Here is a 61,324-nt window from a genome sequence, read left to right as displayed (position 1 = left end):
CCCAGCCCTGTCCCACCGGGGTGACAGGGACAGCAGCCACCACCCCAGCACAGCTTTCCATGCCCCTTCCATGTGAGCAGGAGATGCTGCTGCAGGGACCCCAAAGGGAAGGTGCTCCTGTGGGATTCAGGATGGGGTTAGCACTGGATGCCCTCATCTCACATCTCCCTGGGCAGTTCCCAGCATGTCCCACCCTGGGGACAGTGCTGGACCCCTGTCCAGAGTTGGCTGTCCTTTGGCTGGGGGTGAAGTGCTGCCTCTAAAACCCTTCATGAACACAAAGCTGCTTCTGCCACGAGCACCTTGGTGCTGTGGTTCACATCTTGCTTGGGGAGCACGAGAACACTGGTGGATGACCCTCCATGTAGGAAGCCTCTAAAATCAGTATCAGGAATGAGAAAGTATCTGGAAGAGACATGGTATGAGAAATTAGTGTCCAGAGTCAGCAAGCAAGGTCATATGCAGGTTGGAGACAGTGAGGTCACCTGGAGACTGGGAAAATCAGAGAGGTTTTAATTGTTTGCTTTGAATTTACCAGCTGTGAGCTTCAAGGAGTTTTCTTCTGGGTATTGCAATCATAAAGCATCTGTTTGGGAATGAAGGTTGTACTGAACACTGCAAAAATTGCAGGAATGTGTAAGCCTTTGCTGAAGATGCTTGAGTTTTTGGCAATGCATTTCAAAACCATGAGAGAAAACAGAATTTTGCCCTGTTCATTTGTATACTTAATAGCACCTTAATTACATCTGGCCTGCCAGGACAGACCCTGGAACATTGCAGCTGTTGGAAGTCATGACCAGGAGCTACCTTGGAGGCTGCAAGGGAGGTGCAGAGCCTGACCAGAACCAGAGCTGGGCTGTGGTTCTAACACTCTGTGGGCAGGATCTGCCCTGCAGTGCCCCAGCTGCTCTGCTTTCACATCAGTTTTCATCTGCTGTGAGATTTGAGAGCAGGAGGTTGGGTGGGTGTTGTCCTGCACATGTGCACCAAGCCCACACAATCAGCTGCCCAGAGAGCATCAGTCCCTGGGATGATCCCATCACAGCCTCCTGCTCTCTCCAGCCCTCATGCACCTTTTCCTTTGCTCCATAGGAAACTAGATTAAGGTGGTATTGAGGTCATAACCCAATGGAAGTGGCTGCACTAGGCTTGGCTTTAGCTGTTTCCTTGGCCTGATGAAGGCCATGGCTCTGCTCTCCTGGCCCACTGACCCAGCATTCTGCTCATCATGGGCTCAGACACTGCTGGGCTTGTCCTCCCACTGCTCTGGGTCATCAAGAGATCAAGCTCAGCCCATCTCATGGCAGGGGACAACTCTTCAAGATGGAGAAGCAACAGACATGGGAGTTCTCCATGGGATGCAGTAGGCTTGGACCTTTCTCAAGACTGGCTGTCAGCAGGAGGGAGCAACATTCCTGCATGTCCTCACATCAGGACATGAGACCTCATCTCCCAGCAGACAAGATGGGCTTTCCTGTCTCAAAACTGCAGCGAATGCCTGACTTCAGGTATCCAGTCTCTCGTCTGGGTATGCCCCAGTGGGATGACATCTTGGAGACAGCAGCTGTCCCCTGTTCCTAAACAAGGCTCTGTCCCATGGTGTTTGGACTCAAGGGTTTCCTGAGCATCCCAGCACAGCAGCTGAGCTGGACACACACACACAGCCCATGCTCCCACCTGCTTTGTTGGCTGGTAGGTAAAATAAGCCTATAAAAGTCTGTAACTTCCTAACAAGGGGCAGTGGAGGAGCAGCACCAACCTCTGCTCTCTGTGACCAGTGACAGGATTCAAGGGAATGGCTGGAGCGGTGTCAGGGGAAGTTTAAGCCAGATATCAGGAAAAGGTTCTTCCCTCAGAGGGTGGTTGGCACTGAACAGGCTCCCCAGGGCAGTGGGCACAGCCCCAAGGCTGCCAGAGTTCCAGGAGGGTTTGGACAACGCTCTCAGGGACAGGATGGGATTGCTGGTGTGTTTGTGCAGGGCCAGGAGTTGGATGATCCTTGTGTGTCCCTTCCAACTTGGGATATTCTGTGATTCTAAGAGCTCCCCCAGGAAGCAGGTCCTGGTGCTGGTGGGCTCTGGCCCTGGAGGAGCAGCTGCTGCGTTCCTGCACATCCAGCGCAGGGGCCGTGCCTGCAGGGATCTGCTCCCTGCCAGCAGAAGGGATCAGCATCTGTGGCTGGTGCTGCAGAGGTTCGGGCACAGATCGAGGACACAAAGGTGCAGCCCAGCTCAGGTTCAGTGCAGCAGCTCCGTTTTCCACCAGCAGGTCCTGCTGCCCCTCTCACATCCAGGCTCAGTGCTATTTATACCTCACTCCACGGCCACTTCACGGCGCAGAAAGGTCTGGTGGAAAAGCTAAGGAAGTGAAATTACTTTGGGGAAGAAATGACACTACCCGTTTATAAATAACCCCGGCTTTCATTGATCTTTTAGATGCTCTCTTGGCAGAGAGTCCAATGTCATCGCTCCAGCAATGCAGACAATACTCGGGCATTGTTTTATTCTCAGTTACAGGGAAAAGGACAGCACCAGCTGCCGTGCTATCTTTAGCCCGTGAGAGCACCCTTCAATTGTTCTGCACTTCAAACAATAGGCACACGTTAGGGGGGGTGGGTTGCTGGCCTTACCAGAGCATTTTACATCGAAATACAGCTTTAGAGACAATAGATTTCTTTCACACCCTGGCTGAAGCTGGTGTTTAAACTATAGGAAAGCCAAGGTTCCAGAGCCCTGTCTTGTTTTTCTTGTGGATGATGGGCCAGCAAGAGGTTTGGCTCCCCCAAGGAGCTCTCTGAATTCTCTTCCATGCAAATAGCCCTATTGTTCTCTCTGTGTTTGGCTGGTGCTGCACATCACATCATCCCCTCCTCTTGTGGTCAAGTGAATGGCTTTGGTCCTGCCCTATTGCAAACACCAGTTTCTTCATTAATGCCCAAATATCCTGAGCTACAACAGAGCTGACCAAAACCTCAGACTGGGCTACGTTGGTTTCTTTGCAGATGGAGAAGCAAAGGAGAACTGGAGATTTGGGGGTTTTAGCCCCATTTTAGGGTGCCGGGGCAGCGAGCACGATTGATGAGCAGCTCTTCGGAGGTGAGGAGGGGCAGCCAGTGCCCAGCTCTGCACCCACCCATCAGCTGCAGGGTGTCAGATGACCGTGCAAAGCTCAGCAGTGCTGTGGGCAAACCAAGCTGCTGCCTGTCGGTGGCTCTGCAGTGCCCTCGGTGCCTGCAGGGCCGGGGCACCTGGGCTGTGCCGTGGGCACGCCGGGGGTGGATGGGGCTGCGTGGGGGCCGTACCTGCTGCACAGCTCCCACTCACGTGTCGTCTCCGACGAGTGAGGAGAGCAGGGTCATGTCAGAACTATTTATTCTCCCACCCCGCTGTGGCTGATGTTGTATTGAGTTTCAATTGTCTGAGCGCTGGGCAGCCTTTGAAAGGGGATGCGACAGCCCAAAGCCACAAAGCCCATCTTTGAAGGCTCTTTAGCAGCCAGGGGAGAGGTTTACAAATATGAGGCGCTTTTCTTTAAACTTTGCGGGACTCTATTTTTAGCAAATAAAGATAATGGCCCAGTTGCTGTTGTTCATCTTTTGTTGCATGTAACATGCCAAATACTTACCATGTCTGCCATATTTTTTTGTGATTTAACCTCCTCTGAGCTGCATTGCAGCTCTCTTACCCTGTACCAGAGATTATGGGCTATGTGCATGTACAAATCCTCCCCAGGCTACTGGATTACTTTGAAGAAACCTCATTCTCCAGACTGAATTTGTAAAAGATAGAAAAGGCAAGTCACAGCCTTCTCTCAGTCTGAGCAGGGTACATTCATTCTAGGAACTCCCAAGAACAGGGCAGTTCTTTTTTCCAGCTTTTTGCAATGAACCTGGACCGTTTTTGCAATGTTTTGCTTAGAAACTGAAGCTTTTCATGCCTTTTCTCAGACTATGAGAGCAAACAGCAAGGAGGGGGGACTCAGGACCCTGCCAGGATTGAGGATTGTGAAGGGAAATGCTTCTGCTTGAGTAAACTCTGTTCTTCTGCACCATTGTTAAAACTCTAAGACTTTGTTGCTCATTTCCATCCCTTGACCAGCACGTGGGCAAACAGCCCTTGCCCCATGGTGGAGTCTGAGCTGGCTCCTGGCAGAGGGCATTTTTCCAGTAACATAAGACTGAATCACCAGTTCACTTCCAAATTCACAGCCTGGATATGTGTTAAGGTATGAATCCACAGTTACTGTCCAAAGCGGTGGCAGAGAGGAAAAAGAAAGAGTAGGACTCCTGAGTCCAGAAAAGTAACAACATGGGTATGTTATAGAATCACAGGATGGTTTGGGTTGGAAGCTCATCCAGTTCCACCCTCTGCCATGGGCAGAGTCACCTTCCACTATCCCAGGTTGTTCCAAGCCCCATCCAACCTGGAACACTTCCAGGAATGGGGCAGCCACAGCTTCTCTGGGGAAGCGCCAGGGCCTCACTACTGTCACAAGGAAGAATTCCTTCCCAATATCCCATCTAATCCTGCTCTCTGCCAGTGGGAAGCCATTCCCCCTTGTCCCATCACTCCATGCCCTTGTCCCAGGTCCCTCTCCAGCTCTCCTGGAGCCCCTTCAGGTACTGGAAGGGGCTCTAAGGTCTCCCTGGAGCCTTCTCTTCTCCAGGTGAACACCCCCAGCTCTCCCAGTCTGGCTCCAGAGCAGAGGGGGTTTGCCTCGCTCCAACAGATCCATGAAAGCTGTAACTTCAGAGCTTCATTTTGGTGATAGATCCCTAAGAGCAGAGCTAAGAGCCTCGCAATGACCTGGACAACTCCTGGCACTGGTAACAGGATAAAGAGCCAGTCATGTCTCAGTCTGTCCAAGCCACTCTCTAAGGAGGGTGACCAAGTGTGACAACAGGCATTGCCCAACTTGCTGGAGAAACTTCTCCACCACAAACAGGCACATTCCAGGGGCAGGGCTGCCTCTGCAGCCTCCTCTGTGTGTGTCCCACTGCGAGGTGCCCTCCTGGGGCTTTCCCTTGCTGCCCCAGGGTGTTGGTGTGGGTGAGGGCATGAGCAGCCCACATGTGAGCACAGTATGGATGGGTGAGCCTGGCACCCTCCTCAGGTCTGGGGTAATATGTACCTATATATGTATGTACATATACAGAGCCTTCATCCATCCACAGCCTCTCTGCAGGTCAGGTGGGTTAGGGACCTTCCTATATAGACAGGTTTGGGGCAAAGGGCTCCTTTTGGGGCTTGGCACTGGAGCTGTGGGGTTTGGCACTGGTGCAGTGTCAGACTTGGTGCTGCTTTTGCTGTTAGATATAAGTAGCTCCTAGGGAAGACAAGAAATCAAAGCAAAGGATAAAGTCACTTGCCCAAAGCCATCAGCAAGTCAATGGCCAAGTGAGGAAAGGATTCCCTCTTTCTCCTAGACAGTGCAGTGACACATCTTACAGCTCTGGGACAGGTCACCCAGGAGATGGGGAGGTCTCCACGCTGGGAGGTTCTCAAGGGTTGCCTAAACAAAACCATGGCCACTCTGATCTTGTGCTACTGTAAGCAGAAGGTTTGGTTAGAGACCAGCCCCCTTCCTCTCCTGAGGAAATGTCTGAGCTAATCCCTACTGGTAGAGCAGACAGAAAAAAACAACTATCCACAGGCAGCACACTGAAGTCAATGAAAAAAAATCACAGTTTCTCAGTTTGCAGGATCTGAACATCCTATGTGGATTTACACATGTCACACCCAAAGCTGCATTAGTGAAAAATGAAGTCCAAACAGAGATGCAGATCTGGGGCTGGTGTCCAGCTGTTCTTCTCTTGACTGCACAGAAGCATCACACCCCCTCTCCTCACGAACCAGCCATGTTTTCAAACCCTCCTAACACAGGTCCCAAACCAACTCCAACCCCAATGCTTTTGTTGGATCCTCACAGTTGTATCATAAATGAGCCATGGAAATTCTCAAGTCATTCTGTTACTCCAGCAGGAACACAAATGATGGCCTGGTGACAGAAAATAAATCTTTTCTCCAGTTACACTGTTGTGCTGGTGTGACCAACAAAGTGTTTTTCATCTTATTACACTTTTTCAAAGGCACCCCAGACACTGCCCTGGACCTGGGAGTGCCTCCCGATCCTGGCACATGGCCATGGACATCCCTGGGGACACCTGGGAACACTGAACAGCCTCTGGGAACAACAGAGGACATCGGGGATGGAGACTGCCCAACATCAATCGAAGGGACTGGCCTTGGGAATTGCCAAAGCCTGGGAGCTCTACGGTTCCCAAAGGCAAGGAGAGAGGAGGACAAAATTAGCAGGAGCAGTGCAGGAAGCCTGGATCACAGAGATGAAAAGCTGGTGATCCGGGGTGCATGTGGAGTGTCTGTGGGTTTAATGGTGCCCCTTGTATCTCTTGCAGTGCTGTGGTGATGTTTCTGGTGGAGGAAATCCAGGGGAACATTTTCAATCAGCAATGTGTAGAAAATGAGCTGTGGAACTCATGGCTGAATTTTCCTGGGATGGGAAAGGAAGGAGAGGGTTCAGTTTTGAGAAAGGGAAGCAGAACAAGCTGCTGCCAGATCCTGGTGCTTCCCTCAGGGCAGCTTGTGGGGTGTCTCCAGGCTCTGCAGCAGGCACAGCATGGTGGTGGGAGTGTGGGAGTGGGCCAGGGAAAGACAGAGGTGTGCAGAAGCCCTTTACTTTTTGCACTGTCACCTCCTCAAGGATAAAGTTAATACACTCAGTGCTCTCTGGGACTGCAAGAGGGCCTGTCTTGGTATGGAACAGGGCAGCCTTTCCCTTGGCCTTGTCCCTGTGCTCTGTTACACGGCTCTTTGTGGCCTCCTGCCTGGCCTCTGCACCCACCTTCGCCTGCTCCACACCCTCCCAAAGCCTCTCACCAGCTCTTGGCTGGCAATACCAGCAGCCGTCAAAGCCTCTGCTCTGCAGGGCTGATTCACCGCTGACTTTGTCCCTGTGCAGCTCTCAGAGCTGCATCTGTGCGAGCTTTGCTGGGGTCCAAGTCTCTTAGACCAGATGCCAAGGAGCAGGACTGCACCTACTAGACTGCTTCGGGTGAGGCAGAGCGTATTCCATAAAACCTTATTAACAAATATTCGGACCTGCCGTGAAATTATCTCGGCAAAGGAACAAGGCGGGGGTGGAGCAAAGGCCGGGGAGAAGGAGGGGTTTTGGTGCCGGAGCGGCGGGAGGCGCAGGGCCCGGGCTGTGGGATCAGCAGGCCCGCAGTGCCGCGGTGTGGGCGAAAGGCTGTGGGCCCTGAGCAGGGAAAAGTGCAGGAAAGCCCCTTTTCTGTATCCCTTGGCTTTGAAGCCAACAGGGAGTGAATGTGTTGATTGATCTGTTGTTAATCCCACCCCCCTGCCCCTCCCAGCATCGTATCCCCCGGCACTCTCTGCAGCACCCACGGCTCCCACACCCTGCACCCCCTCCAGGACCCTGCACCCATGGGGCCCATGGCACCCCACCACCAGCACCCTCACACCAAAGGCCCCCGGGTTCTCCCCAACACGGCCTGTGCTGCCCACTCCACGTGTCCCCCCGAGTGGGGGACATGGGCCCGTGCCCGCTGCCAGCAGCAGGAATCCGGGCAGGGCAAGGATCCCTCCCTGGCCTTTGGGCTCTTCCACGGCCCAGGCAATGCCATGGGGATGGGAAACAAAGCCTGGAGTGCTTGGAGCTTCAAAGCCTTAAACATCAGCCCCTCCAGCTCCAAAACCTTCTCCCCACATCCTGCCTCCAGCCATTCCCAAGGCTGCCATGGCCTTCGGGGCACCCCTTGGCATTTGGCCTCCCTGGGGCCTGATCCCGGCTCTCGCCCCACCAGTCCCTTTGGCTGCAGCAGGAAGGGCAGCAGGAGCTTTCCTGCCTGCTTTGGGGCAGCTCTGCAGGGGCCGCTCATGTCAGACCCCCCTGTGTGCTGGGGACAGCTTTGCTCTTGGGGACACCGCTCTGCCCCAGCCCAGCAACACCAGCAGTGCCCAGGGCCGCCACCTTCCCAAGGGGGACCCCTCTGGGCACAGGTACCCCCAGCCCAGGGGGGCCGTGCCAGCACCCCCAGACAACGCAGTTACACAAGGACAATAAAACAACAACACAGTAAACATCGATATGGAATGTATTTACAGTATAAAATCTTTATAAAAACAAAAATTTTCTTAATAAAAACAACAATCATCGTAATAAAAATAACTATCTTCTTAATTAAACTATGTTCTTTATAAAAACAGCAATCTTCTTTAAAAAAACAACTATCTTCTAAATAAAACAACTATCATCTAAAAACAAACGTCTTCTTATATAAAAAACCTGTTTTCTTAATAAAATACTATCTTCTTAATAAAAAATATCTTCTTAATACAAAAATTATCATCTTGATAAAAAAACTAACTTCCTTAAAGAAAAAAAATCTTCTGTATAAAAACAACTATTTTCTTATAAAATCAAAAATATAAAATGTATGTACAGAACAATAGAAAACAATGTGTAAAACATATGTACAAGTGGGCCCATGTAATGACAATAATCTTTGACATGTATTTACAGAAGGACAATGAAAAAACAACATATAAGACACGTCTACAGAATTTGCTGATATTTTCAGAATTTTATTATAAAACCATCATTCTTCTGTATAGAAACGGCAGTCTTCTTGATGACAACAATTTTAATATAATAACCATCTCTTTAATAAAAACAAAAATCTTCTTAATGAACAACTCTCTTCTTAATAAAAATATCTTCTTAATAAAAACAACTATCCTATAAAAAAAAACTATCTTCTTAGTAAAAAACTATCTTCTTAAAAAGAAACCTTATCTTCTTTAAAAAACTATCATCTTAATAAAAAACTATCTTCTTATTTAAAAACCTATCTTCTTAAACTATATTCTTCCTAAAAACAACAAACTTCTTAAAAAGTGAACAATGTAAAACATATTTACAGAAAAAAGGGAAAAAACATATGTACATCATGGCCGATGCCATGGCCGGCAGGTCCGTCAGTCCTGGAAGAAAAGCAAGGGCACGGTCAGTGCAGTCGGGCCCTGCTGGGTGTTCCCTGTGCCCCCAGCCTGGCACACCCAGCAGGTGACCCCGGGGCAGGGCATGGCCAGTACGTGCCTGTCGTGCTGCTGGGGGACTGTCCTCATCCCAGCACCATGTCCTCCTCCTCATCTTACTGGTCGACCTCCATCTCCTCGATCTCATCCACCTCATCAACTTCCATCTGTTCTTCCATCTCTTGGACGTCCACCTCCATCATCTCCTGTGTGTCCACCACAACGTCGACGTCCATCTCTTCTACACTATCTCCAGCAGTCTGTGTAAGGGAGCACAACGTCAGAGAGGGGTCCCTGTCCCACACCAGCCCCACCGAGCTGCAGCCTTCCTGGGAAGTCAGGGGTTTCCCACCTGCATGGCTTGGCACTGTACCTTGACTGGGAGGAGGTTGCCCATCCTGCTGGGATGGCTGCAGAGCTCCAGACGGTAGGTTGAGTCCAGGACTCGCGGGTCTCTCCGGGATCTCCTGTCGAGGGCGCGCTGTGAGCTGCTCACAGATCGCTGTCAGCAGGGGAATGGCTGCGTTGTGCTCGTCGCCGGGCCCTGGCAGTTCCCCATGGAACACGGGCACAGCTCTGGCAGCTGTGATGTCACAGGAGTTGTGGGGCCGCTCAGCAGTGGGGATGGGGATCATGGAATGATGGAATCCTTGAATGGTTTGGCTTGGGAGGGACCTTAAAATCATCTTATTCCAACCTGTCCAGGTTGCTCAGGGCCCCTTCCAAGTGGTCCTTGAATGTTGCCAGGGATGGGGCATCCACAGCCTCTCTGCACAGCCCCTGCCAGGGCCTCGCCACCCTCACTGGAAACAATATTCTCCTAACATAAAAATCTAACCCTCTTGTCTGTCAGTTTGAGCCCATTCCCCCTTGTCTTGTCACTACAGTTGCTGACCAAGAGTCACCCTCCGGCTTCCTTGGAGGCCCCTTCCCAGACGGGAAGGTTTCTCCCAGGTCTCCAGACAACCTTCTCTTGTCCAGGCTGAAGAGCCCCAACTTTGCCAGCCTGTGTGCAGAGGGGAGGTGCTCGAGGTCCCTGAGCCCCTTGGTGGCCTGGTGTGGCCTTGCTGCAGCAGTTCCCTGGCCTTGTTGTGTCGGGGACCCCAGAGCTGGAGGCCGCACTGCAGGTGGGGTCTCCTGAGAGCGCAGCAGAGCGGCACAACCCCCCCTGCCCTGCTGCCCCCAGGGCTGGGGATGAGCCCAGGACACGGGGGGGGTCTGGGCTGAGAGGGCACATTCTAAGGGCCCATGGAACAACAAGAATCTTTGACATGTATTTACAGAAGGGCAATAAACCAACAACATATCAGAGACGTGTACAGAATTTATTGACTTTTTCCAAATTTTCTTAATAAATCCAGTGTTCTTCTTTACAGAAGCAAGAGTCTTCCTGATGACAACAGTCTTAATATCAAAAACCATCTTCTTCTTTTAAAAACAATTATCTTCTTGAAAAAACAACTCTCTTCTTAATAAAAATATCTTCTTAATAAAAACAACTATCTTCTAAATAAAAATATCTACTTAATAAAAAACTATCTTCTTAAAAAGGAACCTTATCTTCTTAAAAAACTATCATCTTAATAAAAAACTATCTTCTTAAATAAAAATCTATCTTCTTTAAAAGAAAACTTATCTTCTTAAAAAAACTATTATCTTATGAAAAAACTATCTTCTTATTAAAAAATCTATCTTCTTAAACTATTTTCTTAATCTAAACTACAGTCTTCTTAAAAAGTGAATAATATAAAACATATTTACAGAAAAAAATGAAAAACATATGTACATCATGGCCGATGCCATGGCCAGCAGGTCCGTCAGTCCTGGAAGAAAAGCAAGGGCACGGTCAGTGCAGTCGGGCCCTGCTGGGTGTTCCCTGTGCCCCCAGCCTGGCACACCCAGCAGGTGACCCCGGGGCAGGGCATGGCCAGTACGTGCCTGTCGTGCTGCTGGGGGACTGTCCTCATCCCAGCACCATGTTCTCCTCCTCATCTTACTGGTCGACCTCCATCTCCTCGATCTCATCCACCTCATCAACTTCCATCTGTTCTTCCATCTCTTGGACGTCCACCTCCATCATCTCCTGTGTGTCCACCACAACGTCGACGTCCATCTCTTCTACACTATCTCCAGCAGTCTGTGTAAGGGAGCACAACGCTCAGAGAGGGGTCCCTGTCCCACACCAGCCCCACCGAGCTGCAGCCTTCCTGGGAAGTCAGGGGTTTCCCACCTGCATGGCTTGGCACTGTACCTTGACTGGGAGGAGGTTGCCCATCCTGCTGGGATGGCTGCAGAGCTCCAGACGGTAGGTTGAGTCCAGGACTCGCGGGTCTCTCCGGGATCTCCTGTCGAGGGCGCGCTGTGAGCTGCTCACAGATCGCTGTCAGCAGGGGAATGGCTGCGTTGTGCTCGTCGCCGGGCCCTGGCAGTTCCCCATGGAACACGGGCACAGCTCTGGCAGCTGTGATGTCACAGGAGTTGTGGGGCCGCTCAGCAGTGGGGATGGGGATCATGGAATGATGGAATCCTTGAATGGTTTGGCTTGGGAGGGACCTTAAAATCATCTTATTCCAACCTGTCCAGGTTGCTCAGGGCCCCTTCCAAGTGGTCCTTGAATGTTGCCAGGGATGGGGCATCCACAGCCTCTCTGCACAGCCCCTGCCAGGGCCTCGCCACCCTCACAGGAAACAATACTTTCCTAACATAAAAATCTAACCCTCTGTCAGTTTGAGCCCATTCCCCCTTGTCTTGTCACTACAGTTGCTGACCAAGAGTCACCCTCCGGCTTCCTTGGAGGCCCCTTCCCAGACGGGAAGGTTTCTCCCAGGTCTCCACACAACCTTCTCTTGTCCAGGCTGAAGAGCCCCAACTTTGCCAGCCTGTGTGCAGAGGGGAGGTGCTCGAGGTCCCTGAGCCCCTTGTTGGCCTGGTGTGGCCTTGCTGCAGCAGTTCCCTGGCCTTGTTGTGTCGGGGACCCCAGAGCTGGAGGCCGCACTGCAGGTGGGGTCTCCTGAGAGCGCAGCAGAGCGGCACAACCCCCCCTGCCCTGCTGCCCCCAGGGCTGGGGATGAGCCCAGGACACGGGGGGTCTGGGCCTGAGAGGCCACATGGCTGGGGCATGTTGAGATGGAGATCTGGGGCTGGTGTCCAGCTGTTCTTCTCTTGACTGCACAGAAGCATCACACCCCTCTCCTCACCTGCCAGCCATGTTTTCAAACCCTCCTAACACAGGTCCCAAACCAACTCCAGCCCCAATGCTTTTGTGGATCCTCACAGCTGTATCATAATGAGCCATGGAAATGCTCAAGTCATTTTGTTACTCCAGCAGGAACACAAATGATGGTGATGGCAACAAATCTCTTTTGTCCAGTTACACTGTTGTTTTTTTGTAACCAACAAAGCGTTTTTCATCTTATTACACTTTTTCAAGGGCAGAACGAGTTAGGACTGACAGTTCCTTTGTGTATTTAAATAAAAAAGGGGAAAGGACCTGATTGGGTTTGGATTTATTTACATATCAATTTTCTCTGTTCCTTATACAGAAATAACCCTGTCCCTGTCCCACACTGTCATTTCAAGCCCCATTACTGGGAATGTCCTACAAATACTTGAGGCTGTTGTGAGAGCTGAGATTTCCCAGGTGTGCCCAACTGAGGCCCAGAAGAGCCCCAGCCTTGGATTTGTGAGACACAAGGGCAGAGAGTAACCCTGTCCCCTGAGGGACCAAGGCAGAGGGAGGGAAATACACAGCTGAAGTGGGAGAAAAATCCCATCTTGCACTGAGCCTCAGGGCACCCCAGACACTGCCCTGGACCTGGGAGTGCCTCCCAGTCCCAACACATGGCCATGGACATTCCTGGGGACACCTGGGAACACTGAACAGCCTCTGGGAACAACAGAGGACATCAGGGATGGGGCCTGCATGGAGGAACCCCCAGTCAGCCCCTTCCCAGGTCCAGTCGGTGTAGTGCAGCAAAGGGACGTAGGTGATGAAGTGGTTAAAAAATGGAAAACAGGAAGATATTTCCAATGCCTTTTATTTCCCAAGCCAAGGGTGCAGTTCCTCTGTGTTTCCCTGCCGGCAGAGGGTGAATTTCAGCTCATGCAAAAGCAGGAGATGATGCAGCTCCAGTGCATAAATGACAGCGAGTTAACCTTAAGCTGTTTCATGGAACCACAGAGTTGTTCATGTTGCAAAGGCCCTCGGAGACCATCGGGTCCAACCATCTCCACGGCTTTAATCTCCCAGCCACCCGTGGGCTGTGCCCTCTGCAGGCACCGAGCAGCCCCTGGTTGCAGAGCTCGGATTTCATCAGCCGGAGTGATCTCGTCGTTCGCATGACATCACGATTTGACGTCACGGTGTGACATAACGACATCGCGACATGACGTCACCATACCCGCTGCGCCCAGGCGCATGCGTATTCTGTACCCCCCTTCCGCGCTCGTCGCCCCGCGAGGAGCGCGCGCTTCTCCCCCGCGCTGATTGGTCCGCTGCGCTGTCAATCCAACATCGGGGCGGGGCGAGGGGGGCGGGCCGTCGAATCACGTGGCGGTCCGCGGGGCCGGCAGCGAGCGGCTGGAGCGGGTAAGTGAGGGGGAAAGGGGCAGTGAGGGGCGAGGGCTCGGGGTGGTCCGGGCACGGGAGGGGTCTGGGGACCGGGGGTCAGGGACCGGGAGGGATCGGGGGGTCGGGGCACAGTGAGGGGCCGGGGACCGGAGGGGTGCCGGGGCCGCCGGGAGGGGCGAGGGTTCAGGGTGTTCGGGGGTCAGGGTACAGGAAGGGTCTGGAGGCCGGGGGTCAGGGACCGGGGACAGGGCAGGGACCGCGGGGGTTCAGGGGTCAGGGCACAGTGAGGGGTGTGGGGAGCGGGGGTCGGCCAGGGGACAGGCACCGGGGATCGGGTGCTGGGGGCCGGGGAAGGACCGGGGGTCAGGGGACACCGAGGGTGGAGGGGTTCGGGGGCCGTGGCGGTGCGGCCAGGCGGTGACCCCGCTCTCCCCGCAGCGCTGCCATGGCCTCGCCCTGGCGGGACGTGGTGCGGGACGCGGCGGCCGTGCGGGACGCGGCGGCGGTGGCGGTGGACGCGGCGCTGCTGGCGGGGGTGCTGATGCGGACCGGGGAGCAGCCCCTCAGCTCGGATGTGAGTGCGGGGCGCTGCCCGGCCCGGGGGTCCCCGAGCCCTTCACAGGGAGCAGCTCCCGGCTGGAGCTCACAGCTCACTGCCCATCCCGCTCATGAGACAACCCTGCTCCCCTTTTCCAGTACAGCTCCCCTTTTCCAAGGAGAGGGACAGATCTGGGAAGGCTTAAGAAGTTGCCGGTTGTGGTGCTGGCAGTCCGTCCCTCTCCCAGCCTCTCACCACCCATATGAACCTTTGAACCACGGGAGAGTCTCACGGAGGGGCCTCTGCTTTTGGCATGTTCCCAGCTGCAGTCAGCCTTTGCCCCATACCTGGGACAAGGTGGCAGGGATGGAGGTGGCTGATGTGTGGGATTTACCTGTGGGGAATCCCTGACGGCTGGCTGGGGTGGGAGGCTCTATCTGTTGGAGAGGTCTCAGAGGAAGAAGTATCCCTGTGCAAAAGGGGTGGGACAGTGTTGGGGATGGGTCCCTGAGGAGCCTGGGGACAAGCAGAGGTATGAGGAGGGAGGTCATAGAATCATAGAATCAGCTGGGTTGGAAGGGACCTCCAAGATCATCAAGTCCAACCCTTGATCCCCTACCACTGTGGTTGCTAGATCATGGCACTAAGTGCCACACCCAGTCTTATCTTGAAAACCTCCAGGGATGGAGAATCCACCACTTCCCTGGGCAGCCCATTCCAGTGTCTGATAACCCTTTCTGTAAAGAATTTCTTCCTAATATCCAACCTGAACCTCCCCTGGCACAGCTTAAGACCCAGCCCTCTTGTCTTGCTGATCGTTGCCTGGGAGAAGAGACCAACCCCCACCTGGTTACCCCCTCCTGTCAGGGAGTTGCAGAGTCAGGAGGTCTCCCCTGAGCCTCCTCTTCTCCAGGCTCAACACCCCCAGCTCCCTCAGCCTCTCCTCATAGGCCTTGTGCTCCAGTCCCTTCACCAGCCTTGTTGCTCTTCTCTGGACCTGCTCCAGCACCTCAGAGCTGCTCCTGATGTCAATCCCATTGTCAGGTCAGGGCTCTGGGGGATTTTGAAGGGTGAGAGGAATGGGAAGCCTGGGAGGAGAGGCTGAACACACTGCCAGTATCCCTTGCTTCATGTAAAATCCAGGTGAATTGGGAGCTTCTCTCTGGTATGATATTTTGACTTTGAGGGTGGCCCCGTGCCTGAGCTGTGGGCTGAACCAGGAGTCCAGAGTCTGAGCAGGGATCAGAGGAGGTGACTCTGATGGCCAGAACCCAGGACTGACAAATTCCCCTTTTCTCTGACATTGAGCTGTTCTGGAGACGCTGCCCTTTAGTTTGGGTGGAAACAGGGTATCTTTCAGGGGGAAGCACTCAGCCTGAGAAGCTCTGGAGAAGCTGCTTTCAGACAAGCAGGAGAGGCACCTCCTGATCCCCTCTGCAGCTGCCCAGACCTGAGTGCTCTGCTCCCTCCCCCGTGTGCAGGTGGTGAATTACGCGCCCTTCACGCTGCTCCCGTCTGCGGTGCCACGGGCCTTGTTTGAACAGGCCTACGCTGTCCAGCAGGATTTCAACCTGCTGGTGGATGCCATCAGTCAAAACAAAGAATTCCTGGAGCAAACTCTGGCCAGGTAACGTTTTTGCATGTTGCATTTTAAGGGAACATTTTAAATGCCAAGCATTTATCACCTTTCGGGCATTCCTGCTTTCCATCCGTTCGTGTCCCACAAGCTGAGGTGAGCACTCCTGTCCTCAGCAGAAACTGCCTCCTTTGTTGCATATTTTTCCTAAGATTAATTCCCAGCAAGTCCGTGTGCTTGGAGGTCTCCTTGAGCCTCAAAACTTGGGACATCTGGCCAAGAGCTGACTCCCTGCAATGATCTTCAATGTTGCCAGTGTGTCAGGCTTGTGAATTCTTACATGTGAGCTTGTTGGCCCCCCAGGCCTTAAATGTAAATCACTGGAATCTTTGAGTCTTGGATTCAGAAGTCTCTTTTAGTCTTATTTTGCATCTGCCCGTGGCTGTCCCATAACCAGCAGCTCTGCCTGCCCACAGTTATGAGGATGAGGTGTCCCTGTCCCCACACAGACCTCTGATCAGTCACTCTGTGTCCCCTGCTTTCCCATCCACAAACTCTGGCTGCTGGGGGACTGTTGAGCTCTGGATCCTGGACTCTGCTGGATTTATCTGTGGCTGTTGCCATGGGCTGAAGTGACCCTGTCTGTTTCCCCCATAACTGTAGGGCTTTCACAAATCTCACCCCCCTTCCTGCTGCCTGCTGTGTGCTGCCTGTCCATGGGTGCTGCAGGCTCTCTGGCACCGGGACAGAGCAAAGAAGGCTGTTTTGCAACATCCTTTTGTTTTGTTAAAGCCTTTGAAGCTGTTTCAATGCTTGTGCCTGTTCCAGAGCTGGCTGCAGCCAGAGCTTGTGGGGGCAGGTTTGTACCTGTGGTTAAGGAATGCAGCACCTGTGGCTGTGTGTGCTCAGGTGTTGCCCTGTGCCAGGGCAGCTCCCTGGAGGTGCTGCTCAAGTAGCTCAGGGATTTGGGACCCTGAGGGAAAGCCAGACCTACTCCAACAGGGCAGGGATTTGTAGCCTGACAGGACAGGGGGAACTGGATGAAGCTTGAGAAGCTTCTCTGAACTATTGTGTGCAGGCACAGGGAGACTTGTGGTTCCTGCCTGTGGCTGCAGAATTCTGCTGTGTTTCTTTGCCTTTGCTTGTCCCATCTCTGCCCTGCCAGTGAGTCACCTCTGCCTTTTGTGAGGTGAGGCCTTCTGTGGAGTGGCTGTGCTGGGCAGACTGGGTTTGTGTGTGGTTTTGCACTGTGCATTCATGGGGAGATGTTTCACAGTGCTGTAGCAGGTTTCTTGAGCCCCAGCCCTGCTCCTTGTGCTGCAGAATGTCCTCACTAAGGGTATTTTTTCTGGAGAAGAATTAATTTTCTCGTTCCTCTGTGGCAGCATCAGGGAACTGATCTGGTCTGTGTTTCCCTCCAGCACCATCAAGGTCGATGACTTCACAGCTCAGCTCTTCAGAATCTACATGCAAGTTCTGGAGGAAGGCTTGGCTCAGGTACCTGGGCAGGGGATCCTGGTGGTCTGTTCCCCTTGGCACTGAGGTGGCATTGCTGGGCTCTGAGCCAGGCTGGTCGCTCCCTGTCTCATCACAGCCCGTGAGCTCAGGACCTTGCCCTGTTTGAGTTGTGCCCTTTGGTTGGTGCCACTGGAAACAGTCACACCTGGAGTGGGAGGATTTGATGTGGTTTGTCCTCTGGGAGCCTTGGGAATGTGCAGGGACATGTGTCCTGTCAGGACCTGCACCAGAAGCTCCTTTACTCTCCTGAGTGTTGGGAACTCCTCTGGAGCACTGGGAGGGCTCTGGGTCCTGGGCAAGGGGCAGAGCACCCATGGGCATGACTTGCAGAGGTTTTTATCCAAATGAAGGTGACAGGACAAGAGGGAATGGATTCAAACTGACAGAGAGTAGGTTTAGATGAGGTATTAGGAAAAAACTCTTCCCTGTGAGGGTGATGAGGCCCTGGCACAGGTTGCCCACAGAAGCTGTGGCTGCCCCATCCCTGGAAGTGTCCAAGGCCAGGTTGAACGAGGCTTGGAGCAACCTGGGATAGTGGAAGGTGTCCTTGCACATGGCAGGGGGTTGGAATTAGATGGTTTTTAAGGTCCTTTCCAACCCAAACCGTTCTTTGATTCTATGACCGGATCTGGCCTAGGAAGATTTTGAAGTGAGGTCGTCAAAGGGTTTTGCAGTTAAAGGCAACAGGAGACCCCACCACCCCTCCCCTCTTTTCAGACTGTGTTTTTAGGCATCAACCGCTCTGATTACATGTTTGACTGTGGGCTGGATGGCACAGCAGCTCTGAAGCAGATAGAAATAAACACCATTGCTGCCAGTTTTGGGGGCCTCACCTCCCGCACGGCCGATGTCCATGGGTAAGGGACACCTCTGGCACTGCTGCAGCTGCACTGCATGGGCTGCTGCACTCCCTGTCCTCATGTGCTCTCCAAACTCTGCTCCCTTGGTCCATCTGGGGCTGTCATGGCATTTACAGCTTTTTTTTGTTCCAAAGGCTGGTGTTGAAAGTGCTGGGAAAGACTAAGGAGGCGTCACGCCTGCTGCCCAACAACCCATCAAAGGGACTGGCCTTGGGAATTGCCAAAGCGTGGGAACTCTATGGTTCCCAAAGGTAAGGAGAGAGCAGGAGAAATTGAGCAGGAGCAGTGCAGGAAGCCTGGATCACAGTGATGAAAAAGCTGGTGATCCTGGATGCATGTGGAGGGTTTGGGGGTTTAATGGTGCCCCTTGTATCTCTTGCAGTGCTGTGGTGATGTTTCTGGTGGAGGAAATCCAGAGGAACATTTTTGATCAGCGATGTGTAGAAAATGAGCTGTGGAACAGGTAAGCACTGAATTTCCCTGGGATGGAAAAGGTTCAGTTTTAGGAAAGGGAAGCAGAGAAAACTGCTGCCTGATCTTGGTGTTTCCCTCAAGGCAGGAAACATAGGATGGGTCCCTAAACAGGGACTGTCTTGGGCTGCAGGATCCCTGTGGCTCCATAGTCCGAAGCCTGGGGTTATTTGTGAAAGAACCTACAGATCTTCCTTGTCCATCTGTGACTTCCAGCTCAAGTAACTCTGCCCATCCTGCTGACTGTCCCACTGCTCTGTTCCCAGGAACATCCGTGTGATCCGGCGGCGGTTCAGGGACGTGTTTGAGAAGGGGTCCCTGGATGGCAGCAGGAGGCTGTATATGTGAGTATGAGCCAAGGTGCGCATTCCTGGGCACGTGGGAGTGGGAATTCTCAACCAAACCTGGTGGTGTGTCTTGAGTACAAACAGTGACTGTCTGAGGCAGCAGTTCTCCATGCTCCAGGGTGCTGTTTCCTCTTGGAGCTGACATGGTTTTGTTTTCAGAGTGGTGAGATTTTGCATACACAAAACTTAATTTCCCTCCCTCAGGCCACAGCCTCCACTGCTCTGTGGGATCTTTACCTCCTCCACGTACACCTGCTGTGAACAGCCCTGGCTGTTTCAGAGGCTTCCACAGAGCCATTTCCTGTTTACTGCTCACGTGATGCCCTGCCAGGAGCTGGGCTGGGTTGTTAGTGCTGGAGGAGGAAGCATTCCATGTCCTTTTGGGATCTCTTGGGTTTGAACTCACTCAGTTGTCTTGCCCACTCCCTGTGGAGACCAGGACATGCAGGTCACAGACTCTTTGAGTGCTGGTTGGTCCCAAGAGTGAGGTTGAGAGTTGGTCCCAAGTGTGACATTTGTCCTGTTTCCAGGTAATGTGCTTGGAGCTGTACAAGCCTGAAGGAAGACATGGTTTAATGCGTATATTTTTTCTGTAGTTAGGCTGGTTTGACCTTTGATGTCTGTTCTGTGTTTGATTAATGAATACATTTGTCAGGGCTGGATAATTGAGGGGAAAGTGTATCCCAGGTACTTCCTCCCAGGCACCCTCCCCTCTCAGTGCTGGATTCCTCTGCAGTTCCCCAGCAGCTTCCTGACCCCGTGCACAGTTTGTGTGGCCAAAGCTGGGGGCTGTGGTGCTCCAGCTGTGCTGACAGCCCAGCCCTGGCAGGGCCTTTGGTGCCTCTCAGGTTGTCGAGTTGAGGCCCTGCCTGTGCCACCAGAGAAGGATCCTGTTCCCTCCCAGCTTCAAGAATCATAGTCACAGAGTCAGGGAAAAGGCCTCTAAGATCGAGTCTAACCTTTAACCCAGCACCACCAAACCATGACCCCAAGTGCCACATCCACACTTTAAATCCCTCCAGGGACGGTGGCTCCATCACTGCCCTGGGCAACCTGAGCCACTGCTTGGCCACCCTTTCAGTGAAGAAATTTTCCCTCACATCCAGCCTAAACCTCCCCTGGCACAACTTGGGGCCATTTCCTCTCCTCCTGTCCCTTGTTCCCTGGGAGCAGAGCCTGACCTTCCCAGCTCCCCCCTCCTGTCAGGGAGTTGCAGAGCCAGAAAGTCCCCCTGAGCCTCCTTCTCTCCAAGGTGAGTCTCCCAAGCCTGGTTACGAGTGGCAAAAACTGTTAGAAAATGAGGTTCCTGCCTCCCTGCTGGGCTGGGTGTCAGAATTATTGAGCCTTTGGTTAGAGCACAGGCCAAGTATCAGCTCCCCGTGTCTCAGGACAGGCCAACCCAGCTGGGGCTCAGTGCAGAGGTGACAGGGCTTGCAGTCCTCAGCCAGGAGCACAACAGCCTGGGGGCCAAGGAGAAGGGGCAAAAGCTGCAACATTGTGCATGTCTGACCCCGTGGTGCTGGGGATTGGGCAGGGCCTGGCCTGGCTCTGTGAACACTTGTGGTTTCTGTTCCAGAGACGGCCAGGAGGTCGCAGTGGTGTACTACAGGGAGGGCTACGTGCCACAGACCTACGACCAGCAGGTCAGTGCCCACCATCCTGCTTGGTGAATCACCCACTGGGAGTTTGAAATGCCCTCTGATCCCAGGGGCCTCTGCCCTGTGCAGAGAGGGGTCAGTCCTGCCCAGGGTGGCTGGGAGCACTGGGGAGCTGTGACTCCAGGGAGCATTGGGTGGGAGCAGTAAGAAAAATGGGTGTCTTCTTTTCCAATCACCACTTAATCACTCTTAGTGCAGCACTGAATTGATGCTGTACAATATGGGTATTGGCACCTGCTTAAAGGGTTTGGACTTGATTACAGACCACTCTCTGTGCTCTCTCAGCACTATGAGGCTGCAGGTAATAATGATGCAGAACAGATCTTGCTGTTGTCTGGAGGTGGCAGCACTGGACAAGCTGGGGAGGGAGAACTGGCAAAGGCAGCCGATTAACCTGGCTCTGCTGTTCCCGGAGGTGGTGTGAAATCCATGTCTGCTTGTCTCCAGAGTGCTGCTCCCACCCGTCCATCCCTGCCAGCAGGGAGGGAGCAGACAAATGCTGTGTCGATAACTGAACAGAAGAGAGCAGAGCAGACCTTTAGTGTTGTGTTTCTCCTGACGGGGTTGCTCTGGTTGTGCCCCAGAACTGGGCGGCGCGGCTGCTGCTGGAGCGGTCGCGGGCGGTGAAGTGCCCTGACATTGCCACCCAGCTGGCGGGCACCAAGAAGGTGCAGCAGGAGCTGAGTCGCCCGGGGACGCTGGAGAAGCTGCTGCCCGGCCACCCTGAGGCTGTGGCTCGGATGAGAGCCACCTTTGCTGGACTCTATTCCCTGGATGAGGTGAGTGGGAGCGGGGCTGGGTCGGGAATGGACATGCAGACGTGTGCTTGGCCTGTGTGATGTTGCTCTTTGGTTCAGGAGGTGAGGGGGCTTTGCTGTGGTCCTGGTAGATCCTTGTTGATCCTGCTGAGAGGGGCCTCTCGAGGAGCCCCTGCTGCTCCCTGGTGCTTTGCTGTTCAAAAATCCCAGAATCATTTAGGTTGGAAAAGACCTCCAAGGTCATCAGGTCCAACCTGTGCCCGATCCCCACCTTGTCCCCAAGCCCAGACCACTGAGTGCCACAGCCAGTCATTACTTGGACACCTCCAGGGATGGGGACTCCACCACCTCCCTGGGCAGCCCCTTCCAATGTTTGGCAGCCCCTTTCCATGAAGGAATTCTTCCTGATGTCCACCCTGTTTCCATCCTTTCTTTCCAGGGTGAAGAGGGTGACAAGATAGCTGCTGCAGCCATCGCTGACCCCGAACGGTTCGTGCTGAAGCCGCAGCGAGAAGGTGGAGGTACGACCTGGGCTGGGCCCCTGGGGCTCTGCACTGTGGTTTGTGCTGTACCCAGCAGAGGCAGGAGCTCTGTGCTGGCTCCTGGTCCTGGGCTGAGGGATAAAAGGTGGGGTGGCTTGTGGCTACTCATAACCATGGGGATTAGTCATGGCAGTAAGGTAGTGCCACTCCTGGAGCAGCTCCTGAGGCCCCAGTGCTGGGTGTGGGGAACCCAGGCAGCACCTGGGGAGGCAAAGGCTGGGTCATTTGGGCTGCTGGGCCACAAAATTGGGGGCAGTGGCTTCTGCTGGGCTGGGAAGTGCTTGATGTGCTGGTTTTGTTGTCAGGGAACAACCTCTATGGTGAAGAGCTCAGGCAGGTTCTGGAGAAGATCAAAGACAGCCCTGAGAGAACCTCCTACATCTTGATGGATAAGATCAAACCCCAGCCAGCACTGAATTACTTGCTGAGGGCTCACAGTCCCCTGCAAGTGTCTGAATGCATCTCCGAGCTCGGTATCTTCGGTGTCTATGTCAGGTGAGGAACGTACTTGTGGTCTGGGGGTGGTTCCCTGGTTTTCCTCTGAGCACAGCAGCAGGAAGGATGTCTGGGGAGCTGTAAGTGCAGGGGACAGGCATGACTGTTCAGTCTGTGCCCCTGGCAGAGCTCTCTGAGCACGTGTTCAAACACTGAACTGCTGCTCTGAACTTGCTGCCAAACGAGTTGTTGAAAGACCACAGCGCCTGTGCTGGCAGTCACGGCTGTAACGGCCACGTGGAACCAGCGTGTCTCATCCCTGACTCCTGGGAGTGCTTCCCAGGTTCTGGATGCAGCCCCAGGAAGCCCTGGTGATCTCTGAAATGTCTGAACGGGGTCATGTTCAACCCTAAATAGCTGCTGCTTTTGTGTAAAACCCTCAGAGACCCAGAGAAACGTTCCCATAGCGTTCAGGTCCTTCTCGTACAGTTTGAGGAACAAGGGCACTCTGGCGGCGTTCAGACCCTGACACTGTCTGTGTGCAAATCCAACCAGAATGGCCAGTGGAGCCAAGGCACTGTGCAGGATAAATGCCAGGAGCTCTGTGCTCTGCAGGGACTGAGTCTCCCTTTCCTTTGCAGGCAGGGCCAGGAGATGGTGCTGAACGAGGCCGCCGGGCACCTCCTGCGCACCAAGGCCATCCAGCACGCGGACGGCGGGGTGGCCGCCGGGGTGGCCGTGCTGGACACTCCCTACCTGGTGTGAGGAGCTGTGCCCCACCCACCCTCCTCACCTGCTGCCTGAAGAGCTCAACTACCACAGGGATTTCTCCGTAGGGTGCACTTGCCAAGGTCTGTTGTGCCCGGGGCTGTGAGGAAGGACTGTGTGGACACAACTGCTCCAAGGTCCTGTGTGCCAGTGCCAGCTTCTCCTCTGTGATTCCCCCTCCAGGGATAAGGGGTTCCCTTGCTCTGCCTGCCCAGGGGACCCTGCCCCAGGCCTGCCTTGGTCTGGGTGTCCCCTGGGGGCAGGGGTGTGTACAGCAAAGGGTGAGGTGCCACAGCAGGCCTTTGTGCTGCTCCCACTTCTGTGCTCCTTGATGCTGCAGTAGAGAGACACACAAAGCCTAGGGAACGAGAGGAGAAAGGTGGATGGGCGAGTAACAGCCTTCATCTTCACACAGTGCCTCAGTGCTTTTCCAGGTTAGACAGGAGAGTCCAGCTCCACATGCCATGGCCCCTCCAGCCCTTGCTGTGCTGCTGCTGCTCTGATTCTTACTTTTCCCTGTGCCTGAGGATCCTCAGGGTTCCTGCACAAGGGACAGCTGCCCTGGGCAATTTGCCCAAGGGCCTTTTGCTTGCTTTTTTTTGCTTTTGCTTTGCCCAACTCCAGTTTTGTTGGACTGGGTGCTCATCTCAAGCAGTGCCTCTGTGCCACACAAGGCAGGCAGCAGTGCAGAGTCCAGGGCTGCCTCTGCTCCCACTGCCTCCTGCAGCCCTGTCCAGCAGATCTCCACAGGATCCCTCAGCAGTGGTGGCAGATCCCAAGGAGATGGTGAATTGGAGCCTTGTGTCACAGCCAGCACATTATTAAACCCTGAATCCCCCCAGGCTTGTGCCAGCACATCCCACTGGAAAATCATCTTCCCAGGGAGCACTGACCTTGGAAATAGTCCTGCTGGGATGTGGGGCAGGCTGAGACTGGGAGCTCTGTGGCAAGGAAGCCAAAGAATTGCAGGAGAGGCTGGGCAGGCACAGCTCCAGCACCTTACTGTGGGACCAGCACCAGCAGACAGATATCTCCCTCCAGGTTTCATGGATCAATGGGAACAGCACAGCAGTGGAGGGACAGGGAGGAGTGTGGGCTCTCCTGCTCAAGATGTTTTGCCTCTTCCTTCAGCTCCTCTTCCTCCTCAGCCCTAAAAGCTGCACCTTTCTGGCAGTGAAGAGCCCAGTCTGTCAGTGACAGAGAAGCAGCACAGAGCCAGAATTCCTGGAGAATGGATGTGCTGAGGGACAGCCCTGCTGGGCTCATGGCATCAATCACCCATCAGTCACCTGGGGAACAGCCCTGTTATGCCTGATCCTGGGATTCCTGGGGGTTTTTTGGGGGGGTTGATTACCCCCAGCCAGAGATTAAAAGGAATGTGCAATCTGACCACACTGCTTGTGCCAGGTTTGTCTGAGCTCAGGTGCTCACCTGGCCAGGTGTGCAGAGATCCATGGCTGTGCCTGGGTGGGGACCAGAGCTTCTGCCCTTGCCCCAGCAGCTGTTCACAGCCTGTAAATCCCAGTCCACGGAAAAGGATCCTGCTGGCAGGAACCTGCCTCTCCCCATCCCCAAAAGCCAACCCTGGTTATGGCACAGCCACTCCAACAGCACTGAGCACCCCTTGTCTCCCCCAGACTCAACCCACACACACTCTAAGCCTGTTTCCATTTTGTTTTCTTGAATTTTATTTCATTTTGCATGAAATTGTCGCTGTTTTCCAGCCAAAAATTACATAGCTGACAAAAAGGTAACAGAGGAGCAGCGAGGATGTGGGAATCCTTGTCACCGAGGTGGCACAATCCAGTGGTACAGAGCTGTGGGGGCACGTGGGACACCAGCAGGCACCCAGGGTGCTGTGCCAGTGAGAGCAGCAGGTAGGGAATGAGACTTGGGACTTGGCTGACAGCCCAGCAACACCTGCCCTGAGCCCCCCACCCCAGAGGCAGCTGCCTCCTCCTCCCCAGCCCCAAGTCAGCTCAGGTTGCAGGTAAAGCCTGTTACACTGGCTCTCACCAAAACAGCAGCTGCAGCAAGTTTTAAAGCCCATTTCTCCTTTGGTTTAAGTGCAAAATCAAATGGTTCACGTGCAGTTTTCATGGAGACATTGCAAAGGACGTATCGGCCCCAGCTCAGCCCCGGCCGGAGTTAAACGTCCTTCACAGGAGGAAGGATGGCTTTGGCAGTACCCTGGTGGTGGTCAGGCTCCTGGGCAAGAGGGGTGGGGGTCTTTAGCTCTCAGCATCATAAAGCTGTGTCAGATTTGAGCAAACACTAACTTTGAACATCTCCCACTGGTTTTTCCTGATGAGGAAAGGTGGGACTCACACAGCCCTGCCTGCCTTGGCTTCTCTGCTCTATCAGTGGTGCCTACCTGGGTCACCTGCCATGGGAAAGGTGCCTCTGCATGGCTGCTTCCCCACCATCCTTTGGTGTAACAACCCCCAATCCTCCCCCAGGAAGCAAAGGGAGCATCCAGCTGTGAGGTGGTGGCAGCAGGGCAGGTGGAAACGGTGCTCCATGGAGCACATCACACCAAGGCTTTTCCCCTGCATGGCTCCCTGTAGTGCCCATGGCCAGTGATAGACCCTGGATTGGGGAAGACACTCCAGCTGGCGCCACACAGGTAGGAAGCAGCAGATCTTGGTATCAAATTGCTCTAAAACCTGTTTAAAGCCCAGAGCTCCCTCAAGCCTTGCCCCACTCCAGGCCCCAGGACCTCTGCTGGCAGCAGGCTTGGACAGTGGGTGCAAGACAAGCTGAGCTGTGCAGTGATGATGTGAGAGTGTTCTCAGTGCTCCCACAGTTTGCAGCACCCCAGGGAGAAGGGGAAGCTTAGCAGGTGTGTGGGCAGTGGCAGATGCACCTCCCTGGCCTGCCTGCATTGAGCAATTCCAGCACCACTTCCCCTCCAGCCCCAAAGTTCCTTCCCACTGTGCACAAGGTGCCAGGGCCCCTCAATTACATAATTAATTAACACCCTCTACCGCCCCCAAAAAATTAAATTAAAATCAAGAATGAGGTGCTGCAAAAAGGGAGGGGGGTGAGTCCCTCTGTGCTGAACCCCAGATGTCTGATATCCATGGGGAACACAATGGATACCCTCCTGCAGGGCATGGACACGGCCTCTCCAGGGCCAGATCTCCCCATCCCAGACATTGGTACATTCAATTCAAGAGGTGCAGGTTCCCTTCCCGGGCAGGCAGCGGTTGTTTGAGGGACCTGCTCATCAGGACACTGCTGCTGCTGCTGCCACAGTCCTGCTCAGCAGGGACAGGCCCTGCTGCTACTGCTTCGTGTCACACCTGCTGTCAAAGAGATGTTTTATGATGCCCGGGTCTGCCAAGGTGGAGATGTCCCCCAGGTCTTGGTCGTTTTTGGCAATCTTCCTTAATATCCGTCTGGTGATCTTCCCTGGAACGACACCGTGAGAGGGGAGCAGGGATCAGAGTCACTGAGTGGTTTGTGTTGGAAGGGACCTTAAAGATCATCCAGTTCCACCCCCTACCATGGGCAGGGACACCTTCCACCAGCCCAGGTTGCTCCAAGCCCCGTCCAGCCTGGCCTTGGACACTTCCAGGGATTCAGGGGCAGCCACAGCTTCTCTGGGCAACCTGTGCCAGGGCCTCCCCACCCTCACAGGGAAGAGCTTCTCCCTTATATCCATCTTATCTACAACTGCCTTCCACCAGTGTAAAACCATCACTCCTTCTGTCACTATCTGCCCACATAACAAGTCCCTTTCCTCAGGAGTCAGGATCTCTCCAGCATCCTTAGCGGGAGTGGGGAGTACCAAGACCTGCACTGAGGTTCCTTCCCCCCCTAATTTGAGTGGCCCTGGACAAGCAGTGTAGGGCTGATGTCCTTACACTGGCAGGAACTGTCCAGTCCCCCCCAGCACCACCACTGGCCCCTTACCTGAGCGGGTTTTGGGCAGGCTGGGGGCATACTGGATGTAATCAGGTGTTGCTATCGGTCCAATTTTTTCTCTGACTGCAAAAAAAAAGGATATTTTCATTGTAGGGATGAGGAGATACCACACATCCTCTCCAGTCAGGATGGCCAGGTTAAGACACAGCGAGCCCAGCTCTGGGGGCACCTGGCAGGGCAGTGCTCAGGGCTGCTGCACTGGAGCCTCTGCACTGTGGGACAGGGCTGCAAGACCTGCAATGCCAGCAGGGCCATAAGCACATCTTCCCACTTTCATTCCCTCCATCTTCCAGAGACCTCTACAATGGCTACACCAACCACTGTGAGTATTTTAATAGGGCAACGACTGATTCGCTGTTGGGTTCCCACAGAGAAGAAGCTGCCACGGGTCCATTTTGTGTATTAAATGCTGCAGTTTGCTGTGGCAATGCAAGAGCTCCCTTGAGTCTGGAGCACAAACACCCAGAGCACCACCTCAAAGCAACCCAAGGATCCCCACAGCAAGTCCCAGTGTGCCAGAGGGAGCCCTGCACCAGAGAGCGCTGCTGCAAACAAAAGCCTGCTGAGCACCCCAGTCCCTCACAGGGCTGCCACCTCCCACGAGGCACAGATGGCACCACATGAGCAGCCAAAGGCTGGGAGAACTAATTTTAGTCTTGGCCAGCCGTGCTCTCTAATCAAGGGGGCACCTTGTCACAGTTGTCCCCGCTGCGTTCCCCAGACCACACATACCCTCCTGCAGCACCCAAGCCCTTAACCCCTCCACCCCCTGCCCAGCCCCCCAAATATTTGACTGTTGTTACCTTGTTTTTTCAGCTCATCCATCAGGTTCTGGGTGAACTCATGGCCTTCCCTCAGGGTCACAAAGCAGTAGAGGCACTCTCCCTTCAGGGGGTGGGGGTGACTGACCACCGCAGCCTCTGCCACAGCCCTGTGCTCCAGCAGGGCCGACTCCACCTCCGCCGTGCTCAGCAAGTGGCCTGGAAGCAAGGGGAGGCAGTGCTTTACTGACCTGCAGGAAGAGGTCTGCAGGTGGAAAAGGCCCTGAACTACAGGTTTGAGAGCATCAGTTTGATTTCCTTGAGAAGAGACAACAGTTGGAGGGAGAAACTCGTTCCAGCAGTGCTCAGAAAGCTGCCAGGTATCACTCGCCTGCAGAGCAAGGACACGTCCCCTGGCTGCTCCCCCTCCCACCTTTAGGCTTCTTCCTTTAACAGATCATGGACAGGTCACAGCCATGGGATTAAACAAAGCACAAAATGAGGAGGAGCTGGATTGGGCAAGAGGAGACCTGCCCACATGGTCAGGTGGGAGGTGCAGAGACTGGATCTGCAGAGTCCAGGCTCCAGCTCATCGCTGTGGGGAGGTGAGATGACACTCCACATTCTGGGATAGGGCCACAACTCACTCCTGTACAGCTCTGCTCCTGTTCCTGTGCTCTGACACCCCACCCTGGCACTGCTGTCACAGGAAGGTGGTCAGCTCCCAGAGTGATCAGCTGGTGCAGGATCAAGCACTGCTGATCAGATGAAAGGATCAGGTTTGACCCAGGGACAAGTACAGCACCTTCTCAGAGCTGGCAGGACACACCTGTAGGCTACAGCCTCCAGGAAAGGAAGGAGGGAGCCATTAAATACAGTGTATGGAAAATGATGGGCTGAGAAGCAGCTGAATCTCAAAGACTCAGTCAAGGGAGGTGGGAGAATCTCCACCTCTGTAGACACAGCTCCAAGACACTGATCCAGCTTTGAGGTTAGCCCTCCATGGAGCAGCAGGCTGGATTAGGGACCACATGGTCCTGCCCAACCCCTGTGGCCCTAAATCCTTCAGCACAGAGGTACTGTGGCTGGTTACAGAAGGTGCCTTCCCTCCAGTGCATTGTCTCCAGGGGAAATGGTGCAGAAACTCACCAAGTCACAGCCTCGTCTGTCCCTGAAATCACCTGCTGGGCAGAGTCATGGATGCAGAAGCATCCCCCATAAACCAGGCAGCTTTTGTAACCAGTGTCACAAAAAGATGCACAAGTGTCCCCCACACACAGCAAGGTGTCAGAAAGCACACTGCTCCCCACTGAAGACAAAACTCCTGCTTACCAGAAACATTCAACATGTCATCAATTCGCCCCGTGATCCAGTAATAACCATCTTTATCTCTCCTGCAACCTAAGAATAGGCAGAAACGACAGCGTGAGGCAGCAGTGCCAGCCCTTGGAGCAACTGATAAGGGACTCTGAGGGCAGGACATGGCATGGTCTCAACTGCTGGCCCCTGTGGCCACACATGTGGATCATCTCACCATCTCCTGTCACGTAGTACCCGGGGAACTTCTTGAAGTAGATGGTTTCGAAGTGCTGGTGCTTCCCGTACAGCGAGCGCATGATCCCCGGCCAGGGCTGCTTGAACACCTGGAGGGGAAAACACACACCTGGGGCACTGAGAGCCAAACCAACCACCCAGGTCTGCACCACGGAGAGAGAGAGGCCAGGGAGCAGCACTCTGACACCTGCTGTCCAGGGCTGATCCACTGGGAAAGTCTTGCCAGGCTTGGCAAGGGGGAAGGAGCTTGGCTGAGGTGTTCCCGTCCTCCTGCCTTGCCCACAAGTGCATTTAGTGATCAGCTGAACAGTTTGTAAAAGCTCCCAACCACTTATGGCACTGGGAGGAGTTCTCACCACCCACTGGAGCCCCTTGTGTGGACACAGAATTAGTGGATAATCATTAAGGTTGGAAAAGACCTTTAGGATCATCAAGTCCAACTGTCAACCCACCACCTCCATGTTCTCCACTAAACCATGCCCTCAAGTGCCACATCCACATGTTTTTTGGACACTTCCAGGGATGGTGACTCTACCCCTTCCCTGGGCAAAAAGGGAAGTACAAAGGGAGGGTGGGGAAGATGAGCCCTTCCTTACCAGGTAGCCTTCTGCCTCTCCTTCCAGCTCTTCCCCCGACTCGCTCAAGATGGCAGGAACCACACCAAAGAAGGGGAATGACTGCAATGGCGGAACAAGGAGACATGGAGGTGAGCCCACACATCAGACCTCTGTGAACCAGAGGGAGTGGGAGGCAGGGCAAGGGCAGCTTTGGAGAGGCTGTGGTACACGGAGCCTGTGAGTGCAGGGGGCCAGGCCTGGGATTTTGGGTTGTGGTTACCTCCCCACGTGTACCACAGTCCCACCACCCTCCTGCCAGGCTGCAACCACCCAGCCATGGTACAGACAGGGCCTTGCTGAGGCTCCTGGGGAGCCCTCCCTGCCCCTGGGGAGGAGAACACAAGTACTCACAGCAGAGCCTGGCTTCATGGGGGTGGCAGCAGGAAGGGGTGTCAGCATGTGGCCTCCCTGCAAAGAGATGCAAAACCAAGTGAGTGTGGGCCCTGCCAGCCTGTCCCACAGCTGTCAGCATCAGCTTGGTCACATCACATCCCAGTCAGGCACAGGCTGGTTGGCAGGGGTGGGGATGGGGCCTTGGAAGGGATATGGCAGGGGACACAGAGCCTTTTTCTGGGCACAAAGCTTTGGAGCTGCTACAGGAGAAAAAGACGGGGAGGAGAGCAGGGTCCAGAGCAGACCTTGGGAGAGACCCTTTGGAGGGAAAGGTCTCCCCTTGGAGCCTGTTTGAGGTCCAGAAAAGGAAGAGAAGTGGAGCCACCACTTGCAGGCCACACCAGAGTCTCCCGGGCAAGCCAAACTGTTCCCCACAGCCCCAAAAACCCACTTTGGTAAACCTGCAAAGAGACCCTGTGGGGAGCACGAGGGAGGGAGAGGTGGCAGGGACCCCCCAGTGAGGACTCACCGTCTCTGTCTGCCAGAAGGTGTCCACGATGGGACACCTCTCCTCTCCCACCACGCGGTAGTACCACAGCCAGGCCTCGGGGTTGATGGGCTCGCCCACGGTCCCCAGCACCTTCAGGGACTTCCTGCTGTGCCTGCAGAGAGGAGGGGCTGGCAGGGGCTCAGCAGGCCACGGACAGCAGCAGCTGGGAGCCCACTGCACAGCAGAGCCTGCAAGAACCCCTGGCCTACCCAAAATCTATTTGGGCCTTCTCAGCTCTTTTCCACGGGGCACAAAAGGAGACTGGTTATTTTGGCATCTCCCAGTCAGCTCTGCTGTGGCACAGCCAGAGCCAGGCACCCCTGTGCCACTGGGACTCACTTTTTGACTGGCTCCTCCCCGTACTTCATCAGCAGCCGGATGGCCGTGGGTGCTGTGTAGAACTTGGTCACCTTGTACTTGTCAACGATGCTCCACATTCGCCCGACGTCCGGGTAGGTGGGGACACCTTCAAACTGAGAGGACACAGGGCAGTGACACAGCTGTTCCTCACTGCTCCCCACCTGCAGCACCCCTCAAGCAGGAGGAGCCAAACTGCAGCTGCACCCTGGCATGAATGCCCATAGGAATGGCAGGGGCAGCACACACTGAAGCCAGCCAAGGTCAGGGACCCCCCTTACTGCTTCCTTGGGATGGATTTGGCATCACACCCCCCCCTCAGAATGTCCTAGCAGAGGTCCCCTGACACTCCCTTGCAACACTTGGGTGGCCACCACCATGACACAGTCCCACCAGCACAAATGCCCACATGGGAAAGGGTGAGAGATCCAAACACAGTGACAGAGCCACAACCCAAAGTACCAAGAACCCCAAAAAGGCCTTCTACCAAAAAACCAGTGTTTTTGCTGCTTGCATTTCCCTGGGGACTGTTGGGCACAGGTCTCTGGCTCCCTGATCTATATGCAAGTTACACTGCTAAGGGAGAGGCAGACACAGGACTTAAAAAACAGGTTGTCAAATCAGCATCAGCAGGGAAAGCATCACTCCCTGATCCAGCTTTTGCAGTAACCCCCAACAGCCCTGGCTCCACTGGCACACAAGGCTTGTACTTTTAAGGGAAAGAAGCAGGGGAGCATTTGAAAAATTAACCACCCAAAACCAACACACAAACTCACCCCCTGAGCAGTGACCGACCTCCCTCCCAGAGCCCAGGGCACTGCACACCATCACAGAGCAATGCAGGGATGCAGCTCCAGCACCACCACCTGCACTCTGCTGGAGTGGCAGCACCCAGCACTTACTAACACACTGGTTGCCCCGTTTGCCAGGGGTCCGTAGGTGAGGTAGGAATGGCCCGTTATCCATCCGATGTCGGCCGTGCACCAGTACACATCCTCGGGTTGGTAATCAAACACGTATTTAAAGGAGGTGGCAACAAAAATCATGTATCCACCCACAGTGTGCAGCACACCCTGTGAGGAGAAGGCACGTAAGAGTCAGGGAGAGCTCCCACCTGAGCCCGAGCCCCCCCAGGCCAAGCTGAGCATCACCAAGCTCCAAGAGCAGCTAAGCAGGAATGACCAGCACAGCCTCTTTCCCAAGACATCTGTGGCTCCTCTTCCTACTGGGGCCTCCCACCGTGACCCTCACCATTTCCCCAGCCGAGGTGTTATTGTGTTCCAGCCTGTCCCATGGCAGGGAGCTGGGAACACACCTTGGGTTTCCCGGTGGAGCCGCTCGTGTAGAGGATGAAGAGCTCGTCCTCGGCATCGCACCACTCAGGCTCACACTCGGTGCTGGCACTGCCCATCAGCTCGTGCCACCACATGTCCACAGCTGGGTCCCAGGGGGTCTGAGGAAAGCAGGAGATTAGAAACATGCTTGCCCAAAAGCAAGAGAGGACAAGGAGTGCAGCCCCAACCTTGCCCTGCTCGTGGGCCGTCGAGAGGGATGTTCACAGCACAGCCTGATGCAAACCATGCATCAGGGCCACAGTCCCACTCCAGAAGCTCCTTTTCTCAGCCCACAGCCATGAGGAAAACCTTTAAACACAGTCTGGATGCAAGACCTGAAGCAGAGTGTCCAAACCACAGGTCACGCCGACGGATCCCTCTGGGCAGCAGCAGCACCAGGAGAGGCCCTGCAGCAGCAGCTGCTCTGGGCTCTCCCCAAATGAGGCTCCTCCTGCCCTCTGGGGCTGCCCCAGCCCCACAGCAAAGCAGCAAGCACAGCCACACAGCCACCTGTCCCACTCACCCTGCAGGGACCCCCAGGGCAGCTCGGCCCGAGACAAATGGGGACACGGTGGGCTCACACTGTCTGGCCCTGCAGACCCAAAAAAGCCTGTTCTCTGCATTTTAAGGTAATTACCCTGATAAGAAGTGACTGCTCCAGTGCAGAGCCACCCAGCACTGGCTGCCTGAAGGTGACAGAGCCACCAGTGCTTGTGGTTGATGGGCAGAGGTCACCCCAAGGGTTGTGCTGCCTGCCCACCTCTGCAGGGTGACACCGTTCAGGGCAAGACTTAACTCCCCCTGGCCTTCTCACCTTTCCTCAGAGCAGCCTGGGGGGCAACTGAGCAGGCAACACTCCCCAGCCTGAGCTCAGGCCTCCACTTCCCACATCTCTGCGAGGGCAGGTATCTGCACATGCCCTCCTTGCAGAGTTGGAGCTCCCACAGCTCCCTCAGCTGGGTGCAGAGGCACAAAGAGCAGCCACAGGGTCTCTCTGCAGCCCTAAAGATGTTCATGTGCCATTTGGGCACCGGGTCCCCACAGCCCAGCACGCAGCTCCTGCACATGTGGTGCAGGGACACCAGCTGCTCGACAGCTTGGCACAACTGAGCCCACCTGGAAAAGCTTTCACAGATCCCCAGGGCTCCTGCCTCTACCTGGGGAAGCGTTTCCACAAGTCTGTCCCACCAGCAAGGCACCAGGTAAACGAGCCCAAGGCAGGCTCACACCAGCCCATCCAACAGTTGCCTCTTCCACCTCTCCTTCAAGGAGAGGAACACTCAGCTTCCTCTGCCTCATGAGGAGGTCAGACCCACGGCACAGCCCCTGAGGCCAGGCCTGCCTCTGCCTGCCTGCTCCGGGGTCCTGAGGCCACAGCTCTTGGATGAGGCAGGCAGAGCCCACACGCTGGCTCTGGAGCTCCAGGTTTGCTGCCTGTGGCCAGGAAGCTGCAGGTGATCCCTGCCAGGCTCACCCCAAAGTGCATTCCAAGAGCTGCTTTTGAAAGGCAGAGCGTCCTCCACCCTCACCCCGACAGTGCATCCCAGTGGCTCTGCATTCCCCCCTCGGCTCGCTGACCTGCCCCTGGGGGGTTCTGGATGTGGATTTGTTCCTGGCAGCAGTTGGTGGCACTGCATTCACCCCCACACCGTGGGCAGCTCCAGCAAGCAGCGGGTGGGATCTGTCACTAACATGCACCTGCTATCCCAGGTTAGGAAGGCACGTGTGGCCGTGCAGCCGGAGCAGTTAGGGAGGTGGGGAGCTGGAGGGGAAGCAGAGGGGAGGTGCCAAGAAGAGGAAGGCAGCGCTGTGTGTAAATACCTTGGGATGGAGTCTCTGTGAACTCTCAGTCTTTTTTTCCTGTTAAAAATCCACAAAGAGGGAGTGAAAGGCGGGAAGCGGAGGATCCACACCGGGCTTTGCAGGCAGGGAGTTGGAAGCCCACGGGCCTGCATGCTGGGAAACCATCCTGGCAGGCTGGAAAACGCTCAGATCCAGGGCCAGGCCAGGAGATGCCCTCTGGAGTAAAAGCCTGCCCACTTCCACCACTTCCCCTGGGTACCTGCTGCCTCCAGGGCAGGTCCCCGAGACCACCCCCTGCACAGCTGGGAACAGAGGCACAGAGCCAGCATCCAGCATCCTTACACATGCCAAGGACATGGTAAAGATGCATCCACAAGGGAAATAATATTTTAAGAAAGTGCCTGAACAAATAGAGCAGCAAGAGCCAAAGGGTAAGAGAACCTCCTTCAGTCTCTCCTGGGACATTCTGCACAAGAACCTCAACTCATCTACAGGAACCAGCACAGGGACAGGCTTCCCTGCCACCACCCAACCAGGGAAACCTCACACAGGAAGGCTGGTCTGGTCCAGATTTTCCATTCCTTCACATCTACCCTGCCCTCACAGGACAAGGGGCAGAGGAGGCCAAGGCACTGGCAAACACCAAGCAACACTCCAATAAAATTAACACAGCTGAACAAGGAAAACTAACTCAAAGACAGAGAATCTGTTGGACTTCCTTCTTCCAAGGATGTGCACAGACCATCCCTTCTGAAAGCAGAGCCCAAAGCTCAAATATCCCCCCAAATACAACCATTTCTGAGCCAGCAGCCTGGGGATAACTCAGTGCAAATAATCACCAAACACAGATGGATAGAAGAGACCATTGCAAGACACAGAGCTGTGAGGGAGCCGAAAACAACCTGCCTTGGAAGCAGGTAAAGGCAGCAGGTGGGTGCTGGGCAGCCTCAGGAGCTCAGTAGGCAGCCACAGCTCCACACCACCACCTCCTCCTTCCACCCTCACCTCCCCACATTCCTCTGGCCCACATGCTTCCATCTGGTTTCAGTGTCAAGGGCAAGCCCCAGCCCCAGAGCTGACACAGCCACTGTGCCCTGCACACACTGCACTCAGAGCAGGACTGCTGTCATGGCAGGGGGCTCTGCTGAACCCACACCACGAGCACAGACCTCCTGGTTTTTCCTCTCCTGCTTCCACTGTCACAGCTCCAGTGCAGGACAGCACCTGGTCTTTGCACAAAAGGGGAGACAGATACAGGCCTGGGAAGGAAAAGTCCTTTACTGGGCAGAGGCAAACAGGCATCTTGTCCTTGTCCTTTGGAGGATGTACCCCTGTGCCCAGGGGTCCTGCAGGCTGGCAGCTTGTGATGGTGTTAAAGGAAGCAGCAGGGAGAAGACCTTGGTAAGGCAAAGGAATCATTTTTCAGACCACTCACAACGCAGTGACAGCAAGGAGGGGAGGAAACAGGGACAGGAGTCAGAACAGGAGCATCCAGGGAATCACTGCAGTGGTTTTGCACCAATTTATTTGCTGGGTCAGGCCCACAGCAATCCAACTTCCCCTCTCATCCCCCCAGGAACCTACCTGTACATCCTGACACAGCCTCTTGAGAGGGGGAGACTTGCTGCAGGTCCCATCCACTGCCACCTCTTCTCTCCCCAGGTGCTTCACCACGATGCACTTTTTCAAAGGGGATCCCCTGGAAAAGGCAGGAGCTGTGAGATCAGGCTGTTCAGGGGCTGAGCCGGCCCTTCCTGGGATTCACAGGCAGCACTGGAACAGAGCAGGGGCCTGGAGCTGCTTTTGCTGAGCTACAGCATGTGCTGCCATGCAAACTCCATGGAATTCCAAGGACACCAGCCACAGAAACAGAGCTCAGAGAACAGGAATGGTCTGTGCACAGCTCAGTGGGGGTTCCTCGGGTGTGATTCCTGTGAAGAAAGTGGGGATCCCACAAGTCCTTCTCCCAGGCCACTGCTGGGGAAATTCCTTATAAATCCCAATTTGCTTGCCTGTGACCATGAAGATGATCTCCCACAGCACCCAGGAGGCATCAGGAGGCTGCTCCTATCCCTAGGCATGACCAACTGCCTGATTCAGAGGGAGGAAAGGCTTTCAAAGCCTGATTATACATCAAGGAAAAGAGTGGGTCTTTGTCCCCTTATGAGGGCCAACACAGCCTACAAAATACTAACAGAATGATCTTATTTCCCTTCAGCCCTGTCAGGGCATCAACACAGCCTCCACTAATTAATTCCCAGCTTCAAGATCACTTCTGTCCTCCCAAGAACCTTTTACAGACATATAAACTTACAATTTTCAAGTTTCAGAGTTTTAAAGGCTTTTAAAGAGTTTGAATTTCTAACATGCAGACTATCTGCCCTGAATTTTCATGTCTGATCTAACACACAAACCCACATTCAGTCTCAGATGCTGTGTCTGTGAGCTCACCAAAGTAATTTCACTGTGATTATTTCCCTAACATCTGATGACAGTCTGTGTCTGAACCTGAAAACTTCCCCTTCCATTTGTAACCAGGAGCAGATTCCAGCAGCAATGCCTTTCTTACAAGGGGATCCAAACTTACTTGTCTTTGCATTTCCGGATGGCTTCATCTGCAATCTGCTTCAGGTTGACCAGTTTGTCCCCTCGATAAAAAGCATCTGCAAAGTGGTGAGGAAAACATCAGAGGGGCTTCCCAGCCAAGGGAACAGCTGGAGCAACGAGCAGCTTCAGGAGGGCAGAGCAGAGCTCCTGCACTGGAGGGAAGGAAAGCTGACAGGCAGCTGCTGGGAAAGCTCTCCCAATGCACCCTCTTAGCCCAGAGAAACGGACACCAAAAGAAACAGTGAAATTCCTTCCCTGGGAGAGGTCCCAGTTTGACCTGACAAATCTCTTGGGAATATTCTGTGGGAAATAATCCAACACAGCCAGAACACAGACTGCAGTTTCATGGGTCCTTTCCATGCCACGGAAATTAATAAAACCACTACTTTTTGCACTGTTGCAAAAAACAGCTGGGGAAATGCTGTGGCCTTACTTGCAACCACTGCCACGTTCTTGATCCCTTGCTTTACAAGGCTGGGAGTTGGAGCAGAAACGTCCTTAAAATCGGGGAGGGTGGGAATTTTTTATATTAGGATTGCCTCGTGATACATCTTGCAAACATCTGGCTGCTTTTGAGGAGGAGCACGGAGGAGGAGTGTTTAGAAACAAGTTATTAGCAGCTGGTGACATCAGGCTTTACAGGACCAACTGGGAGGGCTGTTTAGAGGCTTCACTGGGCGTTCAGAGTGGGAAGCAGTAATTCACCCTGAGAGGCTCAGCTGAGGCACTGCCCCGCCTTTCCCATTTCCAAGTGCAACTGGCTTTTAAATAAAGCCCTTTCAGAGAGGGCACAGCGATGGAGATGCACAGATGCCTGTTTTACCTGCCGTGATGAGGAGAGAACAACCACAGTCGAGGATCCGCTCGCAAAGAGAGTCTGCGGAGAAACCTGCGAACTGCCAGGGATCACACAGCAAGGTCAGCAAGGACACACAAAAAACCCACCCCAAAAACCCAACAGCTGCTGTGCAGTTCAGCCAAGGCAAACAATCCCACCAGGTGCTGATGGAGAAAGCTAAAGGAGCTCATTCCACAGTTAATGTAAGGAAACAGCAGCATTTTAATTTAGTTTCCGTTCATCTCATGGATCAAACTCATCTTTCCAGCTCCTCTCCCAAAAACAAGAGCTGCTCCCCCCAGAGCTCAGCACCAAGAGCTTGTTCCTACCACAACAGAGTGCAGAGCTCCAATCCTGGCACAGGCAAGCATGGCTATGACCAGCTCCAGGATCATTGGCATGTAGATGGAAATCCGGTCTCCTTTTTTCACGCCTACAGAGGGAAGTGAACATGGCATTGGTCAAAATGAACACATCACATGTCAAAAGAACAGGATGTAGAGAGAAAATCATGATTTTAATTCCACATTTATATGCACACAATGAAAGTCCAGCTGGAGTTAGGGCTGCACCAGCCTCAGGTTTTGCCTTTCAAGCCCTATGGCTCTTGAGAGATGATGGTAATGAAAGCTCCATGTTTCTCATCTGCCTCCTTGAAGGAAGCAGGAAAGTAACTAGTGCCCATTGCTTGTTGGAAAAGCCCCAGAGCAGGAAGTTTTGAGCATGGATTTCTTCCTTGTACAGCTGACGTGACCAGCATTGATCCATTTTCACCAACAGAGCCAGAGCTGCATTGCATTGCAGAGCAAACTGATGGGAATTACTCAACAGACTGGCAATTAATCAAAAAGTGAACCCAATCTCCACACTCCTGGTCAAATGCCTTCCCAGTACCCACTGCTCCTGTTGCTTCACCCGTACCTTGGCTGCGGAGGACGTTGGCAAACTGACAGACTTTGTGCAGCAGCTCATGGTAGGTGATCTTTGTAGAATCCCCAGGTTCATTCCCTTCCCTGGAAAAACAGGGAATATTTGTTATTGCACAGGCATTACAAGGTAGGAGTGACACTGAGAACCGCTTTGGACAACACGTTTGTCCTCACCTGCCCTTCCGAGCACAGAGTAACCAAGCCCCAGACATCCACTTTTGGACTAAAGTTCTCCAATGGCAGGAAAATTTAGTCCAAAGTCCCCATCCCTGTGTAGATCACTACTGGAAGCAACTGAATGTGTGAAATGGAAATATGTGGCACTTTCAGAGAGGTAAGAGGGGTCCAAGAGAAGCAAAGCTAAGAGCTCAAGGGCACTGTGGGTTTTATGGCATGGCCCCCTCACTCCTCTGTGGATATGTCTGCATGAAACATGGACTAGTGCTTCAGAAATAACACCCAGCCCCCAAAATACCTGACATCTGAGGGACTGGGATGGGATGCCAAGGGCTGTCTTATTTTCCAAGGTCATATATAAATACACCCACGTCTGTTTGTTCAGTGCCTGCTCTGCCTCATTCTCCCTGTGGTCTCCCATGAACCAACTCCAGGCTCCTGCAGCCCAGGTGATGGTTCAGTGGGACAAGGCCATTAAAAACAGGGGTGGGAAGAAGAGCCAAGGGCTGCACCTGGAGATGGGACTGGAATGTTATATCCCCAGGGAAACAGTTTGGTACCAAAATGAAAACCAGCTAATATTAATGGGACAAAAGGCTTCAGCCATGCAAATGAGGTGGCACTCCCAGTGCATCAGGAGATGACTAAAGAACCTGATATGACCTCACACTCAGAGAAGCAGTGGTTTCCCACAGCCAGGAAGCAGTCAGGCACTTTCCTGGATCTCCCCAAGGCAGCCAGAACAGAAACACTAATGGTCACTAATGACCTAATGGAAGAACAGGGCTATCACATCACCCTCAGCTGAAAGTCTCCCTGGAAAAGTGTCCCCTCGAGGATGTGCAGCCAAATGAAAAGCAACACTGGTGCTGGGGAGAAGCCAGGAAGCACCTCTGTGCCTTGTGCTCCCTCAGGACTGGAGCCAGGCTCCATCTGACTCCCAGAGAGAAACCTCACTCTCCAACGTGTCAGAGCATACCAAAAACACACGCTGAATTCTAGTGAAAACCACTTCCCCCAGCAACACAGAGGGCAGGAAGGTTACTGGGGTGAAGAAATGCATAAAGTAACACTCTCATTTCTCTGTAATTCTGTGCCCTTCTGTGCCAGCACAGTAGTGACCACGTGCTCCAATGGCAGACACAGTTCTAGTGGAAACAAGACAAGAGCTGGGAGAGCTCTGCTGACACAAGCTCTGCTCCTCCTGCCCCACGTAGAACAGGGGCTTCAGAACTGGTGGTTACACTTGGATCATCCCATTCAAAAGCTACTCGTGGATCTGATGCTTACACACTTATCCCTCCTGAAACCCAGTTACATTCCTGGCTTCCTGCAGCTCTGCAGCAATTTGAGCCCATGGATACCTGCACTGACACTGGACAGGGAATCTTCCCACCACTGGCTCCTGGAAGGGCAATTCCCTGCTAGATCCTTCATGCAAGTTTGACCCCTCCTAAGTGCAAAGAGGAGAGACATAAGAGCACAAAGACAAAGCAAAGCACGGTAACAGGAAGCAGTGCCCAGGGCAGGCTCAGTCCTGGCATCCAGCAGTTCTCTCTCCTTTCCCCATCACAGCCATGAGCATCACTTTGAGCTAAATGAGATGTGAAACCATTAGACAAAGTCCCTTACAGCTGAACTCTCAGCCAGGACAGAGAAACCAGGAAATCAAGAGTGTTTCCCTTTTGATTTTATTACTTGAAGTCAAAGATCCAAGAGCTGATTTCAGTGCTGGGCTGAGCAGCTGTAACTGATCTGGCTCAGAGGAAGAGCATCTGCTTCTGCTGTGTGTGGCTGCACACTGGGTGTCTTCCCTCACCATCCAGGTTTGGTTTTCTACACTGCAGGTCCAGCAACATCAAGGCTGGTGCTGTGCAAACCTGCTTGGGTGCAGCAGCTCTGCCCTAAGCCATGAGCCTTGCTATGGAATGGCTCTTAAAGACAATACAATGCTTCCAAATACACACTGGAGTGTCTCAGCCCACTAATCTCTCACCTGAAGATCTCTGCACTGGGGTCTGCTGGGCATTGTGGGCCCAACAGAACAGGGCAGGGAGAAGGGACGTCCCTTTGCCTGTGCTCAGCTGCAGCAAAGGATCTAATTACAGCCTTTACTGAGAGAGAAACACACCAGGAGGAAAGACCAGCACAGGCTGTCCCATCTGGAGGGCTTCCCATGAAAGGCAGGTAGGCAGCCCACAGCCCTGGGTGCTATTTGGGGGCAGCCAGGTCCTCCAAACTGTGGGTTCTCAGGTGAGCAGCCCTGCAGATCCCTCTGGGCAGAGCTGTGCTGCCCCTCACACACAGCACCCCCAAGGGACACGGACCTTGTGTGCGGTACCGCTCACACCGGCACGGGAGAAGCGCGTCTCAAATACATCAACTCCTTCTTCATCGGGCTTGGGGAGGGAAATTCAGGCCATGGAACAAACCCAGGCCTGTCCTCAAAGCCTGCACAGAGTAGAAGTGCAGAGCAAAGTCAGACAAAAGTTAAAACTTCTGCAAGGATTTTCAGGGGGCTTTCAGAAGTCCTTCCCGTTCATTCGCGTGACTGCAAAAGAGCTCCACAAACACCAGCGGGGGAAACCTCAGGCTTCGGATTTTAAGATGATCTTGTGCTTAATGGGAAACAAGTCATGTCCTTGTTTCTACAGGACAAAACACCTCCTTTCATTGCATCCACAGTCAAGGCCCGGAGCAGTCTTTCAAGAGCAAGCAATTGCTTTAAGTCTCTCCATGTCTGAAAATAGTCTGGAGTGCCCACAGCTACACTCACTGGGCCACAGCAGCACTCAGACTGTGCTGTCCCCTCTGCTCTGGCACAAAAGCCCAGAGAATGATGGATTTTAGGCAGGGGATTTAAAGCAATGTCCACTCACACGCTACCAAGTACAAGAGCCTGTAGATTCCTGGCATCGACGTTCTGCCAGCAGCATCTTCCCTGCAGCACCCACTGGACATGAGCAAGAGCTGTCAGTCCCCAGCATCTTAAAAGGATTCACTTCTCCAAATTCAATTGAAAAAGAAATCAAAATATAATAAAAAACCTCATTCTTCTGAAAGTATTACTGCAGAGCTCACCTCCACACCCACAGCATGCAGTTCTGACCTCACGGAATCCAACATCCTCCAAATATATCCTTTTTTGAGGAACTGCTGGTGAAAATAGTTGGCAGCAGCACTGCTGTGATCGCTCTGTGCGATCTCTGCTCTGACAGCAAGGCTTCTTCTGAAAGGAAAACCCAATTCTCAGCTTCCCAAACTTCCCAGATACGCCATCAGATGAAATTCACAGTGAAACATAGTTTGAGTTTCCTCCAACCCAGTCCTACATTTAGCGACTGTAATTCAAAATTTTACAGTATCATCTGGGTCACAGCAGGAAAGCATCTGAGTTTTTTAGCACTTGAGAAGCCTGTGTTTTACATGCTGTGTGTTGTGTGCATGCTCAGCTGGAGAAAGGCAATTTTTGGCCAGATGGAATACATATACGGAAGAAATTCTACCCTGTGAGGGTGGTGAGGGGCTAGAATAGAATTCCCAGAGAAGCTGTGGCTGCTCCATCTCTGGAAGTATCCAAGGCCAGGTTGGACAGGGCTTGGAACAACCTGGGCTAGTGGAAGGTGTCCCTGCCCATGGCAGGGGGTGGAACTGGATGATCTCCAACCCAAACTATTCTAGGATTCTGCGGTCTCCACTGAACCACCCACCAACTAAGGAAATGCAAGTCCTTTAAACTAAACACACAAATGCACAACTGGGGACTTCCAAGGCAGGCCTTCTCCTAGAAATCCTGATTTGTTGGAAAAGGTGGGTTTCATGCAAAGAGGACAGTTTTCTAGCTGCTTGCAGCCATTCACTGCCAGGGCCAGGCAGCCCAAGGACATCAGGGGCCCACCACCACCAAGGTGGGCAGGACAGCAGGGCCCAGCTCTGCACAGAATAGATCCCTGTCAACATAGGAAAGGCTCTGCAGAGCTCTTATCATACCACTCCCTTCTGCCAGCAGTTAAAATAAGGGGCTCCCCACTTCAGAACAGGCACCATGACACACACAAGCCCCACTGCACAGGCCTCCAGTGGCCCTGCCACTGTCTGAGCAAAGAATGACCCCATGGAGAAATCACCCCAGGCAGGGGAGTAGGAAAACACCAGGTCAGAACGTGAACACTTGTCACCTCCATGGGGGCTCAGACTGCCTGCTCAGCTGGGAGTTTGACCCTGGAGATGCAGAGCCCCAGAGCTGTTTCACCTGGTGCCCAGGTAGTAAATCACCCAGGTTAGCAAATGATTTAGTGCTGTACACACCCTGTGGAGCAGGGAAGTGGTCTGTAGGAGCAGGCAGGTGTTTCTCAGAGCCCCATTAGCTCAAGCACTGACCCCATGGAACAGTCAGGGGTGAGGAACAGCAGTATGGGAGAAGGAAGCTGTGCCCAGATATCCTCCTGGATGTCTGCACCAAAGCAAGTTGAGAAGTTACCACGCTCTGCCAAGCATCAGAGCTGACTACAAGACTTTCCAAGCACTGGTCTGCTTCAACCACTCATCACATAACCAAGAAAGCTGAGCTCATCTCAGCTGTAGGATGACAAGCAGCAGTGAGGGGCAGGGACTTAACCTGCTACAGCTCAGGGGCCAAGGGGACACAGACGCCCAGAGCAGCCAAATGGACCAAGCAAAGCTGGCCCAAAAACGAAACCAGCAATGCTGTTTGGTTTTTCCTTTTCACTGGATTTCCAAAGAAAAATTATTTGCATAACCTCTTTGAGTAACGGATGACTACTGCTTCCCTCTGCATTTGCATGGAGCAGCAGGAAGCACAGGTTGCATCAGTGGGAATTACGGTTTTCAAGGTAATTGCTGATGATAATTGTGGTTTACAAGGGTTATAACACTACCAAGAGATGCTGGTGTAGAGGAGAAGGATGAAGCGAAGGCAAGCAAGTGAAGTGTTAGAAGTTTTCAAGATCTGCCAGACCATCTGCAGATCCACACAGTCAGAAACAGAAAAATCACAGACCAAAGCAAACTAGGGACAAAGCCAAAGCCTTTCTGGCCCCTGGAAATGCTCCCACTGAGAACCAAAGGGGCTGCAGATCATTTAAGCTTCTCCTCTAAACTCCTGTGGCACATCATTCTCTTTTTACAAGGGCATGTAGTGATAGGCCAAGCAGGAGTGGCTTCAACTGAAAGACAGGAGGTTTAGATTGGATATTAGGAAGAAATTCTTCCCTGTGAGGGTGGGGAGGCCCTGGCACAGGTTGCCACTTCCTGGAAGTGTTCAAGGCCTGGTTGGGTGGAACTTTGAGCAACCTGGTCTAGTGGAAGGTGTCCCTGCCCATGGCAGGGGGTGAAATGAGATGGCTTTTTCAGATCCCTCCAAACCAAACCATTCCATGACTCTCTGATTAAATAAAAGCATTAACCCAAGGTGACCAAGCACAGCTGGGGTGTGGGGCACCTGGAAGGTAAAGTTTCAGAGAACAGCAAATCACCTCAAAGCCACCAGGTTTCATTCCCCAACCGGCAGGGAGGCGATGGCAGCCCAGAGGGCAACTGCTTAAGGCAGGAAAAAGGCTCCACGTTTCACCTACTGGAAAGTACCCTTAAGAAAACATGGATTCTCGGCTTGAGAAAGGTTTCGGAAGAGGCAAAGAAGCAACAGGAAATGATGCAACACCACAGGAAGAATTTGCACAGTGGGGAACCGCAGAGAGACTCCAGTAGGGCAGAGATGGGGACAGTGAGAATGTCCACCCTAGGACCTCTCTGTTGTCATCTAAACTAAAACAAGCTCAGAGCCCAAAATCCATCCTGAGCACGGCACCAAGTGCTGCATGAGAGGCACAGGATGGAGACAGCATGACCCATGACCGCCAGCTCCTGCTCCAGGAGCAGCCTGTCCCCAGAGCAGGTTACAAGGTAAAGGGAGGAATTTTCCTGCTGCAGTGACAGCTCCTCACGTGCAAGGTCACTGGGGGCAGCCAGATGGGCTCATGGTTCCCTGATTCATTCCATGTCCAGAATTAGAGCAGCCAAAATGCCAGGGAGAGCTGGGCCCAGCCAAGCTCCTGCCATGTGTGGAATGGGCTCACGTGTGTGCCCCGTGGGCAGCGGGAGCCCCGGGCCCTTCTGGCGCCTGCCCAGCGCCAGCTGCTCACACACCTCCTGTTTTCAGGACACTCCCCAAACCTGCAGCCTGAAAAGGGTCTGCCTGGAGACAGCCTGGTCCTTTGGGAACAACAGCAGCCCAAACTGATAAAAATAGGATTTCCCCCTCCACCCTAGCCTTGCTTATGCCCATTTGACACAGGAACAGCACTTGAGATTATGGTGAAATGTGGAGTTTGGGGAGACCAGCTGTGCAAGATAGTCAGAAAAAGACAGCATTTCATCAGAAAAAAATGCTGGTATTTGCATGGATTGTTCAGTGTGGAAATAGTCCTGAACAGACTGCCCAGGCAGATGGGTCTGCAGCAGGTCTGCACCTCTGGCTCCAGGTTTGCAAAAAACCTTCATGAGGACATTTCATAATAACAGGGCAGCCAGCCCAGCCCTGCCCATGCTTAATGTCACCCACCTCCCACCACAGTAATGCACGGCAGGGATTTCCCAAAGCAGTTCTGGGAAGGCTGAGAGGTTTTTTGAGCAGCAGGTTTACCAGAAAGCTCAGGCTCTACCATCCCTGTAGCCACGCTTGAATCCCGTTGCAGCATGATAAGGATCGTGAAAGAAGAAGTGGTGTAACAACAGAGTGCAGCTTGGGAGGGGCTGGTGAAAAGGTTTCCCCAGTGAGTTCAGAAATATTTGGCAGCAATGACAGAACACTGTTGAGTAAACCTGGGAAGAGAAATCCTAGGGAAAAGAAAAATCTGGCCAGTTTAACAGCATCTCCTCCTAAAACCACACAGTTAAATCTGCATTAAAACCACCCTATGATTTTCCCCTCCAGTGCCCCCCATACACATAGGTAGGGCCTAACAAGGCTCTTCTTCAAATCCATCTCTGAGCCAAACCATCACAACTTAAAGTTAACCATGTACCTGGGATGAACAGGTTCCTATTGCCACAAAGAAACCCAAACCAGGCCGGCAATCAGGAGCCCTGTGCTCTACAGAGCATGATGCACAAAGTCCAGCCCCAGCTCAACACAGGCATTACTGTGCCTGTATTTTACAGAACAGCTAAAACAGAGCTTATTTCTACAGGGACATTTGGCCATCCTCTGTTCTTTGATCAAGGAATTAGTCTTCTAATCACCTTCAAAAATAGCCATATGGAAACGCAGCCTACAAAGCAAACACCCAACACCCTGTACGGTTGCTAGTGTCCCACGGGAAAACCACATCCATCTTTCTGTCCTCCCTTCTCATTAAATACATTCTCAGCTACTGTCTGTATTTGCAGCCTTTCAGAACCTAAACAAATACCAGAAGCATCTAGAGAAATAATATTTATCTTGTGCAGCCCAACCACCGTTCACTTTGCCATTCCCTGAGCAATCCTACAGCACAGAGTCCAGCTGGAGGTGGACACGGCTCCAAAATCACTCCTTTATTACTGACCTGCCAGAATTCCCTCCAATTTTCCCCACTCGTGCCAGGCTATGCCCTAAAATCTACTTCAAGCCCCTTTCTTTAGGCAGCAGGGTGCTCAGACATCTCTGAAGGAACCATCCAGTCAAGGGGAGATGCATTAACCCTAATCATGTCCTTACTTTCCGACGTTATTTTACAGCACAAGAGAACAGCCAAGGAAGAAAAATGCCACCTTTTTGCCTATTTTATTTAGAGGAAAGGTTTTTTTTAAGCAACTTTAATTATTTTTTTTGGAAACAGAATGATTACACAGCGTTGCAACAGAGGTCATGTGCAAGACTCATGCAGTACATCACCGAGTCTGGCTGCCCTCAGCCAGTGCTTGGAACCCTGCAAGCCAAACCCTTGGAATGCTGTGGAAAAATGTGAGAGTTTGACATGAGAGGAAACATTTTAGATGTTTACCAGCAGTAAGTTTTTCAGAGGAGCAAGGACTATTTTTATCAGTCCAACAGGAGGACAGCTTATTTTCAGTAAAACACGGTTGATTCCTTGTTTAAACAATTTACAGTTGGGCCATGGAACAATTTACAGATCCTGGATGAAGCTTCTGTAAGTAAAATAATCAACAAGTTACCTGTAGCTGGGAAATGCCCCCTTTTGGCAAATAACTGCATCTCTGGATGGAGCATCCTGCCAAATTTTGAAGACCTTCCAGAAACACGGAAAGCCAGGCAAGTTGATTTCAATGGAGGCTCAAACAATATCCATGAAGGTCATTAGAGGAAATTTAAACTTTTAATCAGATTTTATGGTGGGCATTTCACCTTCATGCCTCCTAAACCTCTACAGGTGATGACCAGGTGTCACCTGCTGGACTGTCATCTAAAGAACATCTCTTAGAAGATGGTCAGTGGCAATAGGAATGGAAAACATGCTTCACTATCACAGAATGAATGGTTTGGGTTGGAAGAGACCTTAAAAACCACCTGGTTCCATGGGCAGGGACACCTTCCACTAGACCAGGTTGCTCCAGGCTCTGTCTAACCTGGCCTTGAACACTTCCAGGGATGGGGCAGCCACAGCTTCTCTGGGCTATCAGGTAGCTGGGTGTGTAAAAGCAACCAGGAAGGCCCTCCATTTCCTTGAGGGATTCCCCTAAAGAAGGGAGGTGGCACCTAAGAAAATGATGAGCTTTGAATTCATGGCCAACTGCCAGGGCTCACGATTTCCTACCCCACCACATTTCGACACTTACAACAAGTGATGTGCAGAAATGCAAGCAGAGAACTGAAACCTGCTCCAACAGGCCCGAGCTCCCTGGGCTGGGGGGAGGCAAGAGGTCTTGTGGTTTCACAAGGGGTATTACAGCCCAAGAGCTTTGGGCACAGAGAGCCCACCAGGCACAGCCAAGGCAACTACCCCCAGGAAAGATGCCACGCTTGGAACAAGCGCCACTCACACCTCTTTTGGCAAAGCCTGATCAATTCATCCCCTACTTGGAGCACCCACATGGGGCCTGAGCCTTGTCCACTGCAGCTCCATTCACACCAGGGTGCCAGGGAAGAACACACAAGCCATTCACACAGCTAAAATAATCAGGTTTTCTAGTCCAATAAGCAAACTGAAGGCTCCGATCTTCCATGTCCTGAATCTGTACAGGAGTTCACCATCCCCTTTGTCCAGGAACTCCATTTATCCACCCCAAGCTTCAACTCTGCTGCCAATATCTGCAATATACCATCGCTGCACAACTGTGGTGCCCCTCCCAAAGTAACCAAGTATTCTTAAAACATATCAAGTTCCCTGTAATACCTGCCAGCACAACAAGATAAAAGTTTCACAGACATGAGAAAATCCAGGTGCTCTTGTCTGTGCACACACCCTCCTCACTAATGACCCCAGGCAGTTATTGTGCTACACATACCCAGAGCTGTGCAGAAATGCAGCTTTGGACAGGGTATAAACCAACAATTTTGGGTAGGGGTGTAAGCAGAAACTTATGAAAAATTATTAAATCCCTCGTGCTGAATCACCAGAGCAAGACGCTCTCTCAGAGCAATGAGCAGCACGAGGAAAAAGTACTAAATAAGAACATAAAAGATGCCATGGGTGTCATTTAAGCCTCAGCACTGCACTTCAGCACTGGGGTGTTCACAACAGCTCAGCCAAGAGCCTCTCAGACTAAACCAAAATGTCATGTTGGGGCAGAACCAGCATCTGATGTTTTGTCTCCAGGACCAGCAGCAGGAGATGCTGTTTCTGGAGGGCACGTGAGACCCCATCAGCAGTTTGGTTTCAACGCTGTCCCTGGGGGACCTGCTGCTGGTCCTGAAAAGTGACCCCTAAAAGTGAGGAAGTAAAGGGCAACAGTAAACAAGCACCAAAAAACACTGTTCTTCCATCCACAGTTAAGTTACTTTCTTGAACAACCTTTTGTGGGAAACTTCCAGAAGGAAAACAGCCGTACCCATGCGCTTAGAGCCGCCTGCCCCGCGCTCCAGCACTGCCAGCAGCTCCACCACCTCTCCCAGCAGCCTGCACTGCTCCATGCACACACTCACCCTGTTCCACTAGGGATGCAAGTCAGATCTACTGTTTCCCAGGACCCCCTTCATTGCTCTCTCCGAGCAAAGAGAGGCTGGCAACCTCCCAGCCCTTGGCACGGCAGCCCTTTGCAAACACCACCAGCACACCCTGGCCAGCAGCTCTGCAATTCCACATCCAAGTTCCTGCCCTCCTCTGCAGCACATGCCACCTAATCCTGGGCACATACAGACATCCCACTTGTTTATCTGGTCAAATACTTCCTGGATACTCCCTTGTATTTATATAGATGGATGCTGTATCCCTGCCAGTAGCAGCTACCAAAGGTTTCTGAGCACAAAGGCTGGGAACAAACAGATCCAACAAAACCCAAAGGAAAGCTGCTCCCCTGAATCAAGGCAGCTGAGCTGCTCTCCCAAGCTGGAGGGCTTAAACAACCCCTCTCCTCACTGTTCTGCCATGGAGCAACCACACAAGTGCTGCCTGAGTGCCTTCTTTCTTAACAGATTTGACTTATCAGAGGAGAAAGGTCTCATTCTGTCTACAGAAGCAGAATTACACGTTATTTGAGCTCAGTAAAAGCTACTTCCAAAGAAAATCTTGAGTAATGTAGAACACCCTCCCATGGAGACACAAGTCCAGGGGTGGTTCTGAATGGGCAAAACCATGGGAAACCACAGGCACCGTGTAATCAAGTGGTCACCAACTTTTCCCACCTGCCCCTTGCCCTTGTTGCACTGCAGAGCAGAACAGCACAAGGCTGGGAGAACTCGCCACCTTCCTGCTCCTGTCCTGCATCCTGTGATGGAAAAGGCTCTGCAGAGCAGTAACAGAGTTTGGGATCCCCAAAACATCAAACTAATCACCCTTTCCAGCATCTCCCTGAAAACTAGCAAGTGTAGCTGACATGGATGAGTCAAGTTCTGCTTCCCAGTCAGCCCCTGGAATGGGAAAACCATTTCCAGTGACTCTGTGCATGCCAACTGCCTGAGTACCACAGTGCTCAACCCCCTGACTCAGAGCATCCAGGAAAGCACACCCCACACATGGGAAACCCACAGGACAGGACGTGCCTGAAGGGTGTACTTTACTGCTCTCACATGTTTAGTTCATCCCTCACCTGGGAACTACCTCAGAGATTTCTCTAGTAATGGAGAGGACAGAGCACATGAGTACAAGCCATTAACAAAAGCACTTGGGAATGAAGAACCTCAAGATATGACAGGAGAAAACCAGCAGAGGCCAGGTCTCGGTGCACACACACACACAGACCTTGGAAACAAGTTTCAGACCATGATCCCTGTGTCTTCCAGCCTCTCAGGCCAAACTAAGAACCTCCAAAGCTTTAAGCAGACATCACCATGCTGCCCTGAGGCAGCACTGTCTTCATCTCTCATCTGCAACCAACCCCACAGGAGGACAATCAGAGCAGTTACATGGAACTGGTTAATTTTCAGCCCAGCATGGCCTTGCTCCAAACAACCAAGAGCCCACAGCTGGAGGCTCCATCCACCTATGGAGAAATGCCAGGGAGCTACACCTGAGGATGAGCTCTGAGTCCCTCCTGTCCCAGTTTGCACTTATATATGAGTATCCAAACACAGCAGCTGCTTGCACTACTGCCACAGCACTAACCACACTGCTGGGGGACTGTCCCAGAACTGGGAGAGGAAGAATTCCAAAGAAGCTGGGAAAGCACATGACTTGGACGTGTCTGAGCTACTACACTACTCCCTTTACTCCACGTTTCAATCCTGTGTTTCTGTTGATGCTCCCACCACTCCCACTCCTGCACTACCCACACAGCTCAGTCAGAGATGTTGTCATTTGGAGGGATGAGAAATGCTTTCTGGAGCATTCAGGCACATGCAGCCAGCTTTGTAACCCCCTCCCAGGCTGGCAGATTTCACAAAGAGAGAACAGAGTTACACTTTCTGGCATGGCAACTACAACTGTCATTGCCCTTGAAGCAGGTACAAGATTTACAGCTCAATAAAACACTAATACATTCAGTGTAATTTCTTACCTACTTCAGGTGCACCCGATCTCCTTGATCTCCAGAAGCAGAGCACTGTACCGTCCAGAAATGCTTCCAAAAGAATTAATATCTGCCAAACCCACCAATCTATCACTCAGCACACACAGTGGGGAGATAACGTGGATTGCCGAGGATGCTGAAGGGGTCACCCCTTTTCCCGTGGAAATCCCCATCAGGAAAGGAGCTGTGCTGAGCCTGGGTAGGGCTGTGAGCATGAACCAGACCAGGCACAGGCCTGCAAGTGTGGATCAGTAAAAACCTTCCCAGTGGTGAATTTTGTTCTTTAAACAAACTGTGTGATTTAGGGATGTGCTTTCACCACCAGAAGAGTGTTGAAAGAGGCTTCATCACTGGAAGTATAAAAAGTCATCCAGGAAGTTACCAAAGAAATGAAGAGTCAGTTTGACACGGGACACTCCAAAGCCCTGAAGCCAGTGGGAGCAGCAGAGCCAAGTGTATCATGGAGAAACTGGTTACAATTAAACACTTTAAAAGGCTGGATATTAACAGCCAGCATTCTCAGTCACAGCCTCTGTGCATATGACAGATGTGTGGGTTGATTTGGTTGTTTTTCTTTTCGGTTTTTTTTTTTTTAAATGCTCTATAGTTGTGAGGGTTTTTTCTTGCAGAAAGTTTTATTAGAAGATATCTCAGAGCTACAAGCCTATAAATCCTGTATTACATTTTAAAATAAAATAAAACAAAGAAACCCAAACCAAACAAACCACACCTTCTCATCTTATATTTGCATGTCCTGCTTGTTCTAGGGAACAAGGGAATAATGCAGTTATTCTCTTGTTTAAACAAAGCTCCAGAGAGCTCCAGCAGCCTTTACTATCCTTATTGCTCCTTTCTAGGTGTGTTATATGTCAATATTAAGAAAGCAGAAGATTAATACACTCTCCCAGAGCAGGCAGAAGCCAGCAGCCCCCTGCTAAGCCCCCACACCTTGGCTACAGGGACTCTAAAAACACTGTGTAAAGCTGCACCTCCTGCCCCTGTCCCCTGGTCCCACCAAGCACCACCAGCACTGCAGCTGGAGTGACTGGTTTGAGAACCAGAGGCACAGGTTATGCACAGAGCAGGCTGCATCCAAGTGCCTTCACACCCCGGGGTCTAATTAGAGAGAGTTTTGCAATGGGTGTTGTTCTTTTTGAATTCCCACCTGGTTATACTTTTACCTCCACAGCTGCCCAGGCTGAAGTTTAGCTGAGATCACTGACAGACACTTCAGCACAGAACTAAGGGCTACTCCAGTGCCGTGGGCATGTCTACAGCACACTGAAGGAATACTGTGCTCCTGCCCTAACTAACCACCCATGACAAAGTCCTCAGCACTGCTGTAAGACCCCTCAGTGTCCCAGCAGTTTGTCCAGCGTGCGTTTCACCTGCGAATCCCACAGATGTCACCACAGGTACCCACCTCCGCAGTAACCACTGTGACCGACCTCAGCCTTTCCACACAATTGTGAAAGAGATTTCACTTCTGAGAGCAGCACTTTATCAGAAGCATTTCCTGGAGCTTCTGTTCCTTTTTTTAGGCCACATCAGCAATACCAAGCAGAGAAAGAGGAATCAAAAGCAGCAGAAAGAGAAATACTTGTAACGTTCGTGAGCAGCGTGAGATACCAGAGTGAAACAGGCCACAGGGAAAATCCAAGTGTTTCCTGCAACTCAGGATGGGCATTTTGAACTACACAGTCCTCCTAACAGCACCGTGAGGACACCACCACGACAGCAAACGTCACCTATGTACAAGTTCTGGTGCATGAAGCAATCCCTTGTACTGCCCTTTGTGCTGAAAATGCAATTCCATGTGGCTTGGGATTAGACCCCCTGAATGGAGCCAATTTGGGCAGTTCTGGACTGCTGGTGGTGCAGGAACCTCCAGAGCAGCTTGGCCATAACAAACTCATATGAACTGCTGGCTCCTTCCAATCCCAGCAAGGCTGGAGACAGCCAGTCAGCAGCTGAGTTTTGTCAGCACACATCACTTCTCAGAGACACTCAGCAATGCCTCCAAACGTTATTCACCTCTTCCCTAATTTCTCCTCTCTGAAAGCAGAGACCGTGGTCTTGTATCTTTTCAGAGCTCCCAGAGGTGGGCAGTCACCCATACCTTGGTACAAGGTCAGCACATTTTCCCACTTAGCAGGCTACAGACTTCTTAGAAGCTCGGGTATTCAAAAATAAAAAAACCTATTTGGCTTTCAGAGGCTTTAATTTCTCTTTTGATCTTTCATACAGCACGACAAACCTCAAGTGCTTTAGGGAGCCAGGCTCATTCCAGAATGTTAAACACAAAATGTCAGAGGACAAGATGAGAGCAATTAATTATTGTTTTGTTTTGAAGAAAAGCACGTGCCCAGAGAGGAGTAATTTTATGAGACACAGCCCTCAGCCCCACTTCCTCAAGTCCTCAGTGCCACAGGTGTGCAGGTCAGTACCACCCATGTCATGTCCAGTGTGCCTCTTCCATCCCTCCCACCGGCATTTCCACCTGACACAACACTCCCAGCTCCACACAGCAGTGCCAGGTCACTTGTGACAGAACCATGCTAGGAAAGTTTATCCCAAAACAATCAGGGAAAACTGTCTCCTGAGGAGGAGGAGACACCTTATTTTTCAGCACTGTGAAACACCACAACTGACAGTCACCCACCATTCTCATATCCACTCCAAGTTTTGCTCAGCACCGTAAATACCCACACCCAGGCTGCCAGAATAACTAAGAAAAATCTTCACCAAGCCCAAATTAAAGCTGTAGGCTGCTGCCTCGCTGTCACCCAAAGATTTATGTGCAAGAAGAAGGTACCCAGTCCCTCCATAAAGCCCAGCACTGGCTGCCAAATGGCTCTGTTTGCTGGCACACCTTTACCTGAATGAGTTTACACAGTTTTCATTCAGAAGCCCCAGTCATTTTGCATCTGAGCGAGCTGAGAATGTATTTAACTAGCAGGGAAGTATAAACACTTTCAACATTTCACCTGTGCCTTATCAATGTGATTATTTGCTAGGCAGTGCATGTAATTCCTCTGCTGAGGCAGGAGTGCTATGGATAGAAATTCCAGTGTGAGCCCTTTACACCAAGGGAAACCTTCAACTGCACAGATCACTTAGAGAATCTGACATTTTTATTGCAATGACGGTAAGACTTCTCCAGCTGCTCTGCTGAAGGGACTCCCCATATCCCAACGAGTGCATCCCTAACACAGGGTACATCTAATTGTGCTTCTGCACTGCCACATACAGTCATATCCATGCAGTATAAATACTGTTTCAAGGGAAACAGCAAAATGCACAGGAGAGCCAGGCATGGCTGTGTTTGGGGACACAGCTGAAGTGCCAGCTGAGCTAGTTCAGCAGGGATTGTTAATTCTGGAGCTCAGACATCGCCAGTGAAACCTAGTTTGCATCAACATGAAAATTAAGCTTCACATAGTTACGCTAGTAACTACTCTGGTAAAAAATACAAACATACTTGAGATAGGGCTGGAAGTAACTTTTCTTCCCAAAGGTAGATAAGCCAGTCTTTCTGAAAGCACCAGTGCTAACATGTTTAAGTACAATGAATCAATATATAAGCTCAGGTATTTGGGGAACGTTTCTGCCACAGGAGTGGAAGCTTGCCAGACCCACAATACAAAAACACGGGAGATATGGGGTTTATGAGCTTTTAGCTGTCAGATATTAGCTGTTCCTCACCCCAGTCTCCGTCCACATCTATCTCCTTCACCAGGGAGTTGTAGCACCCATCTCACTCCCATCTCTGACTGCTCTGAGCTCTCAGCAGGTACAACTGCAAAGGCAGAGCTGGAAGTCAGGTGCTCCCCGCTGCTATGCCAGGCACTCCAATGCATCCCAGGAAGGGCAGAGAAGCTCCACGACACAGCTCTTCCCAAGGACACTGGAAGCAAACACTTGCTGTACCCACCTAAAGGTTAAAGCCTCTCAGGTTCTCAGCCTCTCATTCACCTCAGTGGAAACTGACGCTGTTTGTCCCTTTTCGAGGGGTATTTCCACACCTTCCACGCCACAACAAACCCAGAAACTCACCAGTAAAACGCGACTTTGTCCCCGAGCTTCTTCTCATTGACATTTCTGTCCAGGAGGTTGTAGCAGATGTTGGTGGTCGCCCCTTTCATCCACTCCACGAAGATCTTCCCCTTGGTCACGTCGAAGTTGTACTTCAGGAAGGGTCCCGTGTGCTGGCTCTTCCAGTAGAACTCCTTAGCGATGTCACCCCAAAACTCTGCAAAGGCAGGCGGAGGCCACGGCTCGTGAGGGAGAAACAGGGATGAGGGGAAACAGGGATGAAGAAAACAGTGATGAAGGGAAACAGGGATGAGAGGAAACAGACAGGGATGAGGAAAACAGTGATGAAGGGAAACAGGGATGAGAGAAAACAGGGAGGGATGAGGCAGATGACACTTCTGCGGTCAGGAGGAGCACCCTCTGAACACCTCAGCCGTGGGGGGCTCCCCGCGGTCCCCACACCCCCCCAAGCCCCGCGGGCAGCCCCGGGAGGGCCCGGGGAGCCGCTGCCCCGCCGCCCCGCTCCGCCCGGCCCCGCTCACCGTGCGGCTCCTCCACGGAGCGCTGGTAGAGGCGCTGGTAGTGGGGCAAGGAGGGGACGTGGGCCGCGGGCAGCAGCTCGGGCCGCGGCCGGTAGAGCCGGGCCTGCTCCCCGGGCTGCACCATGGCGGGGCGCCGGGGCTCTGCCGGGCGGGGGCCGCCCAGCCCGCTCCACTCCGCCGCGCCGAGCCGGGGGCGGGCACGGCGGGCACGGCCCGCCCTCACGGCGGGGAGCGCGGCGGCACCGCCCCGCAGCGCCAGGGGCAGGGTCAGAGCCCGCCCGCCAGGCCCCGCGGCCCGAGGGGCGGCCGTGAGGCGCTGCGGGGAGGAGATATGGCACCGTGCGGCCGTGTAGCCCTGTCGGTGCTGTCCCCTCTCAGTGCTGTCCCCCTGTGTCAGTGCCATGGCACCCCACAGCCGTGAGCCCCCTAAATGCCGTGTCCCCGCTCTCAGTAGTGCCCCCTGTGTCAGTGGTGTCCCCCGGCAGCCATGGCACCCCACAGCTTTGAGCCCCCCAAACGCCGTGTCCCTCCTGTCAGCCGTGTGCCCCCCACCAGCCGTGTTCGCTGTGGCACTGGTGTTCCTCTGCCAGCCGTGTCCCTTCTGTCAGTGTGTCCCCCTGCAGCCACGTGTGCCCCCCGAACACCGTGTTCCCTCTTGTCATTGCTGTCCCCTGTGATAAATAAATAATTGTGATTCGTGAAACAAATGGGTGATTACGTCAAAATAAAACAAACGGATTGTTAAACTTAATTACACCCCCATAAAGAAATAAAACAGACCCTTACAAGGTCAAGGGGCCCTAAACCTCCCTACTATCCTAAAAATAAAATATGGGTTTTTTAGGCGCCTGTTCATCCAAGAATGCATGAATTATGACTGGTTGTAGAGATAACCCTTTTAGCTTTAGCTGTAGGAAAACCCATATATTAAATACTTAGCAAAACCTGTAAAATGTATATGTCTATGATATAATTAATATGCATGAAGTAGCTAAGATAAATACTAAATGTACCCTGTAGTAGGCGTGCAGATTTGGGAAACTGGTCACCATTTCTGTCACCCAGCCGGCTGCTTGTTTTTACCACATAATAAACTCTTATTCAAAAACTTATAGAAACTCGAGACTTTGTTTATCACACTCCTGTGTACGTGCTGTCCCCCTATCAGCCATGTCACCCACAGCCATGAGCCCCCCAAGTGCCGTGTCCTCCTTGTCAGCGGTGTCCCCTGTGTCCGTGGTGCCCCCCCTCAGCCATGTCACCCCACAGCCGTGAGCCCCCTGAACTCCGTGTCCCCCCCATCAGCCGCCTTTGCTGCGGCAGTGGTGTTCCTCTGCCAGCCGTGTCCCTTCTGTCAGCCATGTCCTCCCCATCAGTGGTGACCTCCTGTCACCACAACAGGCGTGAGTCCCCCCCCCACTGCCATGTCCCTGCTGTCAGCCGTGTGTTCCTGCCAGTGATGACCCCCTGCCAGCCATGTCCCTTCTGTCAGTGGTGATCCCCTGTCAGCCATGTCCCTTCTGTCAGTGGTGACCCCCTGTCAGCCATGTCCCCCCCATCGGTGGTGACCCCCTATCAGCAGTGTCCCCTTTGTCATTGTGTCCCCCTATCAGCCATGTCACACCCATCATCCTCATTAGTGGTGTCTCCCCCTGTCAGGCCTCTCCCCTCCGTCATTGCTGCCTCCTCCTGTCAGCCGTGCCCCTCCATCAGTGGTGTCCCTATGTTGGTGGTGTCCCCTCAGAGCCATGTCCCCTCCATTAGAGGTGTCTCCCCCTTATCATTAGTGTCCCCTGTCAGCCCATGGCCCCCCACCATCAGCCCCTATGCCAGCACTGTGTCCCCATAAGCAGAGCTGCCCCGTCAGCCACATCTCCCTCATCAGCAGTGTCCCCCAGGAGCTGAGTCCCCTCAGTGCCAGTCCCTGCCACTTTGCCAGGCACAGGGGAGCAACCCAGAGCTCCATCAGAGATCCTCCTTCATAGCCCCAACACAAGCCAGAGGCCATGGCCACACCCTGTGCCTGGTCCCTCTGCAGAAAACAACCTTCCTTTGGATTCATGACCCTCCACTTCGCCACCACTGAGCTGGGTGAGCACAGTAAGCCGTGGCAGTTTACTGAGCACCTTCCCCCTGCAAAAATTGTACAGACTTTGTGCAGTTAGTGAGAAATTAAATTTTTAATCAAGAAAGCAGTTAAATACTGGAACAGGGGCTCAGAGTGGCAGCAGGGTCTCAGTCCTCAGACACAGACAAAATTCAACCAGAGAAGTCCCTGAGCAACCAGTCCCATTGGAGCAGGGGGCTGGACTTGGTGTCCCTCAGAGACCAGTGTGATTCCATGAGTCTGCCCTTGGAGACAGGAGTCACCTGTGGTTGTACCTCCTGCAGCCACTCCATTGTCATCCCAGTCCTTAACATTCCCTGAGTTCAGCCAGACTGCCCCCATGGCATTGCCAGCCAAGGTGGTATTTCCTAGCCAGGCTGCCAAAACCTCAAATTCCACTTCTGCACTGGGGAATATCACCCCTTGGAGCAAATCACTGCTGTGCCCAGGGAGCCACTTGCCTTGGAGTCAGGGAATTTTATGGTGGTTTGGGTTGGGGCCAAGGAACACCCAAGACATAAAAGTCCATAAACTTGAACTTGGCACAGTATTCCAGTGGTCTGGTGTCAGCAAGCAGGTACAGCCTACATCAGGATCCTTGGTGTATTCCATGGTTTAGTGCACTCCCTGTGAGCATTGCCTTGCTGTACATGGGAGGAGTTGCAAACTTGTGGACTGGTCAGCACTGTCTGCTCTTCAAGCACTGTTCTCATCAGCAAACAGGCCAGAAACAGTTCTACAGACTAAAGCAGTGGTGGTGGTGTGTATTTTCCACTAAGGATGCTCCCCAGTTTTGAAGAACATGTTTATCCTGCAGCTCCCTGCTCTGGGCTCAGTCTGCTGCCTTGCCCACACTGCTTGGGGGCAGAGATTCTTCTGTGACTCCATTTAGGAGGACACAGCTGGTTTCCTCCAAGGTGAAACCCAGGAGTAGTTCAGGTGATGTACAGATGGGCTGTACCCTGTGGACAGTATCACTCCAGAGATACTCTCTACACCCCTCCAACATGACCTCAGCAGACTTTACACCCCAAATGGGTCAGCCACCCTCACATCACACTGCAGCACTGTAACAAAGCTTCCTCAGCCACGTGGCATCAAATCCCTGCTCTGGAAAGCTGCAGTGTGGCCTCACATTATTGATTTCATTGTTAGTAACAAAAAAAAAAATCACCTGAAGGTGAAGTCTCCAACACAAGTCCACATGTATCCAAATGCCCAATTTTAGCATATTCCTTGTTGGAATTTCAGCCTGGGATCACCAGTCTCCGAGCCCAGGCTTACCCAGTGGACACAGTACAAACACAGCCAAACCCTGCAAGGTATTTACCTCCTCCAGCCAGCATTTTCATTACCTCCAAGTTCCCTATTACAAAAAAGAGGTTCTCCTAAGAAAAAGTGATTTGGGCTACACGGCCTGGGCTCTCTGACATGGGTATTTTTGAAGCTCCCCAGGAGCTATGGGAATTGCACTGCTCCAACACTGCCTTTGGATTGACAGTCTGGACACAGCCCCATGAGTTTCAGGGTACAGATGGCACATCATTTAACAAACCAACTGGAAATCACATTGCTCCTCTCCTGAGAAGCAGGACAAACACAACACTTTTAAACAATAACCCAACACTAAAGCCCTTCAGAAGCCACCTCAAGCTGAAAATTTTCTGTTACGAGTTGCCAACCTTTAGTTTTAGCAGCCTCTGTTTCAGGGATTTGGCATTTGCCAGCAGGGCCCAGCAGCTTTCTAACAAACCCTTGTCCCCCTACATGCCAGGTCTGTTGTTCACCCCACTGCTGGGAAAGGGCTTTGTCACTCTCCCCATCATGGGACTGTCCCAAGGCCAGTGAAGAGGTGGTTTGCAGATCTGGGAGGCACCCTCTGCTTCCCTTTTGCTTTCACTGATTTATCCAGCTGAAATTCTCCACCAGGCTCAGTGACAGCATGATTTCTCTCCAGCAACTGTTGCCTCTGTGTGCAGCACATTCCAAGCCACGAGGCCAGGACAGCACCATGTCCCACCAGCCCTACAGCTGTCCCTCATCCAGCATTGTCCTGTTTGGCTGCTGCAGCCAGGGAATTTTGTGGTTGTGCTGCAGCTGCCCACAGCTGGGGCCCAGGAAGCTGCCTGATGGGGAGAGGGTGCATCTCCTCTCAGAAAGCACCTGCAAAGCAGAAAATTCCAAATAGCCTCCCAGAGGCATTTTCCCAAGCTCTCTCCTCTTCCAGTAGCTCTCCAAGCACCAAGTGTACAGGGCTGCAAACTGCAGAGTTGGTACCATCAGTCAGATCCCCCATGGCACAAACACACTTTCATTTCAGTGTTCCACAGCTGAAATACCATAGAATCATAGAATTACGGAATGGTTTGGGTTGGAAGGGACCTTAAAGACCATCTTGTTCTTCCAACACCTTCCACTAGACCAGGTTGCTCCAAGCCCTGTCCAACCTGGCCTTGAACACATGTCCAGGCTTCCCTTTGTGATTTTATGGGCTCTAGAGAAAGGTCTCCTGCTGCATGTCCATGCCTTGCTGGTCCAGCTCCCTCCCCTACAGGGCATCTTGCATCCAGATGGGCTCCTGCCCTGGAAGCTAGTGTGTGGTGGGCTTGGATGCTGCAGGGTTTGCTCTGAGCTTGACTCCCAGCTGTTCTGACTCACCAGGCAGCCCAGGAAAACCAGCTGCATTTTGGGCCCTTTATTTCCTCTTCCTGTGAAGAAATAAAAGTACATAAAGGGTACATGTTAACGCATATTAAGGTCTCCTGTAGAGACTCAGAGGGTCAAAAAAAAGATACTGGCCAGGATATGTGGAGTCTTGCTTGGATGCTCTGGAAACAGCCTTTCAGTGCAGCATCTGCAGCAGTTCATTGGCCATGGTGGGACTCTTCACTGCACCTTCCCTGATATGAAAGACCTCAGTCCTGGAAGTGCTGGGGATGGGGGAAAGAAACTGGAAAGTGTGAAATGGTCCGTGCATCTCAGACCTTCTGATCCCAGTGGGGTGAGCATGAGGCAGCATCACATGGGAAACTTGAGTTAATTTGGGCAAAGCACTGCTCCAGTAGAGCAGCTGACTTACCTGGGGCCCCAACTGGGCATTGCCTTCTGACTGGCCTTATTGCCAATAAATGTGTAGGAATCACATCCCTGTTCATGCAAATCACTGAGCATATCAGCCAGGTGGTAGCTTGAAACAAGCAGACCTCCCTCCCCCTGCTCCCCCTCCCCCTGAGCACTTGATCCAAACTCCCCTCGAAAATATATGAGAGTTACAAGTGGTTAAAGCCTCCATGCCCTGCTGAGGACGTGCTGCCAAAGCATCTCCAAGGGTCTCTCCACACTTCTCACCATCTCTGCCACCACAGGGATCCTTCAGAGACATGTCCCAGGTGTGCTGTGGGATAGCCCTCCCATGGGAGCACATGCATTCAGTTTGCCTGGGATGGGCTCTGTGTAGGAGATGGTTGGGGTCAGCTCTGGGGTGCTGTCACTGTCAGCTGCTTTTGGGACCAGCTCTGAGTGAAACATCTGGAAGGGGCTCTTCTGCCCCTCTGCTCATTCTGGGGCTCTTTTGCTCCTCTGCTCATTCTGCAGTTGAATGTCTTTTCT

General features: G+C 52.7%; 2 protein-coding genes across 3 annotated transcripts; one reads left to right on the top strand and one right to left on the bottom strand.

Annotated features, from left to right (window-relative positions):
* Positions 1-13,620: 13,620 nt before the first annotated feature.
* On the top strand, positions 13,621-24,507 carry GSS (glutathione synthetase). The gene is made up of 13 exons (XM_027721534.2): positions 13,621-13,665; positions 14,086-14,221; positions 15,667-15,812; positions 17,183-17,258; positions 17,997-18,136; positions 18,274-18,390; positions 18,522-18,602; positions 18,877-18,954; positions 20,534-20,600; positions 21,200-21,394; positions 21,813-21,894; positions 22,221-22,410; positions 22,992-24,507. Exons 2-13 carry the CDS (start codon positions 14,093-14,095, stop codon positions 23,113-23,115), a joined length of 1,425 nt encoding a protein of 474 aa, XP_027577335.1. The 5' UTR covers positions 13,621-13,665; positions 14,086-14,092; the 3' UTR covers positions 23,116-24,507.
* A 275-nt stretch (positions 24,508-24,782) lies between these two features.
* ACSS2 (acyl-CoA synthetase short chain family member 2) lies at positions 24,783-55,879 on the bottom strand. 2 transcript variants are annotated; one of them, XM_027721532.2, is made up of 19 exons: positions 55,609-55,879; positions 55,088-55,283; positions 38,724-38,815; positions 38,132-38,235; positions 37,788-37,860; positions 36,945-37,020; positions 35,942-36,056; positions 34,376-34,414; positions 32,536-32,673; positions 32,123-32,293; positions 31,203-31,336; positions 30,843-30,975; positions 30,332-30,388; positions 29,960-30,040; positions 29,344-29,452; positions 29,142-29,210; positions 27,852-28,028; positions 27,037-27,111; positions 24,783-26,532 (listed from the first exon to the last, which is right to left on the bottom strand). In XM_027721532.2, exons 1-19 carry the CDS (start codon positions 55,730-55,732, stop codon positions 26,405-26,407), a joined length of 2,091 nt encoding a protein of 696 aa, XP_027577333.1. In that variant the 5' UTR covers positions 55,733-55,879; the 3' UTR covers positions 24,783-26,404. The 2 variants fall into 2 exon arrangements, with proteins under 2 accessions (XP_027577333.1, XP_027577334.1); XM_027721533.2 differs by lacking the exon at positions 34,376-34,414 and having other exon boundaries at positions 55,609-55,873.
* Between the last annotated feature and the right edge of the window lie 5,445 nt (positions 55,880-61,324).

The sequence above is a fragment of the Pipra filicauda genome, unplaced genomic scaffold (assembly GCF_003945595.2).
Source record: "Pipra filicauda isolate LSUMZ 115617 unplaced genomic scaffold, ASM394559v2 scaffold424_size589613_pilon, whole genome shotgun sequence".
In the NCBI taxonomy this organism is placed as follows: domain Eukaryota; kingdom Metazoa; phylum Chordata; class Aves; order Passeriformes; family Pipridae; genus Pipra; species Pipra filicauda.
Note: the sequence above shows the minus strand (reverse complement) of the source record. Positions and strands in the feature narration are given on the sequence as shown.

Excerpts from the sequence above, each read along its gene's own strand:
- GSS (XM_027721534.2), top strand. The coding sequence starts at position 14,093 with ATGGCCTCGCCCTGGCGGGACGTGGTGCGGGACGCGGCGGCCGTGCGG. Across the intron at positions 18,137-18,273 it reads CGCACGGCCGATGTCCATGG|GCTGGTGTTGAAAGTGCTGG; the intron begins GTAAGGGACACC and ends TTTGTTCCAAAG. Across the intron at positions 18,391-18,521 it reads GAACTCTATGGTTCCCAAAG|TGCTGTGGTGATGTTTCTGG; the intron begins GTAAGGAGAGAG and ends TATCTCTTGCAG.
- ACSS2 (XM_027721532.2), bottom strand. The coding sequence starts at position 55,732 with ATGGTGCAGCCCGGGGAGCAGGCCCGGCTCTACCGGCCGCGGCCCGAG. Across the intron at positions 37,861-38,131 it reads GAGCTCTGCACTCTGTTGTG|TTCGCAGGTTTCTCCGCAGA; the intron begins GTAGGAACAAGC and ends GATCCCTGGCAG. Across the intron at positions 29,453-29,959 it reads GAGAGGCAGAAGGCTACCTG|GTGTTCAAGCAGCCCTGGCC; the intron begins GTAAGGAAGGGC and ends TTTCCCCTCCAG.